The 71,554-nt window shown below is 45.4% G+C and overlaps 1 protein-coding gene across 3 annotated transcripts; it reads right to left on the reverse strand.

Moving 5' to 3' along the window:
• Positions 1-11,656: 11,656 nt before the first annotated feature.
• Positions 11,657-32,232, reverse strand: ECI2 (enoyl-CoA delta isomerase 2). Of its 3 annotated transcripts, none has more exons than XM_022586563.2 (10): positions 32,127-32,232; positions 28,917-29,079; positions 26,693-26,791; positions 26,297-26,485; positions 23,692-23,761; positions 20,267-20,369; positions 19,397-19,517; positions 14,842-14,931; positions 13,102-13,245; positions 11,657-12,462 (listed from the first exon to the last, which is right to left on the reverse strand). In XM_022586563.2, the coding sequence occupies exons 1-10, from the start codon at positions 32,180-32,182 to the stop codon at positions 12,307-12,309; spliced, it is 1,191 nt and encodes a 396-aa protein (XP_022442271.1). In that variant the 5' UTR covers positions 32,183-32,232; the 3' UTR covers positions 11,657-12,306. The 3 variants fall into 3 exon arrangements, with proteins under 3 accessions (XP_022442271.1, XP_022442272.1, XP_022442274.1); XM_022586564.3 differs by lacking the exon at positions 32,127-32,232 and adding an exon at positions 29,232-30,441; XM_022586566.1 differs by lacking the exon at positions 32,127-32,232 and adding an exon at positions 28,412-28,507 and having other exon boundaries at positions 28,917-29,017.
• Positions 32,233-71,554: the final 39,322 nt, after the last annotated feature.

Raw genomic sequence — 71,554 nt, forward strand, 5'->3', positions numbered from 1 at the left:
AAACTTGTGATTTAAAAAGTATGATAAAATGTGCAGTTCACAATGGCACAGTCACCAGAGTTCATATGTCTGAGTACCAGATCTGAAAGAGTATAAAAATCTTTCCGTCAACCGAACAAGATTCTCACATACTCAACACTGACCAGCCCACCTCTCATTCTAGACTCCAGATGCTGAGAAACACTTAGGAAATATTTTTTAAGGCAAAAAATGAATAAGGATAGGTACAATATCCATTGAGGATTTATGTTCCAGACACTGTGCTGAGTGGTATGCGGGAGAAGCGTGGGGTGTGCGCAGGAGAGGGATGTGATCATTTATCCTGGAAAGGGAAAGTGAAGAGGTGAGCAGTTAATTTTAAAAAGTGATCTTTGAGGGATGAACTCAGTTTTTTTTTTTAAATCTCAAATGAGAAAATCCTTTGCAAACCAAACTCCAAGCGGGTAGTACTAGGTATTATCTCTGCGCTAAGGAGAAACAGGGACAAATAAGCTTAAGTACAGGACGAGGATTTAATGGATCCACAGGGAAGTTATCTCTCGACAGGAAGGAGAGTTGAACATGGGAATGTGGGCTGCAGATTATCTTTCTCTGGAGGTTTTCATGAAAAATAAAATTCTCTGCTCTCTGAGATAACATGCATTGGATCTAGTCTCTGCATGAGAATCACCAGGGGAGCTCTTTAAAAATAATAGTTGAAGAAAATGGCACAGATTCTGATTCAGTAAGATGAGGCCAGATATTTGTATTTTTAAAGCCTCCTGACAGATTCTCAAGCTTCTCTCAGCTCTGTAATCCTGGTTCCCTAAGGTACAAAATAACCTGTGAGAGAAATAGCCTTACCTTAACATGATAAAGGGGAGGTGATGAAAACCATGCTGTTGAGGTCATAGAATAAAAGTAACCAAATTCGTCAGCCAGTAAGGAAGGCTGTCAGTAGTCCATGAAGTCAGCCAGACTGCAAACTGCCTACAGGGTGGGCATTGGTTCTACTATTCGATATCCACCTGCCTTACCAATATTTTTCACAAAACATGTGTGAGAAAATTTAAAAGGTGAGCACTGCCCGACGGTTCAAGGTGGCATGTTTCACCAAATCCAACTGCAATTAGAAATGCTTGGAGGACTTCCCTGGTGGCGCAGTGATTAAGAATCCACCTGCCAATGCAGGGGACACAGGTTCGAGCCCTGGGCCGGGAAGATCCCACATGCCGCGGAGCAACTAAGCCCATGTGCCACAACTACTGAACCCGTATGCCACAACTACTGAGCCCGTGTGCCACAACTACTGAAGCCTGAGCGCCTAGAGCCCGTGCTCCGCAACAAGAGAAGCCACCGCAATGAGAAGCCCGCGCACCGCAACGAAGAGCAGCCCCCGCTCGCCATAACTAGAGAAAGCCCGCACGCAGCAACGAAGACCCAACGCAGCCAAAAATAAATAAATCAATAATTTTTTTTTTTTAAAAAGAGAAATGTTTGGAGATTTACAAAGAAGCTGGTTAGCTTTTCCTTTGTTAAAAGACATAAAAATTTTCAGGGAACTCTCCTCAACACTCAGTAATAACATAAATGGGAAAAGAATTTGAAAAAGAATAGATGTTTATGTATAACTGAATCACTTTGCTGAAACTAACCTGAAACGAACACAACATTGTTAACCAACTATACTCCAATATAGGATAAAAATTTAAAATAAAAAAAAAAAAGAAAAATTTCCATTCGGTATCCCCCGACGCTGCTTCCTGGGCAGCTGCCGTACCTCTCAGGAGACGGACGCGCGCAGCCTGGGGCCGCTGTCCTCACCATTTCTTCCCCCCGTCCCGCTTCTCTGTTTCCTCACAATCTTGCACAGGTGTGGGACAGGCACGCTGAGGGTACCGATTTCAAAGAGCGCATGAACTTGGGCTCCGCATCCAAAGGAGCTCAGGAGAAAGCTTGGAACGCGGGAGAGAGGGCGTGGGGTGAGGCGGGGTAGCAACAGGAAATTAACTGGAAGCCAGAGGCGATCAGACAAAAACGGGGGCACAGAAAAAGCAAGGTGGAAGGTCTAAATGACAAAAGAGGAGGAAGTGAAGGTCTGAAGTGAGAAGGGAGATATTTTCAGACAGGACGATAAAACACAAATTAGAAAAAGTATGGTGAATTATCTGGAATTAAAACACAGGGTCATGAACTCTGCTTTTAATGATTTAAGCCAGGTGCTCCGTTTGAAAGCAGGATTAACCTTACACACGGGCACAGCCGACACTCCCATATGCCTCAGAGGTACCAAAAGGCCCGCTCCTGTTTAAGGCATAAGTCTCCGAGAACTACAGTGTCATAAAACAAGTGAAGCAATCTTTAAGGCGTTGTTTAAACGGATTAAGGCATTGCTTAGGGCATGGGTATCTGCAAAAAACCACAAACTGAAGCCACCTTAGTACTCAGTGTCTTTCCTAGTCGTTTACAACTGTTTGTCCCCTAGAGGAAGGGTGGGTCCTGAAGACGCAGAGAACGCAGCTCAGGGATGCTTGCTCTGCATCAGTAAGAACCGATCCACCTGCGCCGCGCCCGCGCGGAAGGACCGGGAGGGAGGCGCGCGCGGGCGCTGGACATCCGGCGCCGCGGGGTGTGCGGGGTGAGTGCGCGGCCCGGCCTCTGTGACGGGGACCCGGGGCGGGGCCGGGGGGGTGGGCGTCCGGCAGGTGCGGGCCGGGCCGCCTCTTACCGCTCGGCGCCGCTGGCCACCGGCTCGTCCCCGGCGGCGTCTCCGCGGGCGCTGCCGCCCCGAGGCCCCGGCCGCTCCGCGTGCACAGCCTCCGACTCGGTCCGCCTGCGGAGAGGACAGAGGGCGGCACGCGGCCGGAACGCGGCCGGCGGGGCCGCGACCCCGACCCCTGACCCCCGACCTCGACCCCACCCACGGCCCCGCCCCTAGCCCGTCCCCTGACCCCCCCCCCGGCCCCGCCCCCTCCCCCTCGCCGTACCCGGACCCTAGGCTCCGGCCCTGTCCCCGACCTTGAGCCCAACCTCGCCCCCGACCCCGGCCCTGACTACGCCGGGCCACGACCCTGATCCCGATTCCGCCCCCGCGCCACCAGGCGGGGCTGTGTATCCAGTGCTGTCCACGCTGCCAACATGCAGTGTCCCCATAACTGACGTGAGAGCAGGAAGGTGTCCCAGCTGAGTGCAAGCCCGCCTCTGGACGGGTCCTCATGAGTCCAGATTCGATTATACGACAAAGCACTGACATTTGAGCCAGAAATGGTGGTGGTACTAATGCATTCTGTGCGTGTAACACCCAGCTCTGGACTCAACCCCCTAAAGCCTCATTAAGCAGCTAAATGCACTGGTTCTTAATATCTGGGGGGGAGGGATCCTTGGAGAAAAATGCAGATGCACCAGATGCTCACCACCATATCGAGGGTTTCTCAGATCTCTGACTCCCGCCTCCACCCCCAGCCCCTAAGTGTGTCCCCCATTTCCATTTTCCTCTCAGAAAAGCCTTCCCTGACTCCACTTTAAAGAAGCCCTTAAGCAGTGCTCTTCAAATTTATAAATATTTGAAATAAAATTATGTGGATAAAACACACACAAAAATAAAGAAGCCCTTCCCATGCACTTTACTGCATTTCAGAACCCCCATCTTTCTTTCTTCCCTGGACTCCTCACCACCTTGTTTGCTTCTTTGTTGTCTGTCTCTTCCCAGCAGAATATGACTCCATGAGGGCAGGGGCCCTGCGCGTCTAGTTCACTGCTGTATCCCCGTCACTTTAAAACTGTGCTGGGCTTTTTTCCATCTTGCAAGATGGCGGGTGAAAAGGCTGAGAAGCCAGATACTAAGGAGAAAAAACCTGCAGCTAAGAAGGCTGATGCTGGTGGCAAGGTTAAAAAGATAAAGCAGGGGGCTTCCCTGGTGGCGCAGTGGTTGAGAGTCCGCCTGCCGATGCAGGGGACACGGGTTCGTGCCCCGGTCCGGCAAGATCCCACATGCCACGGAGCGGCTGGGCCCGTGAGCCATGGCCGCTGAGCCTGCGCGTCCGGAGCCTGTGCTCCGCAACGGGAGAGGCCACAATAGTGAAAGGCCCGTGTACCGCAAAAAAAAAAAAAGAAAGTTGACATTAAAATATCTGTAAAACACACTACAGAGTTTTAATAAGCTGCAGAATAAGGAACAATGATTCCATTTTTGCCAAAAGAAGACTATGTATTTGTAAATGCAAATATGTATATAAATGCATAGAAAAGAGTTCCAGAAGGAGACACAGCAAATTCAGGGTGGTGCCTACCTCTGAGGAAGGATAGAGATGGGAGGGAGGAAGATGTTCCCTTTGCTGTTGACTTGAACCAAAAGGACCGCCTGGTATTTCTCCAGCAAAGACGGGTTTATTCAGGATCAGAAGAGAACCGCAATTTGGGGTCTGCAACCTTGGTGAACCACCGGCAAGTCTCCACATGGCATGGGAAGGATAACATCTTATAGAGAGGAAAAGAAGTTAGGAGGGCAACAAAAATAGTAAACGAAGAGTCTGTGGTTGAGTCCTAGCAGGAAAGAAGGGAATCTTTCTTCTTTCTGGTTGGGCTCAGCTCCGAATGCAGGGGTGAGAGCTCCCCCTGCTGGTCTCTCGGCTCTATTTAACTGAGGATTCTGTTCATTAATTTTTTACACTATGTATACTTCTTTGTTTGATTTTATCTATTCCAGTGGAAATCTTTTCATGTGTCTTTAATTTTTGTAACTAAAATGCAATTTTAAAATCGAAAATACAGTGAGCATTTATGTGAGGTTGGAGAATTGGGTTTTGATTTCCCAGTGATATTCCAGTTAAATGTTGATTTAGAGTTTGTTCTCTTAGCCTCCCAGTGTAGACACGAATATTGATACATCTTTAGCAATGTGTTTAGGTAGTGTTCCTGCCGTGTAGACTGCTGTCCATTTCATTAGATGTGAAGTTCTGGCAACCAAAGCAAACCCTATGTTCTTCCTATTGTTCGGGCAAGCCTGTGGGAGCTGCTGGGCGGCCCAGCTGTGTGGCCACTGAGCCTTCACCCACTGGGCAGGAGCTCCATATTCCAGGCCTGCTCTTGACTCACTTGGAGTGGTTTTTCTGGCCTCTAAGGATCAATCTATTCATCAAGTCATTAAACCATTTAGTCCGAATGCCAACCTATGGTCCCTTGAGCCAATTCTTTGTCCCTTAGGTCTCTGTCAATTACCCTACCTAGGAGGGACCTTCAGGGATTCAGCCTGAGAAATAATGGGGGCCGGACAAGCACTGATCTAATTCCTAATCCAATGCAGGGTCCCCCTGAGTCTCTCTGAGGCTCAGCTTCTCTTCCTACGGTTAACAGCTTATTTTCTATGCACCCAAATGGATTGCAGAGATGCTCATAGCACAGCCTGCAAACTGGCTTCCGCTTCTCAAATTGTCACCAGTTGGCAAAGAGATAACAAGCTTACACTACAAGATAACTCAGCTATGTCACTAAACACCCTGCGTGGTTCAACTGACTCCCCTTCTCCTTCCCTCCCTCCCTCCCTCCTTCCCTTCCTATCTCCTTCTCTCTGTCTCCCTCTTTCTCCTTCCCTCCTTCCTTCCTTCTTTTTGGAGAAGATGGTTTTAATGAAGGAAGGAAGTAGAGTACTGGATTACATTCTGGCACAAGCTCTTTGGGTCACTACGGATGGGCGATTTGGTTAGGGGCCAACTGAGGTCAGTGTGAAGCAGTGGTAGAGTGTGGTTAATATCGCTGAAGATAAAAATAGTAGTCCAGTTACTTACCATTCGTTTGAGAATCATGCAGAGATTACACCAATGACCTTCAGTACCTGTGGTAGTACGAGCACACCTGCTTTGTTCGTTCATTCACTCATTTCTTGCTGTGCATCTATTAGATGTCTAGAACGAGGCTACGGTCTAAATGTTGCTCACTGATATTTTTGGAATGAAGAAACGGCAGAGACCTCAATAGCAATTAAGTGGCACAAACAGTCTTTCTCAAATTAATGGCATCTTACTCTTGCTGTGCAAAGATGGAAAGGAACATTGAATTGTATTAATGATTGTTCTACTACTAGGTGAGAATTCTGAATTCTCTGGCTTAGAAAGGATCTTAGAAAGACATCGATTTCCCAAACCAAGCAGTATGCCCCTGTGCAGAAGAAAAGTCAACAACAATGCAAATCAGGGGTGGAAGAAATGCCATTTGTGGAATAAAAACACAAAGGAGCCTCCAGTGTCAACCATAGTTGTCAGGTAGGTGCCTAATTTTTGTCCTATGCAGGCATATTTAGAGATGGATAGGGTGACCGCAAACCCTCTTTATGCCTTAAAAAGCTAAAAAATGACTTAATGTTGTCTTTGGCATATACGGTGAGTGTGAAAACAAGCATTGCTCTGTATAAAAGCACATGAGTCCCGTTTGCACACCTCCCCGTGTCTGCAGGAGCCCTCATTGGGAGAAAACTCATGGAGACTGGAGCAGGTGCGTGGGTTCCCCACGGGCCATCGCATTCCAGGTCAGTGAGCAGAGACCTAGCAGGGCTGGAGAGGGATTCTTAGGGACCCAACCACCGAGCTGTAGGGCTTTTATGCTGCATGAGTTGGGAAGCACCAGCCCACCCCAAGCATGACCAGGACCTAGGATGATATCATATGAGTGGCAGAACTTCGGCTTTACACCTAGTCTACAAGATTTCTTCTTTTAAACGTAAGCACGTACAGCTATAAAATTTCCGCTTAGCACTGATTTGACTTTATCCCACAAGTTTTGGTATGTTGTGTTTTTATTTCATTTGTTTCACGATATATTCTAATTTCCCCTTTGACTCATTGGTGGTTTAAAGGTGTGTTGTTTAATTGCCGTATATTTGTGGATTTTCCAGTTTTCCTTCTGCTGTTGATTTCTAGTTTAATTCCATTGTAATTAGAAAAAGATATATGATTTTACTCTTTTTAAATTTAGGGCTTCCCTGGTGGTGCAGTGGTTGAGAGTCCGCCTGCCGATGCGGGGGACACGGGTTCGTGCCCCAGTCCGGGAAGATCCCACGTGCCGCGGAGCGGCTGGGCCCGTGAGCCATGGCCGCTGAGCCTGCGCGTCCGGAGCCTGTGCTCCGCGGTGGGAGAGGCCACAGCAGTGAGAGGCCCGCGTACCGCAAAAAAAAAAAAAAAAATTATTAACACTTGTTCTGTGGCCAAACATATGATCTTTCCTGGTTAATGTTCCATGTGCACTTGAGAAAAATGTGTATTCTGTTGTAGTTGGGTGGAGTGTTCTGTACACATTGGTTAGGTCCAAGGGATCTATGGTGTTGTCCAAGTTCTCTATTTCCTTATTGATCTTCTGTCTGGTTTTCCATCCACTATTGAAAGTGGGGTATTGAAGTCTCCTGCTATTATTGTAGGCTGTTTCTCCCTTCAATTCTGTCAGTTTCCTTATATATATTGGAGTTCTAATATTAGTGTGTAAATGTTTATAATTGCTGTATCTTCTTGCTGTCTTGACCCTTTTATCATGATATTATGTCCGTATCTTATAACAGCTTTTGAGTCTATTTTGTCTAAAATAAGAGCCATCCTCCTCTCTTTTGGTTACTACTTGTATGGAATATCTTTTTTCATCCTTTCACTTTTAACTTACGCATGTCACTAGATCTAAAGTGAGACTCTTATAGGCAGCACATAGTTGAACCTTGATTTTTTAATCCTTTCTGTCAATGTGTTTTTTGATTGGAGAGTTTAATACATTTAATTATCAATAGGGAAGCACTTACTTTTGCCATCTTGTTTCCCGTATGTCTTATATCATTTTTTTGTCCCTCATTTCCTCCATTACTACTTTCCTTTGAGTTGATATTTTTGTGTTGACACATTTTGATTCCCTCCTCATTTCTTTTTGGGTATTTTCTATGGATATTTTCTTTGTGGTTACCATGGGGGTTACAGATAACATCCTAAAATCATGATGATCTGTCTTAAATTTTTACCAACTTAACTGCATACAAAAACTACTGATTTACAGCTCTGCATCCCCATTTGTTTTTTTTTATTTTTTATTTTTTGCGGTATGCGGGGCTCTCACTGTTGTGGCCTCTCCTGCTGCGGAGCACAGGCTCCGGATGCGCAGGCTCAGCGGCCATGGCTCACGGGCCCAGCCGCTCCGCGGCATGCGGGATCCTCCTGGACCGGGGCACGAACCCGTGTCCCCTGCATCGGCAGGCGGACTCTCAACCACTGCGCCACCAGGGAAGCCCTCTCCATTTGTTATTGATGTCACAGATTACATCTTTATATATTATATACCCATTAACATAGATTTATAATTATATCTTAAGCATTTGTCTTTTAAATCCTGTAGAAAATAAAAAGTGAGGTTACAAAGCAAAATTACAATAATAGTTTTTTATTTGTGTGCATGTATTTACCTTTGCTGGAGAACTTTATATTTTCATGTGGCTTTGACTTACTATCTAGCATCCTTTCATTTCAACTTGGACTCCCTTTAGCATTTCTTGCAGGGCACATCTAGTGGTAATGAACTCCCCCAGATTTTGCATAGGAATGTCTTAAATTCCTCCCTCATTTTTGAAGAACACTATTTGCCAGATGTAGAGTTAGCAGGTGACAATTGTTTTTGTTCTTTCAGCACTTTCAATATATCATTCCATTGCTTTCTGGCTGCTGAGAAATCTGCTCATCTCATTGGGGATCCCTTGTGTATGATGAGTTGCTTTTCTCTTTCTGCTTTCAAGATTCATGCTTTGTCTTTGACAGGTTTGATTATAATGTGTCTCAGTGTAGGTCTCCTTGTGTTTATCCTGCTTATAGTTCATTGAGCTTTTTGCATTGTATATCATGTCTTTCCTCAAACTGTGTTAAGTTTTTAGCCATTATTTCTTCAAATATATTGCTCTGTCCCACTGTCTCTCCTCCTCCTGGAATTCCCATTGTGTGCAAACTGGTCACTTGATGGTGTCCCACAAGTCCCTTAGTCTCTGCTCACTTTTGTTCTTTCTTCTTTTTGCTCCTCAAACTCAATAATTTCAAATGTCTTTAAGTTTGCTGATGCTTTCTTCTTCCTGTTTGAGTCTGCTGGTGAACCCCTCTAGTGAATTTTTCAATTCAGTTATTGTAATTTTCATCTTCAGAATTAATTAAAAAAATAATTTCCATCTTTGTTAATATTATGTCACACAGTGTTTTCCTGATTTCCTTTAGCTCTTTGCCCATGTTTTCCTTTAGCTCTTTTGAACATATTTGACAGTTGTTTTAAAGTCTTTTTCTAGTAAGTCTCATGCCTGTGTTTCTTCATGGACTATTTGTGGAGATTTTGTTCCTTTGAATGGGTCACATTTCCCTGTTTCTTTGCATGCCTTATGACCTTTTCTTGAAAACTGTGCATTTGAAAGAAGAGCCACCTCTCCCAGTGCTTGCACACCTCTGTGCAAGACCTTGAAATGGTGGGCCCACGAGTCTTGAGGCCAGCCCAGGCCTTTTCAGGTTTAACTGGGCATGATTCCTGTCTGAGCCTGTGTATAGGTTTAATTTTTGGTTTTGTTTTTTTTAATCCTGCCCCCCCACCCCTCAACTGCTTTTAAATGTCTTCCCAAAGAGTCTCATTCCAGCTTCTTCTCAGGGTCTTAAATGCTCTATTGTCTTCCTCTGCTTGTAATCTCTTTCTCTGCACCCACAGGTGTGCAATCAGTTTGTACTTTTCACGTGTTTCAGTGCCTTCTGTGGCTTCTAGCCTGGGACCCAAACTATGCCAATGTTTCCATCTGAACTTTGAGTCAGGCAAGACAGCAACCAATCCCTCAGGCAACCCAGACAGGCCAGCATGTTGCAAACAAGTTCCAGTCTGTTCCTTCCATCCCAAGAGGAGGAGGTGGGAAGTAGACTAATTCCTTCCAACCACATCATGCAGTGGAGTAGGTGGGGCAAGAGTGAGTAAAAATGTCACAAAATCTCCTATCATTTTTAATGTAACTTATTTCTTGATTGGACATTCACTTGTTTGCTGTAGATGTCTGACGGGTTTCTGTAGTTGATTATTTGATGTTTCTGTTGGGCGATGAGGACCTGAAACTTCCAACATCTTGCTGATGTCACTCTGATTATTTTTCCTAGTATTTTTTTCTCTCTGTACTTCACATTGCTTAGTTTCTGTTGATTTATCTTCTAGGTTCTTTGACTCCTTTGTCATCTACATTCCGCTAGAGTCCCTCCAGAGAATTTTTTTTTTTTTTTTTGCCACATCATGCAGCTTGTGGGATCGAACCCAGGCCACCACAGTGAAAGTGCTGAATCCTAACCACTGGAATACCATGGGATTCCCTAGAGAATTATTTTTAAATTTCAGATTTTCAGTTCTAAATATTTTATTTGGTTCTTTTTTTTTTTTGTAGCTTGTTTCTCTGATGAGAATTCATGTAGTTTTAATCATTTCAAGTGTGTTTTTCTTTACCTTGTGGAGCAGTTATGAGAACTGCTTTAAAGTCTTTGTGGGACAATTCCAACATCTAGGTCATCTCGGGATTGACATGCGTTGTCTTTTTTCACCTTAGTGCTCACATTTTCATGGTCTTTTGTATGCTGATAATTTTGGATTGTATCATGGACACTGTGAATATTATGTTGCCTGGACCCTGAGTTTTGTTGAATGATCTGGAGAATGTTGATCGTTTTGTTTTAGCAAGTAATCAACCGGCTTAGGTTGAGACTGCAAGCTGTCTTGATCTTGTGTTAGTGGTGCTTAAATTCCCAGTTTACGTCCCAAAGCCTTTACCATGTTGGTTTGAGCCTGTCCCACTTGTGAACCTAAGCTGTGTAGGTTTATACCTAGAATTAGGGGAGCATCTCACTCCTTCTCTGCTCTGGGATTCTCCTCTCCAGCCCCAGGGAATCCTTTTCCTGGTTAGAGAGATGTTCTTCTTGGCCTCAAATTTTCTTTTGCCAGTCACACCATGGCAACCACTGCACTGCTGCACAGTTGGGCCTGCCTTTGGGGCATATGTCCCGTGCTTAGGACAGAGATCCCAGCAATTGTTTCCTAATGTCCCACAATCTCAAAAACTCATGGGCAGATGCTTCTCCACATTTTGATGCCTTACCATAATCCATCTGCTTTTGTTTAATGTCAGCATCCTCAAGCCATTGTTTTTCACCTTTTTTCCAGAGATGTTAGTTGAAGTCAGTGGGAGGGATGGGTGGCTCATGGGGACACAGTGGGGCTGGGACTCTCTGACCCTTACTGGGACTCTGACTCTGGAAAAGCTACTTACATCTCCATGCCTTGGACTCCTTACTTGTAAATGGGTAGCAGCAAAAGTTTACCTCATTTTAAATTTTGGGCATTGTTTTTTGAGGACATGTGCTTATGGGCATTAAGCACTGGAAACAAATAGTAAGTGCTCAGTAAACATGAATGGGTTATTACTATTAATGTATTTCCTATAAGAGTGAACACTTTGGATTCGGATTACTGGAATAAAAAAATTAAGAATTAAGAGGTCTGGTGGGTTGGCTATCTGGATGCTGATGCTTGAAGGAGGTTAAAAAGGAAGGAGGACATTTAGAAGAGCAAAATCTTCCATGCCAATCCTACAGCCACTGGAATTAAACTCGTCAAGTGATTCATATGGCAGCCATCGAAACAGAGAGTCACAAGGACAGTTAAGGCAGCTTTCAGGTGTGCTTTTTATAAAGTACCACATTAAACGAGAATGAAGACTATACAATAAATGAGGAAATAATCACTGATACAGAACATCACTTTCCAATGAAACAATCCAATCCCTTCATCCCTTTTTATCAAATTATGGGGGGGGATGAAACTAAGATTCTAATTCATCCTCTAGTAATATTGCTCCCTCTGTTTGCTCCCCCTGCCAGAGGGCTGAAAAAGAACATGCGACCCACTGAAGATCTTGACTCGGTCATCCAGAGACTGTCGGTGTTTGGGCCGATCAAGTCAGTGAGCCTGTGTGGACGGCAAAGTGCAGTAGTGGTTTTCGAACACACGGTCTCAGCCTGCAGCACCGTGAATGCCTTTCAGAGCAGGACGCCGGGCACAATGTTTCAGTGTGCCTGGCAACAGCGATTCATAGCGAAAGACGTAAGACTCCCCACTACCAAAAACCTACGTAAATTCTCAAAGCTGGTTTCACATCGTTTGTTTTTCATCAGGGCTCTAGTGAAGTATAATTATCATAACTGGTATTTTAGCACTGAAAAAAGGCACAGAGAGGTTTACTTAGTTCAGGAATTGGAAAGCAGAAATAGTAGCACATCCCTTCCTTGGAAACGTTTAGCTTTGATGTGATGGCCATCACAGCTTTGCTTTTTTGGACAGGAAGCTCACGACGGCATTCATGCACTCATCTGACAGCCACCTCTCCCGCAGGATGTTGCTTTCTTCAGCATTAATTGCGTGCAACTTTTCTTTCTCCGTATTTCTGATGACCTGTTTTGAAATTCTCATGGCCTGAAAAAACAAAACCAACAGTGAGGTTAAGAGGCATTCTAAGAGGAGTGAGATTATTCTAGAATTCTGATGCTTGTTTCTCTGTCGTTCATTTGATCCTGTGACACCTTAAGAAATATGTGTAGATAAGACACTGTTCCTCAAACGTTCGTGTGTGCACACATCCTCCCAGCAGGTGTGGGGCAGGGCTTGTGATCACACATTTCTAAGAAGCTGTAGATAGAAACCAAAGCTTCTGGCTCCAGGACATTTTGAGCAGTGAGAACATGAGAAAATGAGTCACCAGCTATCACATATAAAAACGAAGGTGCTGTGTGGTCAGAATCTCCTCAAAGTTAACCTGTCTGGCTGCTCACCTGGATTCAAGGATGAAAGTGCTGGCAAAGGTTGCCTATCAACCTCCTCAAAGTGGTGCCCAGAGAGAACCGTCCCTCGGTCTCCACAGCAATGGAATGCCTATTTGATAAGTTTTGTAAAAATCAGTATTTCTAACATTATTATGCTTGCTTTTAATCTCAGATTTAGATGTGCTCAGAGCCAGCTGTCTTGTTTTTTAAACTGCTTATTCTCTTAAGGCAAACAGATGATTTCCATGGTTCTTACAAGCAAAACAAAACAAACAAGAAAACGAATACTAACATTTGGGGGGAGCTTTGAATATGCTTTCAGCCTGACCCAAACTTCTTTCTGAAAAGTGCTGTCGGGAAAAACTTCAGTAACAAGTCCTTGGGTACATGCTTCCCGGGCTGTTAACTTCTTCCCAAAAACGAGCATCTCTGTTGCCTGCAACAAAAAGCGGGATTGAGACGTTAACGCAGTGAAACAAGGCTCAGCTAACTTCAGAATGAACTGCTTTCAGTAGACACAGGGACATCTCCTTCTGGCCTCTGAGGCTGCCAGTATTTCTCATTAAGGGAGAAACTGATGGCGCCACAGGCAATGGTTTGCCAACTTTGTGCTGAGACCATTGGGCTTTCTGGACAGTTTGTAGAGGTTGCTGCTTCTGTGTTTGTCTACGATGTGGAGCAAAAAGAGCTGGGAGCCTGGGGCAGAAAGGCTGTGAGGCAGGTGTTGATTCTACGACACACAGCAGCAATGAGTTCCTGTTTTATACACTATAAACAATTATAAAACAAAAAGAAAAATCACCATCATAGGAAATGCCAACCAACATTTAGGCACACCAACTGTCAAAATTCCCTTCCCCGGGGAATTCCCTGGTGGTCCAGTGGGTAAGACTCCATGCTCCCAATGCAGGGGGTCTGGGTTTGATCCCTGGTTGGGGAACTAGATCCCGCGCGCCTCAATTAAGAGTCTGCATGCTGCAACTAAAATCCCACGTGCTGCAACTGAGACGCGGCGCAGCCAAAATAAATAAATAAATAAATATATATATATATATATATATATATATATATATATTTTTTTTTAAGTTCCTTTCCCTGGAAATTCACACAGTGGTCTGGCTCTGACAGTTTTCTTTACCTGCCCAGGTACTCCAATGAGCTCCACTTAACTGAAGGAAAGTGAGGGAGACTGATGTTCAGTTTCTAACAATACTGGGGGCACCAAGTGGATATCCTTTCCCACGTTTGCAATTTCTCTTCCAGAAAAGGAAAGACGGTTTCAGAGTCAAATGTTCTAAGCCTTAGGGTCGGGTCTGCCCAAATTTTCAAAGTTCAAAGCTGTATAAGAATTCAGGGCACGTGACTGAAGAAAGAGATTTAAAAAGGGAATTCCTTGGTGGCCTAATGGTTAGGATTTCAGGCTCTCACTGCCGTGGCCGGGGTCGTTCAATCCCCAGTCGGGGAACTGAGATCCTGCAAGCTGCATGGCATGTCCAGAAACAAAAGAAAAGAGATTTTAAAAATATACATTTTTTTCAATGAAAACCTAATAGCAACGAACAGAGGCTCAATTCCCACTCCCCCCCTTTCAGATCCCGAAGGATGTTTGCTAAGCCTCTCCCTACCCCCGGCTCTCGGTCTTGTCATGATCCCCTTGGGGTCCTGCCCATCAAGGGTGGGCACCTAGGTTTCCATAACTGCAGGGACAGACCTGAGCAGCCACTGGGCCCCCTGGAGCCTTGCTGCCCTGTGGGACAGTCTGGAGGAAAGGCTGTGGGGGCCGGGAACGGCGCTGGGAGCACGGGGCACCCAGCTGAGAGTCACCCCCAGTTTGGGGACAGAGCGTCTAAATTTCCCTGCGGACCAGACGCTTCCCACAGCCTGGTTCCTCTATGTTTAAAACTCTTGGAGTTGGGGAGCAAATAATTCGCTTCCGTCTGCTGCCTCTACTATAGAGGGAAAGAACAGAGTGTGGGGTTACTTTTGGAATGGAGATGACATTACCTTTCATTTTAAGGTTTCCAAAAATTACCTTGCTTGGGCCCATTATCTTCGGAAAAGTGTAAGAGGAGCATCCTTCTGGACTCTGGCCTAGGTGACTGAATGGAGTATGAAATGTTGCCTTTTTGAAAAGAGAGAAAAAAAAAAAGAAAATCATCTTTTCACATGTGATTTCAAAAAATTCACTATTTGTTTCTATCCTCCTTACAATACTTAACTGAAGAACTTTACAAAAAATTATGGTTATTGTATTATTATACAGGCAGACCTCCTTTTATCGTGCTTTGCTTTATTGTGCTTCGCAGATACCACATTTTTATTTTTTTTTTACAAATGGAAGGTTTGGGGCAACCCTAAGTCGAGCAAGTCTGCTGGTGCCATTTTCCCAACAGCGTTATTTTTAAATTAAAGCTGTTTTAAAATGTCTGATTGTTTTCTTAGACATAATGCTATTGCATGCTTAATAGGCTACAGTATAATGTAAACATAACATTTATATGTACTGGGAAACCAAAAAAGTCCCGTGACTCACTTTATTGTGATATCTGCTTTATTGCGGTGGTCTGGAACCAAACCCACAATCTCTCTGAGGTCTGCCTGTATACAAAATCCACTCTTAACGTATGCGGTTTGATGAGTTTTAAACAAATGTATACAGTTATGTAGCCACTACCATGACCAAGATATAGAATAGTTCTATCACCCCCCCCCACGCCAAAGTTTCCTCACGCCGCTTCTGCAGTCTGTCTCTCACCCTCAAGCAACCACTGATGTTTTGTTCCTACAGTTTTGCCTTTTCTAGAATGCATATAAACGGAATCATACGTTCTGTAGCCTCTTCTCCTTTTGTGGGCTTCTGTCCTTAGCAGCAGGCTCTTGAGTCACCACGTTGTTACTGCACATATTAAGGTCTGTTCCTTCTTATTTCTGGAAGTATTCCATTGTACGGATGTGCCATAATTCGCTTATCCATTCACCAGTTGGAGCCACTGTGGTATTTCCAGTATTCCGGATATTATGAATAAGGTTATGAGGAAGGTGTATTTTCAACTCTCTTGGTTAAGTGCCCAGGCATGCAATTGCTGGGCTGTGTGGTTCACGTGTGGTGTAACTTTCTGAGACGTTGCCAGACTATTTTCCGAGGTGCAGCAGGGAGTTCCAACCACTCCGCGTTCTCCCTAAACCTGTCGTTATCCTTAGTCTTTTCAATTTTACCCACTCTAGTAGGTGTGTTGTGGTGTCTCGGTGTGGTTTTTTTTTTTTTTTTTTTTTTGCGGTACGTGGGCCTCTCACTGTTGTGGCCTCTCCCGTTGCAGAGCACAGGCTCCGGACGCGCAGGCTCAGCGGCCATGGCTCACGGGCCCAGCCGCTCCGCGGCATGTGGGATCTTCCGGGACCGGGGCACGAACCCGTGTCCCCCGCATCGGCAGGCGGACTCTCAACCACTGTGCCACCAGGGAAGCCCTTGGTGTGGTTTTAATCTGCTGTTCCCTGATGACTAATGATGTTGAGCATCTTTTCGTGTGTTTATCAGCCATTTGCATACCTTCTTTGGTGAAGTAGCTTGCAATACTTTGCCCACTATTTTTAAGTTGGATTGGTTGTCTATTTTTAAAAAATTAATTAATTTATGGCTGCATTGGGTCTTCATTGCCGCACACGGGCTTTCTCTAGTTGCAGCGAGCAGAGGTTACTCTTCTTTGCAATGTGCGGGCTTCTCATTGCCGTGGCTTCCCTTGTTGTGGAGCATGGGCTCTAGGCACACGGGCTTCAGTAGTTGTGGCATGAGGGCTCAGTAGTTGTGGCTCGCGGGCTCTAGAGCGCAGGCTCAGTAGTTGTGGTACACAGGCTTAGTTGCTCCTCGGCATGTGGGATCTTCCTAGACCACGGCTCGAACCCGTGTCCCCTGCATCGGCAGGCAGATTCTTAACCCCTGCACCACCAGGGAAGTCCCTACAAGTCCTTTTCTTAATGGTGTCTTTCTCACGTGGTTTTTAAGAGCCATTTACACTTTCTTTTCTGTGAGCTATTTATTCCTCTCTGTCGTGTATTTTTATATTAATTTGTTGATCCATCACTTTATAGACACATTTTAAAAAATACATTAGAAAGGTTAGCCTCTATTGTGAGTTGAAAAATTACTTCTTCAATCTGCCATTTGTCTTGATTTTGCCCCAGAGGTTTTTTGATTGGTTTTAAATACCAGAAACTACTTTAATATTGGTTATTTAGACTACAGAGTCATTTGTAGTTTTTTTCTAGATGTCAGAAATAGTTTTGTGTGTTTCTTGATGAATGAAAAGTTCTTATGAAAGGAAATTAACTTATAATCAACAATTCCGTAAACAGCATATTTAGACTTCATTTCCCATAATCAGGTATGGCGGGGTTTTTTTAAATGAATATTGCTAGAAGATATAAACATATAATGTACAAAGCATACAAATCAAAATAATAAAAGTATAAAGTAAACAGTTATTAATGTCACCTGTGTTCTCCTTCCCCCCCTAAAAGAAAGTGTATTGGAGAAAATGTGCTGAGAAGTCACAGCCTAAAGAACATGACCAGAAAACTGAAAGAAGAAGCCGACCTTGGTAAGAGCCACAAACAGGTGCGTGGAAAGCTGATAATAAGCAGCATTTAATTCACTTATAAACATTATTATAAGCAATGGAGCAGTAGATGTAGTTAAGGGTTAGATGCTGGCGTCAGGCTGCCTGGTGACCCTGGAGCTTCTTAACTTCTCTGTGCCACAGTTTTCTCATCTGTAAAATGGGGTGAGAGCACCTGCCTCGCAGGGCAGTGAACATGGGCATTTACTGAACACATATAATTGCATCAGCAGAGTGCCTCCTAGATACTGAGCGCTCAAAGATCTATTACTGTTATGATTTCTGCCTTTTTATTAACTCAAAGAGGAAATGTACTGTTTGCTGACAGAGAAGCTAATAGGCAGAGGCACTACTTATTGCCCATAATAAAGAATAACTTGGTTATATGGGTTAAATGTTAACCCACATTTAATATGGTATCTATTCATGAAGCCAGGAATGAGAAACCCTGTAAAATGAATTCCTCTCCACAGCTTCTTTCTTCTGTGTCTTTGCCTGATTTTAAATTGAACCTTGGTTTAATTCAGTTGGGTGAACTCTTAGCAGTGGTCACTACTTGTCAAATATTTTACTTTGGGCCCAATCTTTTAGCATACATAATATATACGCATTTCCCTCTGATTTCAATTTTAATTCAAATTGTATCGTAAGATGGGAGTCCTAGAAATCTTTAAAAAGATGATGTACATGACAATCATTTGGAATCCAGTGGGAGAATCGTGACAAGATTCAAATATGATGATACTGGCCTCCAAGTACTGAAGAATGAGACCCCCAAGTTCAGGTCAGGAACTCCTGATCCCACCCTGCTCAAAGCAGGTCAATTAATTGGTCATTTATCACACAGAATGTGACCGAAGACTGTTAATTTCTGCCTTTGAGCAGAGACTTCCACCTACAAAGGTTAGGTAGCCTAGCGTCTAGACTTCCATTTGCTATTTTTATGGGAAAATTATTAGTAAAAATTAGATCCGACAATATGCCCAACCTCATTGAAAGGAATCCAGTAAAAGGTGAGCCACAGAGTTAAGGACCCTCATATACGGCCCCATCAGTGGAGAAAACACCTCCAAACAAAGCCAGGAATCTCTTCAGCGGTAAAAACCAAGTGTTCCCGGCAAGGCTGTAGGTACATTAGCAAATTGTACTGCCACAAAAGCAAAAGTCACTCCAAGAATCTGATAACCCTAAGAGGTGGTTATTAGTTCTACAGTAAACGTTCTAAGACAAACGTTCATCACATTTTTGTTTATAAGGATAAAAACTGGAAATATTCTAGGGTTCCAGTGTCAGGGACTGGTTAAATTAGATAAGTTAAATAACCCAAATGTTAGCACTGCTTATCTGAGTGGTGAGATAAGGAGTGACTTTTAAATTAACTCTTTTCTTTGTACTTCTCCATATTTTCCAAAATTTTATTTTCTACTATGACATATATTATGACTGTAGTAGGAAGAAAAATTAAAATCTATATAATTCAATGGTGAACACGACTTCTCTGAGCTTTGGTTTTCTTATCTGCAAAGGAGGGAGTGAAAGTAGAATAACGCCTGAAAGTTCTTCCTTATTCTGGATTTATAAATTCCACGATTCATTTACTTGGAAAAACTGATCAAATAACTCACTTGCATAACCTCCAAAGCAGCTATTTTTTGCCCCCTGCTAACAAGCTTTGAAGGTTCCTGACTGTTTTAGAGTAAAAATGAACAAGTGTTGTGTAACGGGATTAGAGCACAGAGCCAAAAGAGCTGGGGCAAAAATGTTCACAACAATATTCGTGTTTAGGAAAATTCAAGTTAATAGTAAAGAAAAAAAAAAGCGTCATATTAGACTAATTCTTTGGGAAAAATTTAAATTCGGTCCATTCTACCATAAACCATATGTAATCTGTTTACTACTAGCAACAATAAAGGAGAATTCAGAGGATCTCTTTTTAACTTGTATAACTTCATACATTTCTGGGAGCTGACTTACCCTGTCGGTCGCATACACGATATCAAATAGCCCGAGAATGGTGACGGAGATTCCTACAGCTGGTCCATTTACCACTGCAACCAGAGGCTTCGGAAAATCTATAAAACGGTCGACAAAATCCCTACAGACGTGGAAATATAAAAGCATGTTTAAATATGCCAAAGTAGCATCACTGAAGTATGCAGGCGAGACAGGGTGAGTCTGGAACGTGCTTTTCTGGCCAGGCTGGTGGATTTCCCATCGCCCAGCAGTGCCTCTCTGCCCTGCCACCTCCCCGGCCTCTCGCACCAGGTTCCTCCCATCTGAACGGCACTTGAGGGAAACTCGCAGAGTCCCACAGGTCAGCCTTGGTTCAAATCTTGTGTTCTAGGCATTCGGTCAGGGACGGAAGCCAGCTGTAGACTCAGAGGCGAGGGTGGCTGCCAGCACGTGCTGCAGTATCACAGCTCAGTGGGCACCAGAGACGCAGCGGGGACTAACGAGGCGGGAGGAGACGCCTTCACGCCCTCTGTGTCTTCCCAGACCATTTCAAGTCTCCTATGAGCAGCGATCATGGCAGTCACGCCTTCCTCTGGCCAGAGGAGAAGTTGCTAAACTCCTCTGCCTCAATATGGGAGAATTTAATTGGTAGCGGTAGTTGACTTGTATGCTTTCCAATCAAATGTGGTGTAGGGAGGCCAGGAGAACGGGTAACAGAAGTTACAGTGATGGAGCAAATGCCCCCTACTGATAGAAGCTTGGAGAAATATGCTTGCCTAAAGTCACAGCCGATTACACGGAACCTAAGAAGTATTTATTTTACTTTGGCGCAGCTGAAGACCCCACACCGATAAGGATAAGCCCCCCGGGATGAGACAAACGTGCTCTCACCTCAGTAAAACGGCCCCGCTTCTGGCTTTCTCCTCCACTCCACCAGGGGGAATATCCGTGAAGTTGGTCAGATCATTCCCACTACAATAATAGTCCCCATTGCCTGTAAACAAAATCCATGGATCCAGCACTCACTCACTCTGCAGTAGTCACTGGGCATCTTGTATGTGCCAGGCTCTGTACCAAGCTCTGGAAATACACTGGTGGACCAGCTGGGGTCCTGCCCTAATTGACAGGCCAGGGAGTCAGCTGGACCTTGATTTAAAGACACATGAATAACTGTAGGCAATGCAACTATGATGATGCAAACGGACACGAGGACAGGAGAGCAGGCAATGGGGCTCTGCTCTCGCCTGGGGGGTTCAGGGAGGGACTTTGCTAAGGCGGGAATGACTGGACTGAGATCTGAAGGACACGGGCAGGGGTAGATGGAAAGAGGGTGGGGGGAATACTCTCCAGCGGTGACAGCATGTGCAAAGGCTCTGGGGAGGGGGGGACCCAGCGTAGCATGGGCTGAGAGAAACAGATGCCTTTAATTTTCTTTTTTCAGTCCAGACAGATAAATTAGAAAACAGAATTTAGGAAATCTATATAACATGAATTAGAGAGGCAAGTCTAATTGATATAATTGTAACTCTATACCTTAAAAATCAAGAATGAACTTATAATTTTTAAACATTTTTTTTATTTAAAATATTTTTTCATTACTATTATTTTTTGGCTGCACCGTGTGGCATGTGGGATCTTAGTTCCCCGACCAGGGATCGAACCGGTGCCCCCTGCACTGGGGACACGGAATCTTAGCCACTGGACCACCAAGGAAGTCCCTGAACTTACTTTTTAAGTGTCCCTGGATGATATAAAATATTGGCCATTTTGTTGATTCTTAATCTTCAAGGCAGAGATTTCAATATATAGCTAATATACACGAAATTTTAATAGATTCTAAAAAAAGTAGAATTAGTAAAACCAATCATTTCTGATTATTATACAATAAACTAGGAATTGATAACAGAAATGGAAAACCAAAAAAAAAAAAAAAATCCTTTCTGGAAATTAAAGGACCTACTATTACAACGCTGAGATCAAACAGGAACTAGAAAACGAACGTGAAGGATATACAGAAAATCACCACAGGAAAAGTGCTATTTATCAAAACCTAACCTTTCGGTTTCCTCACCTGTAAGATACGAGTAATAATAGGGCCTAATCTCACGGGGTTATTGCAAGAAAGCTTAGAAAAGTGAAGAATCAAAACGCTATCAGATGAATTAAAATGCTTAGGCTAGTGTCAGCAAACAGGAAGTATGATAAAAACGTTAGCCGGTATTACCATTATTATGAAACCCAGCAACTTCACTTCTAAGAACATAGCCTTTGGATTTTGCGCATTCACTGCAAGACATGTGTCCAAGGATACCCTTGCAGCATGATTTTAATAGCAAAAGGCTAAGTACGGTCTACCCATTCAGCAATACAGGAATGATGAAATAAATTATGGAATCCCAAAACTTTCGTACTTTGTAGTCCTGCAGAGAAAAACTTAGATGTATACGTGCTGACAGAGAGCCATTTTCCGGGATATGCTGTTAGGAGAAGGTGGGTATAGCATGTATGTACTATATGCTTCCTTTTCTGTTTACAAGAGGTGGAGTACACACACATACACACGTAGGCAGTTTCTGGAAGGCTCAAGAAAAGCTGAGTTTTTCTAGGAAGCAAGACTGGGGTTCCAAGGAGAGTGAGATTTAGTTTTGCTATATGCCATTTCACAATCTCTGGATTTTCTAAAAAACCATGTGCCTGTATCATACTTTTAGTTAAAAAATTTTTTATGTATATGTATAGCTGATTGACTTCGTTATAGAACAGAAACTAACACACCATTGTAAAGCAATTATATTCCAATAAAGATGTTAAAAAAATTTTTTTTAATTAAAAAAACAGAAAACATTCTTCTCCTGTATCAAGCCAACGCCACCTCTAGACTGATTTTGTTGCCTCCGTTCTCCGAGGTGTATTTGTGAAATACAAGGGCCATGCTCAACTCTTCCCTTTCCTTCACCCCCCCTCATCAGCTGTTAGGTATCTCTCTTTCTCCTCATCTCCCTTTTTTACTGAAAGATCTCTGATATCTCTATATAATATTATATATTTTACAAATTTTAATGAAAATTAAAAGAAAATAAAATCACTCTGGGAATTCCCTGGTGGTCTAGTGGTTAGGACTCCGCACTTTCACTGCCAAGGGTGCAGGTTCAATCCCTAGTTGGGGAACTAAGATCCCGCAAGCTGCATGGCGTGGCCAAAAAAGAAAATAAATAAAATAAAATAAAATCAGTCCTGCTTCCACTGCGTCAACAAACGGTAACAGCTCCCGTCTCCCAAGTACCTGCTGTGAGCCCTGCCCTGCACTGTCTCGTGCCACCACCTCGACCATTCTGTGGGGTTAGGAAGACACTGTCTTCTCCATTCAGGAAGCAGAGGTCGCCCACAGGTAGTAAGGAATGAAGCCCGGATTTAAACACCAGTTGATCCGAGTCCTGACCCTCAGCTTGTACCACTACACGCAGTGCCCCTTCCAGGTTCAATGACTTCCATTCTCTGAGTTCTCATCAGCCCAGGCCCAGAAGCATCCATCATATTTTCCACTTATTATCACAGTGCTGATATAATTGCTAATGCTTTTTATTATATCTTAAACATTTGCTATACTGTCGGTTTTTAGAGTTGTAATTTTTAATACTTGTACAGTATGTAGTCTACTGGATGTTCTATAATGTGCTTTATTATTCTGTCACGCAGCATATTTACAGTGTTTTAACATTTTCACAATTATAAGTAATGCTGCAAAGATTATCTTTCTTGCATGAGACCTTTCCTTTTTCTTGGATAATTTCCCTAAAATAAATTCCCATAAGTGGGATCCCTGTATCAAAGTATATGAACATTTTACATACTGTCAAATGCCCTTTCCTTAGCTACGTACACTTTTTATAGCCATCACGCTGCTGTCAGCAAGGGAGTAGAGGCATTTATTCTACCATAACCTTGTCAAAATTGGGTATAACATGAAATTTTGCTAATTCAGGTAAGTATAAAGTGGTATCTCATCATTTTGATTTCTGTTTATTAATCTGGTTGCATTTTCCTTGTTTCTTTTATGCCTGTACTTTCTCATATAAATTATCTGTTCATTTTACTCACCCGATTATCTAATAGGTCTTAGTACTTTTCTTACCAATTGGTATCTGCTTTTTACGTGATAAAGATATCAATCCTGTGTCTATCGTATTTTTTATGTATTTAAGAATTAGAGTATCTTAGCACTAGGAAAGATATTAGAGCCTATTTACTCAATTTCCTACTTAGATGAAAATCCCCCCAAATAGAAATTTAACTAGAAATCTAAGAAAATGTCTCACCTGTTAAAACAGTTATGGCTGAATCATCCTTGCTTGCAGCCTCAAGTGCAAGCATGATGTCGTGATACATCTGTGTGAAAGGGGGAAGACGAGGAAAAGAAAAAAACTCTGAAAATGGTAACCATCACCCAGGGTCTTCACTAAACATCAGTCTGCAAAGCCCACCCTCTGCAAAGTGCCAAACACTTACGCTGGCTGTATTTATAGAGCCAGAACGAAAGACTGAAAGGACTTCCATTCCTTCTATGATTACGTGGTGCGTATTCTGTACCAAGTGCTATGTAGAAGATGCTGGGGAACATATCCACGTTTTTCCCCCAAAATGAACAAGTTAGACACAGTCCTTGAGCTTTTGGAATTAATAGACGGGGAGGGACAGCTCTAAAATGGGTGGAAAGTACAAAGCAGCAGAAAGCTCAGAGGAGCTGCCGGTCCTTTTCTAGGGTGGGTAGGACGGGGCGGGGAGCAGAGAAAGATTTCCAGGAAGCAGTTTTTTATTTGGGACGTCAAGACAGCATGAGTGTGGCAGGCAGCCTGGGAGTGTTATGGAGGGTGAGAGGCTGGACTCCGTCAAGAACAGTGGGCCCAATATTTCAAATCAGCAACGTCTCTGAAAATCTTGGACGTGTAGCTCTCATAGCTTTCAAGGCATTTAAAACAGGTGCAGTTTCTACCTTAGATGAGGGAGAGAATGGTGAAGAGCGCTGACGTTTACAGATACACATCCTTTACTGAAAAAACAGACGCATGGACTTTACATAACGTATGAATGGAGGTGAAATCATTTCTACTGAGGGAGGGAATGAGGAAGTAGTTCCACCATGACTACCGGGATGATGATGAAGCATGACAGGGTATCTGGGAAGAGCCAGGCTTAAGGGATGGAGAGATCGTGGCTTCAACTTAGATCTTCCTGGTTATTAGTCATGTGAGTTGGAGCAAATAAGTACTTAACCTAATTATTTTATTGTTAGGTAGCATTAGTGGTCGGCTCCTTGTGGGAATTAAACCTCTGTGTGGAAAGTATCGACACACACGCGCCACTCTGTAAAGAGTAGTTATTACTATTACTATCATGGATATATAAAAATGAGTCAGTGGGCTTCCGTGGTGGCGCAGTGGTTGAGAGTCCGCCTGCCGATGCAGGGGACGCGGGTTCGTGCCCCGGTCCGGGAAGATCCCACATGCCGCGGAGCGGCTGGGCCCGTGAGCCATGGCCGCTGAGCCTGCGCGTCCGGAGCCTGTGCTCCGCAACGGGAGAGGCCACAACAGTGAGAGGCCCGCGTACCGCAAAAAAAAAAAAAAAAGAGTCAGGAGAAAAGGAAAATGTTTTGAGACTCGAGTGCTTTGTTAACTGCATAGTGCATATCCAACTTCATGGGATCCTTATTTAAGACTATTTTAAGGTAGTGTGCTTTTTCTACTACAATAGAGGTGATACGTCCAATGAAAAGGGGTTACAGCCCTTTTGAATTTTACTCCCAGTTCAGCACCAAGTATCCAATTAATTCTCTACTTTTTTTGTCAAGGGGAAAGGGCTGAAGTGGCTATTTTTTCCTTAAACTTCGGTTTATTTTTTTTTTTAAATGATACATATGTTTGTTTCAGGTGTATAACATAATGATTTAATATTTGTATACATTGTAAAATGACTGCAATAAGCCAATGTCCATCACCACAAATTGTTACAATGTTTTTTCTTTGTGATAAGAAATTTTAAGATTTATTGTCTTAGCAACTTTTAGACACGGAAAACAGTATCATAGTCACTGTGCTGTGCAGTATATCCCTGTGACATTTTCATCTTATAACTGGAAGTTTGTACATTTTGACCCCCTTCACCCCACACCTCTGACAACCACCAATCTGCTGTTCTCTGTATTTGTAAGTGAGATCATACGGTATTTGCCTTTCTCTAAGCTATTTCGCTTAGCATAATGCCCTCAAGGCCATCCACGTTGTCACAAATGGCAAGATTTCACAATTTTTTATGGCTGAACAGTATTCCGCTGTGTATATGTACCATGTTTTCTTTGTCCATCATCCATTGATGGATGCTTAGGTTGTGGAAGGGGTTATTTCTATTATTGTTCTAGTTCAATGACCGATTCAAAGACTAACAGTGCCCTTGTGAAGCAGCTCATTTCAAGCAGAGCTGGGTTATGATCTATTTAAGTTCTTCTCTCCTTTTTCCCTCTACTTGTACAAAATAAAGCTCCATGCAAGTAGATTAGTACCCACTCTCAAGTCTAAGTGACATGAAGATATGTCCAGGGAGCGTCTACGCCAACCTTAGAGAAGCCCTCCGCATCCTCTCTTACTGTGACATGTGTTTCATTTATATTCACATCATTTATCTGTGTTTCCGTCATCAGAAAAGTTGCAGTGCCTTCTGGGCATGCAGAACCTACCCGAAGCTCACGAATTCTAAATAACGAATGTCCCACTCTGCTGTATGAAGTAGCCGCAATCATTAATCTTCTGTACAAATCAAACATGAGCTCTCACAGAAACAGGAAGGATGCTGACACACTATAGTTTTTGAGTGAAACAGACAGAGGAAGAAAAGAAAAGCAAGACGGACTCTTAGGGCAGGTCGTGTTACCTGAGTGGTGAGTGCATTTTTTTTGTCGGGCCGGTTCAATGTGATGGTTGTGATGCCATCTTGGGAGGTCACCACCAGGGCGTCACTTCCTGGTTGCTTCCTGTCTGCTGCAGGTGTCACCTGGATGGAGGACTCAGATGAAGCACTCAAACTGGACACCAAGTCCACGTAGTTATGCCTGGCGGTTTCCTGAAGAGAGATGACAATTTCAGCCCACGGTCAGTGAACAAGCATTCTGAGAAACTTCCTGGCAATGAAGAAAGAACAGAGATTCTGGTTCGGTAGAGGGGTCTCAAGATCTAGAAGGCTCATCTGTAAAGGCTTAATAATCAGAAGCAACCCCTTCCTTTAGGAGCACAGCAAATGGAATAAAAGCAGAATGATAAGTAAATGTACCTTGGGCAGACTGCCAAGAGCATTCCAAGCATCCCACTTGGCCTTATTGATAAAGTCAAGCACACCTGGTTTGGGCACATTACAAGGTCCTTCAGTGGCCTGTGAAAAGGAGAGGGGCAATTATTGGTCAAACGCCCATGCAAACTGGAGCCTTAAATAGTTAAGACCCATAAGATGCACGCTAGCGTGAACGCACCTTTCCCTCCCAAGGTACATAAATTTATTTGAATTTTCTTCTCCCTTTGATGCTGTTGCTAAAAATGCACAAGCAAGAGAAAAAAGACTGGAGGGACAAAATATGCCATTGGCTATCCGTCCCTAAAATAAGTTATAACTGCCTGTGCATGAAAATAACACAAGATTAGGGTTTGGGGAAAGTATTGAATACTTTTTAAAAAATCATCATCGTTCATTAGTTTTAGCGATGGTCACATTCTTCATACATGATCAAAATCTTCAAGCAAACAATCTTCAAAGGTAACTCGCCCACAAACATTTTGAACACACAGTGTATTCTGAAAGCCCATTCAAAAGAAACACCCTCCCCAACCCAGTTCCATGGCAGATATCTGATAACTGAGCAACACAGCTGCAGCTGCGTACGAGGGGGCAGGGGTGGGGTCATCAGAGCCGCTGGCCCTTAGGACACTTAACTGAAGGACACGCAAGCAGAAACCAAAAAGCAACTAAAGTTTACTTGTTTGAGGGGAGGCGCACTGAGTGTTTTGAGATGAAAAAAATACGCACTCAGTTATTTTCAGAGATGGCGATTTAAAACTCCATTTAATAACCATGCTTTTCAACTTTGTAATATAACTAGCTGAAAGAGGAAAGAAGAAAGAGGCTTTGAAAAACAAGGGCAGCAAAGGAGGCTAAGACTCTCCAAAGAAAGAGAGATAAGACTCACCTCGCAAGAGTTAGCCATCTGAGAAATTAGAGGCAACGCAGGCCGTAAGACTGCCCCCCTCCACTTCTGACACCAAGTGCGAGATTGGGGGGCTCCCGAAACCACCCTCGGGTTCAATAATCTGCTAGAATGACTCACAGAATGTACTGAAAGCTGCTGTACTCTTGGTTACTGGTTATTAGGGGGAAAGGATACGGATTAAGGTCAGCAAGGGAGGATGCAGAGGGTGGAATCTGGGGAAGGTGTGTGTGTGACACCCCAGGCCGCCGCCAACCGGCCACTGCGGAGTCAGGACAGCGTACTCTTCCAGTCCCAGACTAATGAGTGACAACACACAGAGTACTGCCCACGAGCGAAGCTCATTCAAGCCTCAGTGTTCAGAGTTTTCACTGGGGCTCCACCACCTCGGCATGATTAAAGTGTAATCGCAGCCCCTACTCTAAATAGCACTGTTAGGCTCTACAGGCAAACAAAGACACTTCTATCGCGCTTGGCATTTCAAGGGCTTAGAAATTACCTCCCAGAAGCCAAGGGCGAAGGTCAGACCTCTTTGGGGGCAAAGTTAAGTTCTTTACTATACACACCAGTATGAAAGTAAGAGAGGCTCATATGCGTCACAGGAAGAGAAAAATAGAAAACACACAGGAACCCAGAGGGGCTGGCTTCCCAGGACATTTTTCAGACATTGTAACTTAAAAACTTGAGTCTTAAAATTTTGTAATAAAAAATTTCAAACATATACAAAAGTAGAATACTGTCATGAACTCCCAATCTTCGTCACCCAAACTCAGTAATGCTCATTTTTGCCATACTTGCTTCATCCACCCTTTTCTTTCCTTTTTCGCTTCATTATTTGAGAGAATGCCAAACACCATACTATTTTACCCCTAGGTACTCAGTATGCATTCCTAAAAAAAAACAAAAACAAAAACAAAACATTTTCTTATACAACCATGATGCCATTAAGAATAATTCCTAGGTAACACCTAATACTCAGTTTCTAATCAAATTTCCCCAATTGTCTCAAGAGCACTTCTTCAGCTGATTTATTTTAATTAGTGGCCAAATAAGATCTACACCTTTGGTTGTTATATCTTTTAAGTCTCTTTTACTCTGGAGTGGTCCTGAGGAGTTACTTTTTGCCTTAATAATATTTTGAAGTCTAATATAATAAACTCTCACGTATACACTCTTGGTAGGAAAGGCAGCAACACAATCCCTAAAAGCATTAAGGCTGCATTTTAGTACAACACACAGCACGTCTGTCTGAGGACCTATCCGCTCAAAATGCCTTTATATCGCACCTTAGGCATTTACCTGCTTGTACAGTGCATACAGTTTTAGCTTCACTTCATTTCCTGGATCCTTCTTCAAGAGTTTCACCTGATTCGTGGCATTTTCAAAGTCCTCCTGGCTGGCTCTCATTGCTGGGCCACACAAGTGCAGCTGAAGTGCCGGGAAACGAGTGACCTGCAGAGGACTGCAAACAGGCAGGCTGACTGCTAATCGTTCCCAGCCCTTACACGCCAAAATGCTACGTTTCTCCAGAAATAGTTTCCCTATACTTCCCCAGCCACCTGGCTGTGAATGGTTAGTGGTTTCCAAAACTGTCCCGAGATAAGAAATCAGTACCGAAGCTAACGGCAGTCATGTAGCCTTCAAATCAGAGAGAAAGCAGCCAGAAGCCGGGGAGCCGTGGAATTGTGCCACGGGCAGGAAGTCAGTAGAGGCCTGTGGGATGGAGGAGACCCGGAGTGCTGCGCGGGGTGTGAAGATTGCAGAGCCACTTGCGTACAACTGAAGTGAAAGCAAAAACCCAAAAAGTTGTTTTTAGAAGTGAAGGGGTTTTGATATAAGAATGATGTGAGCTGTGTCAGGTTGACATCTCATCTTCCTGGCTGGTAGCCGCTCGGAGCTCAGCGTCTGAGGGGTCCTGCAGGGGATGTACTGATAAAAGCAGATGAAGTGACTATATGCAGAGGGGTCACTGAGACTATAAATCCCCAGAGTTTGTGAGGACCGTCCGAGAGTGTCAGTCTGGGCAAGGCTCCCCTCTGCTGATCCAAACAGCTCTCCAAGACCTTGGGGCACTAGCTCCTGCCATGGTAAAGGGGACTCTTCGATCAGCAGTGGTGAAAGCCATGTAGCGGCCACCGAAGAATCAGCCTGCCTGGCCACACCAGCAACCTGCTCCAGCATCAAGGGACTTTTACTTGTGGGCTGGCAGCTGGACATCAGCTCTTGGATGGCAAAGTCAAAACTCTTTACTGCCTTATGAAGAGGCATTATCCTGTATGCTACTGGCTTGTGAAATTATTACTATTCCCACAGTGAACCTGGGTTAAATAAAACAGTGGCAAAGACAATCTCAGTCTCTGAGTTTAATATGCCTGCCCCACCCCCAGACAAAATAAAGATACTGAGACCAAGGGGGTAAAGTACAAAGAATTCAGTCATTTGGGCCCCAAGGTCCAGAAACAGCCTCTGCAGTTGAAACTGAGCCCCCCTAAAACCGAGTTTCCTTACCGAGTTTGTGAGTCATCCCTCTGTCCAAAACTTTATTCCCTTTCTTGTCTCCTCTGACCTCAATCCTGGGCTAACTGAGCACTAATCAACCAGAGTCAGATGAATAAAATTGCTGCTGTCAATAACATTGTTTTTGTACTAAAACTGCTATTATAGACATCATTGTTAACGTGCAGACTCAGGTTGTTTCTGCAGAGCCGGACGAACTCACAGACCCCTGTGCCATGGACCACCTGGCCAGAGAGTTATAAACCAGAGACACGCAATGATTAATAAATGTCACAAGAGGATAATTAATTTCAGCTTCTTTGTTCTTCCCCTCAAAAAAAAAAAAAAAAGCCTGTAACACAAAGATCAATTTGGAGTGGACCTGAGGCTTGTCCTCCCACTGCCTTGCTTAGTGCCCTGCAATAAATCCTTACTTTGCTGCAAACTCCTGCTGTCAGAATTTGGTTTTCTGCCCCTCAGGCACATAAGCCCTTTGCTCAGTCACATAGTCACTGATCAACAAAGTATAAACTTTTATCAGGTCAATTCCTTACTCTGCTCAGCAAACATGTGTGTCCCAGCACACACACAGGTGAAAGGAGGGGAAAATGAAGATGTAAGAAATGTTCAGAGGAGGGCTTCCCTGGTGGCGCAGTGGTTGAGAGTCCCCCTGCTGATGCAGGGGACACGGGTTCATGCCCCGGTCCGGGAAGATCCCACATGCCGCGGAGCGGCTGGGCCCGTGAGCCATGGCCGCTGAGCCTGTGCATCCGGAGCCTGTGCTCCGCAACGGGAGAGGCCACAGCAGTGAGGGGCCCGCGTACCGCAAAAAAAAAAAAAAAAAAAAAAAAAAAGAAATGTTCAGAGCAGAGATGAGCAGTTGCTGGCATTCCAGATAGAGAGCACTTCTTTCTTAGGGAGGTGAAAGACCTACCTGGGGGAAATCTACCTGCCTTGGATGCTAGGCTGTGAAGCCTGCTGAGCAGACATACTCACCCCTAACCCAGAGATGTCTAATGAGCCAGGTGCAGAGCAGAGACAGCAAGTGCTACCAGGTAACTAGCTTTTTAAGCACACACAGTAAGCAGAGGGGAGGGGAAAGCATCAATGCACAGCAGTGAGGTCACAAACAAACAACACTGTTGTTTCACAACAAATGACCCTGAGTAATAAAGTTAAAAGCATCAAAGATGATTAAAATAATAGTTACAAATAAAGCCCAAACCTAACAAATGTATCACCTCCTCTGCAATAATGTAACTTTCAAAGAGTAGGTTCAAACCTTGAATTAGCCTCATTCAGTAAAATTAGCCTTCTATGAGTTTTACATTAAATAATTGAATCCGTTTTTTTTTTTTTCAAATAGGGAAAAAACTGCATCTTACATGAATTTGGCACCTGGCAAGTTACAAGCAGAAAATGAAAGGAAAACTTAAAATGTATATAAAGGGCGAAATGTGCAAGTTCTCACAAAATATGGTGCAAACTTATTTATTTTAAAATAGAGTTTTTAAAAAATTACAAAACACGACCGCTTAATATATAAAATCGGAAAAATCATAACTCCACCCCCGAAGGCAACCGGCACGTTCCAAGGTTTTCCCCTTGCCGGTGTACAGCCCGGTTCTGGTTTCCACGTGGCCCGGCTGTGCATCCCGCCACCATCACTAGGCAGGACGTTCTCCACGAAGCAGACGGGTCACCCCCACCTGATCTGGGGGCACGCTCCCACGGCGGGCACGAGCCCGCACGGCCGCTCACGCGACCCCCCCAACTCAGCAAAGCATCTCGGAGCCCGGCGGCGGGGGCGGGCGGGGACGCGCGCGACGAGACCCAGCTCGGCCGTCCTGACCCTGCGGCCCAGAGGAGGGCGAGCAGGAGAGGGACACCTGACGTCACGCTCTGCTGGAAGCCCGCAAACCCTGCTGCTACCGAGATGCGATAACAGACAGCGCGCCCCCCGCAAGCACGGCGGCGTCCGAGGGCGACCTTGGGCCCGGGCTCGGCACTTACCTGCTGAGAGCGCCCGAGCACCACAGCCGCGCCAGCCTTCCGGCCACTCCAGCCATGGCTGCTCCAGGGCGTGGGCGGGACTGAGGGCGGGGTGTGGGGGTGGGGACTGACTCCCGGACGGGGCCGGGACACCATAGGTCTGAGCGGGGCCGGGGCGGGGCGGGGCCTGAACGCGATAGGTTGGAGCGGGGCCAGGGGCGGGGCCGGAGCCCGGGGAGGGCGGGCTGGGGCGGGGCCTGAAGGCGACAGGTAGCGGCGGGGCCGGGGGCGGGGCCCGAGCGGGGGGAGGGGCCGGGAGTGATAGGTTGGGTCGGGTCAGCGGCCGGGGCGGGGCCGGGGCGGGGCCGGGGGCGGGAGGCGTGTGGCTCTGCCCTAGGGCCCTGCGGGGTTGGCGGGAGCACCGGCTGACCCGGCTTTAGAGGCCGGAGGCGGGGAGGCAGCCGAGGGCGTGTGAAAGGCACGTGTTCGCTCCGCAAGGTGAACTACTCGAAGACCCGGTAGAGTGGGGGCGTCAGACGTTCTCTGTCGAACAGTTTAAATCCAGCATTTCACGTCAGTCACCGTCTCAGGGTGTTTTTGAGTTCTGCCAAAGCATTTAACAAACTTTTTATGGGGAAGAAACCCTGAGAGTTGGAGGGGCCTTTGTCGCCTCGTCCAGGTCCCGTAGGAAAAAATTCCAATTTTTAGATGAAGGGAGTTGACACCTGCGGACCAGCTAGAGTGAGCCAGGCTCGTTGTTATCCTCTGAGCAGCCCTGCAGGGAATATGCTGTCGCCCTCTTTTGCTAATGTGTAACATGAGGGCCGCGAAGATTAATTAGGTGACTTCCCCGAGGACCTGAGACTTGCAAGTGGTCAAAGTCCCAAGCAATTTTATTATTTGTGCTTCATCATAGGTGGGGGGCAAGACTGAAGGCCGTGTAGAACAGTTTGGACTTATTCTGAACCCTTTCTCCAGATGTTACAAGGTGATGGTTGGTAGGCTGAGCTGAGCCTCTCAAAGACCTGAGACCCTCTCTCAGGCTGACTTAAGTAACCCTCGGAGGTAATGGAAATGCCTGAGAAGAGATTGAGATACTGGAAGACTCACTGGGCTCCGGAAGGTGAAACACCGCTCACAGAAATATTAATTAAAAAAAAATTCCTTACTGGTAAGCATATTTGGATGGTGAGACTTTTCGTAAGACAAGTGAAGTCTTCTCAGGCTTATGCCTACTATATTTTACACAGAAAAGTGGGGTATGGGAAATTTGCTGTTTTTGTCAAAGTATCATTTTAAAAATATAGGAGCATGTGTCAAAGATTTACCTAACCCATTAATTAGGGAACCAGCAGGATGATAAAAAAGAATTTGAAACACTGGTTTATAGAGTCAGTGTAAAAACGTGAGCCATGGCCGCAGAGCCTGTGCATCCGGAGCCTGTGCTCTGCAATGGGAGAGGCCACAACAGTGAGAGGCCCGCGTACCGCAAAAAAAAAAGATAAAAAGAAAAAAAAAGAGAAACGCGGAAGCCCAGCCAAGACCTCACCTAAAGCTGTAACCATCCTGTAATATGAGCAGGTTCCCCCAGTGCTTATGAAGGCTTTGGGAGGGGGACGTCCCATCTGGTTAGATCTTAGAGTATTGATTGCAGGGGAGGCGTCTGCCTAGGAGGGGAGTTGATCCTGTTGTGCATGCAGAGAATCCCGGATACCCCCTCGTGGCCGCAGGTTCCCCGGGAGGAGCTGTCCGCGGCTGTAATGAGTCTTAGGGGCACAGTGTTTTGCTCAGTGTTGGAGCTAAATGTTTACTTTTTAACATTACAGAGTAGAACCTACCATGTTTGACACTCCTGCAGTCGTAGTATTATTTTAATTTCCGATCTTTAAACCATCAGGTGCTGTTATAATGATGTGTGAAAAGCCTGTCGTGCTCAGTCACGAGGGACATTCTGACATCGTTGTTTAGTTAACCATGCAGACCGGGAGCCGGAAGCACCCGGGCTCCCTCTGTCTCACTGACACATCACTTCTGTTGATTGCTATGTCCTGGTGATCCTGACTCCTAAGTATTTTTTCACTTCCCGCCCTTTTCCCCTACCACTGTCTTACCTCAGGCACTTATCATGTTTGGGTTACTGTTGCTTAGATTACTGGCTTCCTATAACAGCCACTGACCGGTTTTGCTGATCTCAGCCCTGCATCTGCAATCCACTCTCTTCCTGCTTCCTGACTGATCTCCCTACCTTGTAAACCTGACACGATACTCATAATTCTCCCCTAATCATCCCCCGCTTGGCTGAAAATCTCACAGTGGGACCCCTTCGCCTCCGAACAAATCCAAACTTCTTAGCCTGATGTATACGGTCCTCAAGACTTGGCCCTAGCCTACGGCCCCGTTTATCTCTCACCAGCCCCACACTTGAACCTTTTCGTTTCCGGTGAACTTGGGATGCTCAGTTTCTCTCTCTGTATTTGCATGTTCTCTCATTCCAGGCACTATCTTACCTAGGAAGTCTCCCCTGACCCTCCACTGGGTGTGGAGGGTCCCCTCCTTCTGTGATTTCACAGGAGATCTCCGGTGATCTTCTCAGGCTTCTCTTTCTCAAAGTAGTTGTCACTATGTTATGTGTGTGGTGAGTCATTTGTCTTATTACTCACCCAAGGGACACCCGGGGAAGTCTCCTACCCTTACGGTAAACCCCACTGCCCTTCTCCTGACACACTCCATGACACAAAATACCCTGTGAATGTGTGTTAAAAGTTCTTATCTCCGCCATATTTTTCCATGTTTGATAATATGTTGTGAGTAAATTGCTACCTTTTTATTAAGTTGTCAGAAGGAATTAACATCAGTGTTTTTGTGCTTTGAAATATTTCTTTTTCAGTGAGTGGTAGCTCACGGAGAAAGAATTTGACTATTGCTAGGTTCCTGCAGTAAAACAAACTAGAAAAAGTGGTACCAAGGAAACTATGGTATTATTAACTCTATAAATTTCTGGGGGGAAAATATGTTATGTCTTCCGTTAGTCGTTAAAGATCGTTAGTCACGTTCTGTGTTCTGTATCGCTACTGTTTCCTGCAATGACATTGCTTGAGATCAGTTAAACCTATGCTGCTATGATGCTTTCTTTTCCAAATTAATGCTCTTTTTTTTTTCTCCTAGTTAGGCTTTGTGTCATCTTCCTACACAGCCTTGTATGTTCATGTCAGAGATATTAATGGTAGTCTTCTGGAATCTTATATGCATTTGAGTGTTCTTTCCTAGTCCCAATAGTTGTGATTTAGAGAAGAAAGACATTTCAGAAGTCAACATTTGACCCACTGTTCTACCCCTGCTGTAGTTCTCATCACCTGTGGGATGTGTTCATTCACCCAAGGCTGGTTTTATCCACTTTTGGGGGGTGTTTGTGCAAACATTAAACCAGCCTTGGGCTCTAGGATTACTTTTCAACTGGCAAAGAAATCTCCCTCAGGCATCCCCGTCTGAGAATGATTGGAACTGATAGATATTATTGTGTAAGAAATGGCAGGTTTTTTTCCAGGGTCCCCCCAGTTCTTCATGTTTACACCAAAGCTTAACTTATAACCTGTCCAAATGCATAGAAAAGAACAAGAACAATGGCCACAATAAAAAGTCAGCTGAAAAGAGCCACAAAAAAACCATAAGCTCTGTATTCAGCACAGTGTTATATAGTATACGTTGGTTCCAGGGTTTTGAAAGAGAGCATCCCTGTTTGGTGGAACAGAGGGCATCCTTGCTGACCAGCAAAGGTGACCCAGACTCTCCTTTCTGTATAAGAAAGTTTAAAGTTCTATTCATAAATCACCACTTTAAGACTTTAAAAAAAGATTGAAAAGACACAGTCCATCCTCACTATTCTCAGATTCTGTATTTGAGAATTCACCTAACTTGTGAAAATTTATTCGTAACCTCAAAATCAGTACCCCCTGGGCTTCCTCTGTTATTTGCAGACACGTACAGACTTGAGTCTCCCTGCACGCGTGTTCCCAGCTGAGACTGATCAAGGAGACCTCTGCCTTCTTGTTCTATCCCACACTGTAAATACATGTCCTTTTTGCGGTCTATTTAGTATAATGTTTTCCACATTTTTGTTTTTTGTTGTTGGTAGTGGTGGTGCTGGGGGTGATTCTGCTGTTTAAATGGTCCCCAAGTCTAGTGCGAAGTGCTGTCCAGTGTCCCTAAGAGCAAGAAGGCTGTGACATGCCTTACGGGGAAAATACATCATTCAGGCATGAGCTACAGTGCTGCTGGCATGAGTTTGATCCTAATGAATCAACAATATATATTAAATAAGATGTCTTTAAACAAAAATACATATCAAACAAGGTTCTGTGTTGACCAGTTGATGAAAATGTTTTGACCAGAGGCTCACAGGAACCTGGCCCGGTGTTTTTCCTAGGAGCCATGGGTCGGTATCTGCTAATTCAGTATTCACTAACTACATTGACTTTGGAGAATCTAACTTCCATGAATAACAAGAATTAACTGTCTATGCAGTAGTCAGAGCTTGGGTTCTCCTAGAAGCAGACCCCAAGAAAGGAGTTTGTTTGGGAAATGATCCCAGGAAACATTGGTGTGAGGTAGGAAAGTAAGACAGGAGAGCAGAGGCAGCCAGTAAAGGGTGAATTATCAAGCAAATTACTTCCATAGGCAACTGATGGTCAACGCAGGCAGCTCTGGGAGCCAGTGAAGAACATGTGCCTTGGAGTTTAATTCCCTTATGGTCCAAGAACAGAGTTTGTATGAATTCAGTTCCTTTAGATTTGCTCAAGTTTGTTTAGCAAACCATACGTTGAGAGCATATGGTCTATCTTGGTGACGTTTCCACGTACCTTAGAAAAGAATGGGTATTCTATCACGGTCCGATGGGTATTCTCTAAATGTCACCTACTGATTTTCTGTCCGCTTGTTTTGAAGATTTCTGAGAGAGGGATGTTGATGTTTCCAAGTACAATTGTGAATTTACCTATTTCTCCATTCAGTTCTATCAGTTTCGGCTTCATGATCTGTTGTTAGGTGCATACAAATTGATGATTGTATGTCTTCTTGATGAATTGACTGTTCTATCATTATGTATTGTCCCTTTTAATCTCTGATAAATAATTTTCCTTGATATGAAGCATAATTTATTTGATATTAATATAGACAATACAGCTTTCTTTTCTTTGGGATTTATGTGGTTTATCTGTTTCCAAACTTTTAATGTATGTATTGGATTGGCCAAAAAGTTTGTTCGGGTTTTTCTGTAACAGCTTATGGGAAAACCCGAAAGAACTTTTTGGTCAACCCAATATATCATCATATTTAAAGTCGGTTTCTTGTAGACAGTATATAGGTTTCTTTGGTTTAAATCCAATCTCACCACCTTTGTTTTTGAAATGGTGTGATGTAATGTGTTTATCCATGTAGTTGAATTAGTCCCACCATTTTGTGATTTTCTGTTTGTTTCCTCCACTTTTCCTTCTTCTGTTCCCCCTTTCTGCCTTCCTTTGAGTATTTTTTTAGTATTCTATTTTAATATATCAGTTAGTTTTTTGGCTGTATCCCTTTGTGTTTTTTTAGTGGTTGCTCTAGGGATTATAATACACAGGTCTAAGTTTTTACAGTCTAGCTAGAGTTAATTTTTTTTTTTTTACAGCTTCAGGAAAAACCTAGAAGGCTTGCAACCACATAGGTCTCTTTACCCTCCCCCTTTATCTTACGGTGTCACATGTATCGTATTTACATACACTGACAGCTTCCCAGACAATGTTAAATTGTTGCTTTCAGCCTTCATACATATTTTAGAGAACTTAAAAAGAGAAAAATATCACTTAACCAGACATTTATCATTTTTATTGTGCTTCCTTCATTCCTGAAGTTCCAAGTTTCCCTCTGGGAACATCTTCCTCCAGCGGAAACTTCCTTTAGCAATTTCTCTTAGAGCAAACATACCCGCAGTGAATTCTTTTGTTTTCCTTCACCTGAGAATACCCTTATTTTACCTTCACCCCTGAAGGATGTTTTCACTGCATATAGAATTCTGCGTTGGTATTTCTTTCAGCCCTTTAAAGATTTCACTCCACCGCTTTTATGAATTCTGACAAGGAATCCTTTGTATTCTCTAGCATCTGTGGTATTTGATTATTATCCCCCTACACATAATGTATCATTTTGCTATGGCTGCTTTCAAGACCTTATCTTTGGTTTTTAGCAGTTTAATTTTGATGTGTATATGCATGGGTTTATTTATTTTTTTGAGTTTACCTTGTTTGGGGCTCACTGAACTTCTTGAATCTCAAAATTTATGTCTTTCACTAAATTTGAGGAGTTTTTAGTCATTATTTCTTCAAATATTTTGACTGTCACATCTTTCTCCTCTTCTTAGGGACTCCAGTGATATGGGTGTTGTCCCACAGGTCCCTGTGACTGTTTATGTTTCAGCCCTTTTTCTGTCTGTTCTTCAGATTGGATCATTCCTATGGATCCATCTTCAAGTTCAGGGAACTTTTTCTGTCATCTCCATTCTGCTCTTGCGCCTCCCAAGTGCCTTGTTTCTTTCAGACATTCTGTTTTTCAGTTCTAAAATTTCCATTTGGCCCTTTCTTATAGTTTCCCTTTTTCTGCTGACAGTTTATCTTTATTTTCGTTTTAGAAGTGCTCACACTTGCCTCGTGGAGGAAGGTTGTAATGGCTGCTTCCTGTTGGTTTTATTTTACATTGCGTCATTCTGTTTGGTCTCTTGCATTTGGCCCCTTGGATTTTCTGTTTCTGATGCGCCTGCTTTGGGCTGCCCGTCCCTCACTGCCCAGTACTGCATTGGGCAGTGCTGCCCTTGGTGATGCCATATCTTGGGTTCTCAGCTAGGCTATTAGATCTCTGCTGATTAGAGTAGGACCATTGATTCTCCTTCTTCAACAGTGTCTTTGATCCCGCTGAACAATTTGAAGTAAGCGGATTCATTGTAGAAAATTCACAAGGCCAACCCAGCCACTGTAATACTTTATTACAATATGATTATTATCTTGAATAACTCTTTTCGTTCTAAGCATCTGTGGGATTTCATGGGAAAGAAATATGGTGCACATTCCCTACCACCCAGCATTTTCAGCCCAATTAAAACTGCAGGCAGCCTTCATGAATATCATTGTGTGCTTTACAGAGACTCCACAGGTACCCAGCCCAGATGGAATTAACCCATTAGTGTTGCTGTCAATCACAGGAAGTTGAGACAAAGTGTTTATTAACATTATTGACCTAAAAGGAAGGATCTGCCGTTCATCTGCCATGGTCACCTGCTTCATTAACTTATTGGTAGCATTTAGCAAGGCTGGAAAATTGACTGGTTGATTCATTCATTCATTCCCTCCTTCAGCAGACATTTTTGTTTTTTTTCTTTTTGCCATGCTGTGCAGCATGCAGGATCTTAGTTCCCTGACCAGGGATGGGACCTGCGCCCCATGAAGTGGAAGCGCGTAGTCTTAACCACTAGACTGCTGGGGAAGTCCCAGCAGACATCTTTTTTTTTTTTTGCGGTAGGCGGGCCTCTCACTGTTGTGGCCTTTCCCGTTGCGGAGCACAGGCTCCGGATGCGCAGGCTCAGCGGCCATGGCTCACGGGCCCAGCCGCTCCGCGGCATGTGGGATCTTCCCGGACCGGGGCACGAACCCGCGTCCCCCGCATCGGCAGGCGGACTCTCAACCACTGCGCCACCGGGGAAGCCCCTAGCAGACATCTTTTGATCGTTCATTATGTGTCAGGCGGCAGCAGCAGAGGATTCTGCTGGAGTGCAGCTGAGCCCTGGGTGCCCACGGAGTGATGAGTTTGTTGAGGAGAAGCTGTGGAACGGCAGGTCTCCACTCTTTCTGCTGAGGCAGAGAAGGGAGAGTGAGGCTCCAGTAGAACTGGTCCAGGAAGCCACAGGGGAGGGAGGGTCTTAGGACCCATATTTGCTATAACAACATCAGTAGGAGTTCAGTAACTCTTAAATTCAATCTTAAGTTGAGCGATATGGGAAAGCCGCAACGTGCCACACGTATCATCCAGCGTTACCAGAGAGGTCGGTACAGCTATGTTTGTTATTTTACAGATCAAGAAATTGAAGCACAGAGAGCCTAAAGAGCTTGCCCAGCGTCTCCCAGTTACTAAGTGGATGATCTGCTCTGGAAGCTCAGACGCTGAACCACAGTGTTTTCTCTGTGTGATCAGAGAACCAAGGACATGGATTATGGTGAAAACATACATACAGAGTTTCTGGTAAGCAATACTTTTTTTAAAGTCAGAAAATACAAATATTGTGTCAAAAAAATCAAACACCTTATTATTTTAATCCAAGTGAGTCTACTCTGTGTTAAATTGAATTCAGATAAATGTATTTGATATAAATGGAAAAGGATTACAGATTAGAGAGGTTTGATGGAAAACTCCCAGGAAAATATGTTTATGGGTTGAAGACCATCTGACATTAATATGTGGAGATTTTTATTAAAGGAAAAGGATGAAATTAATGAATTGTAATTATTGCTGATTGTTTTTTTAAATTGTGCCAAAATACACATAACATAAAATTTACCTTCTTAAAGCCTTTTAAGTATACAATCCAGCTGCTTCAAGTACAGTGACAACACTGTGCATCCAGTTGCCAAAAGTTTTCATGTAGCCAAAATGAAACTCCGTACCCATTAAACAACAACTCCCTATCTTTCCTCTCCCAATCACTTCTCTACTTTCTGTCTGCGAATTTGACTCCTCTAGGGACCTCATATGAGTAAAAGCATACAATATTTGTCTTTTGCAATGGGAATATTTCACTTACCATGATGTCTTCAAGGTTCATCCACATTGTAGCCTGAGGTGTCAGAATTTCCTTCCTTTTAAAGGCTGAACAATATTCCACTGTATCTGTAGATGACATTTTGTTTATCCATCCACCTGTTGATGGACGCTGCTTCCACCTTTTGGCTGTTGTGAATAATGTTGTGTGAACTTAGGTGTACGCTCCTTTTAGTTCTTCTGGATATATGCCCAGTTGTTGATTATTTTTAACCAAGGTTCTCCAAATAGTTCTGAGTCTCTTTCCCAACAGATAAGCTATCTGTTATGATAAATAGGGAGAATAGGTAATTTCTGCAAATTTTCTGGGGGGGGGGAATCCTCTCTTGGTTTACAAATTGTATGACTTAGCTTTCCATTTTCCTTTATTTTTTTCACTTTTTTTCTTATTGAAGTATAGTTGGTATACGATATGAGCTTTCCGTTTTCTACTAGAAAAGTAAGACTAGAAAATAATTGTCCTTCATTGAACCAATTGAGTTAAGAGAATTGTGATTAACTATTAACTCAGGCCCATAATTTCTGCCCCAGAGCAAGTTGAAAGGCTCTGAGAACCTCCTCGCTTTGGAGGATGTCCCACCAGAGTGAAGACATTCAGATGGAAAAGACTGCTGCCTTGGTCGTCACCTGTCAATTAAATACAGAGCGCCATCCAGACCCCCTTCAGGCAGAGGGCTGGAAGCAGTGCGGGCATTAGCTGCCTTGGTGTGGGAATGAAGGGATCATGAAAACCCTTTGGGCCAGTCTCTGACCTCTGATATCCTTCAGTTTCCATTCCTCTTCAGTGAAAAGAATCAGATTGGTCTGAGAGGAGAGACCACCTTCTTGTTTTGCAGGTCTTAGGAGAGTTGAGGAATCTTTTTTTTTTTCCCAGCCTTAATCCACATGGCACATGTGTATTTGGATGAGAAAGGGTGCCTCAGCCGGGCATATGCAGCCCCATGAGAACCTGGCTTGGCGAACTCAGCTGGCTTGACTTCAGCCCTGCCTTTTGTCCCTTCTTCCAGGTGCCCTGAGATAACACGCACCCGTGCACACCTGTGCTTGTTTCACGGCCCTCTGGTGGCCCTGATGTCAGGTACGTTATGAGACAGTAAATGTTTTGTTCATTATGCAGAGTGCCTGGTTGTTTGGCCCAGTGAAGAGTACGGAACTCTTCCGACAGGCAGACTCGGGAGAGCTGGAGATGGGAGCTGCCACTGTGGTCCGGGGTGGGCAGGGGAGGCCTTGGGGCTGTGGAGAGATGTGGGTATGTGGCAAGTGGGGAAAGATGCTCTATCTTCAGAAGATATTTTATCCGATTCCTGTTGTGAGCCAAAGCCCATACTACCCAGTACAGAGCAGGCCTTTAGATCAGCAGTAGGCACTGTTGTAGGGTAGACACTATAGTATGCTTTTTTGATCTTCTTTGGGAATGCCATAGAAGGTAGAGAGCTCTAAAATTATGTGTCTTTCAGAGGATTCTACTCTTTAATATATTCAAGGGAATAAGGACTCAGTGGAAGTGTATATTTTCAAAGAGAAATAGTAGATAAAACTTGAGATGACCCATGGGCTGTTTCACCTTTTCTGTCACTAATGCTGGGTATTTAAAGGCAATAAATTCCTTCCTAACTCAAATAAAGTAATGGCAGATACACCAAAGGCCATAAATCTTTTTAATGTAGCTGGGGTTAATTCGCTTAATTGTATATTCCTAAGCAACGATTTCTTAAAACTTTGTACTCAATTGATTTTCAGAAGCTAGGATCAACTCTGTCGCTGCTCTACCTTTTTGAATTCATATTGAGTACTAATTGCAGATCTCAAGCTCATCAAGAAATGATTACATTGAATCTGGATAACTATATTCCTTTCCATTGAAATTTTCCACAGGAAAATGTTTACTTTTTCTGATAAATTACAGATATTGAAAATTGCAGTTCATTCCTCAGCATCTTCGGGAGGTGCTTATGAGTGGTTGCCGTGAGCCAGGTGTGTCCTAAACACGAGGAAGATGGTGGTGAACCAGAGCCTTGCTTCCAGGGAGCTCACATTCTGCTGCAAGGAGGTGAAAAATAGTAGACAAATAAAATAATTTCAATATTAAATATCGTGTAGAAAATACACCAGGGTCCTGATTTTAAAAGGTGCTGGCTGGGGCTTTGTCAAGAAAGACTTCTCAGAGGAGGTCGGGTTTGAGTTGAAAGCCAGATGATGGCAAGAAGCTACACATACGAATGTCTGAGGGGAGAAGGTGCCCAGCAGAGGGAACCAGTGCCAAAGCCCTGCACCAGGAAGAAGCTTGGGAGTTCAAGGAACAGAGGAGAGACTGCTGAGGCTTTAATCTAGCAAGAGATGGGGAGGAAGGACAAAGCCAAGGAGGAAGAGTAGGAAATGACCATATCATTTAGGACCTTGTAGGTTATGTTCAAAGGTTGGATTTTATCCTGAGATTAAAGAGAAATTATTGGAAAAGTTTAAGTAGGAAGATGTCTTGAAAAGGCCAGTCTGGAGGCAGAGTTGGAAATGGATGAAGGAGGGAAACAGCAGTCAGCGGTCAATTTAATTCAGATAAGAGATGAATTTGAACCAAGGTGGAGCAGTGAAGATGGAGAGAAGGAAGTCGACTTGGCATGTGTTTTGGACAGAGAGCCTTCAGGACCTTAGGACGAATGGATGGCTGTGGGGTATGAAAGAAGGATATGCGTTAAGGATAACTTCTAGACATTGGCTTGAAGGTATGTGGTGGTGCTATTTAGACAAAATTGAAGACTAGGAGAAGGACAGTGGAATGAAGTGGGAGTGAAGGATTCATCTTGACGTGCTACCATAAGATGCATCCCAGAGCAATGTTAGGGGATAATTAGAATAGATCATGATGCAGCTGTTATAAGAAATGCACTTCTGACTTCCAAGTGGAGGAGTTAAGTTGCAGTTAAGATACTTAAGTTCAGCCATAGTTCTTGTGCTTGATACTGAGAGGGATCAAAGTGAAGCAGACAGCATCTCTGCCCTCAGCAGCTTTTCGTGTACTGTGGGATTCAGATAACTAGGTAAGTTAACAGGAAACTTTAACGTGTAGGAATTTTAACTGCTAGAAGCAGCCCTGGGAGCCCCATGGCCTGTAGAAATGTGCCGGAGAGGTATGCGCCTCCTGAGGGCGGCTGGGAAGATGGCTGGCTGGCCTCAGGCTGAGCCGCACGGCTGGGCTGCAGCAGAGTCACTCACACTGGCCTCGCCAGGCTGCCTCGGATCTTATCTGCATCTCAGCAGTGTCTCTGGTTTTAAGGTTTCCAGTGAGCTCAGAGCCATGAGGAGGTGAGGTCTGAGCAGGGCCCAGGGGGATGGGAAAGTCCTATTAGGATCTGCACTGCTACATCTGCATCCTACAGATTTTGATATGTTGTATTTTCATTTCCATTGTGTTAAAAATACTTTCTAACTTTCCTTCTGATTTATCTTTTATTATTTTTTAATTGAAGTATAGTTGATTTACAGTTTTGTATTAATTTCTGCTGGACAGCAAAGTGACTCAGTTATACATTATATATATATATATATATATACATTCTTTTTAATATTCTTTTCCATTATGATATATCCCAGGACATTGAATCTAGTTCCCTGTGCTGTACAGTAGGACCTTGTTGTCCAACCATTCTATATGTAATAGTATGCACCTTTTGATTTATTTTTGACCCATGGATTATTTAGAAGTATACTATTTAGTTTCCAAATATTTGAGGATTTTTTTTTCAGAGATCTTTCTACTATTGATTATTAACTGTGGTCACAGAATGTACTTTATATGACTTGCATCCTTTAAAATATGTTGAGGCTTGTTTTACGGCCCAGAATATGGTCTGTCTGGTAAATGTTCTGTGTGCGCTTAAAAACGTGTATTTTACGATTGCTGCATGCAGTATTCTATAAACGAATTCAATTCGGTTGATTTGGCTGACGGTATTGTTCAGGTCTTTTGTAGCCTGTTGGTTTTCTGTTTATTTTTTCTACCGCTTGTTGGGAGAGGGCTATTGAAGTCTCTCACTATTAGTGTGACTTCTTCTGTTAATCTTTGTAGTTCTATCAGCCTTTTCTTCTATATTTTAAAGCTTCCTTATTACATGTGTAAACATTTAGGATTGTTATATTCTCTTAATCATTATCTTGACACCTTTATCATTATAAAATAATCCTTTTTATCTCTGATAATATTTGTTGCTCTGACACCTACTTTGTCTGATGTTAACATAGGCGCTTCGGCCTTCTTTTGATTACAGTGAGCATGACGTATCTTTATCCATCCTTTTACTTTTAACTTATTTATGTCTCTTTACTTACAGTGAGTTTCTTGAAGGCAGCGTGTAGTTGAGCAGTTTTTATCTTTTAATTCAGTACAGCAGTCTCTGCCTTTTAATTGGGGTGTTAGACCACATACACTTATTGTGATTATTGATATGGTTGGGTATAAATCCACCATCTTGCTGTTTGTTTCCTATTTTTTCCATCTGTTTTTGTTTGTTTGTTCCTTTGTTCCTCTCTTTTCTGCCTTTTTTGGCAGAAAAGATTGATTTTATTTTATCTCATTTTTATTATATATTATCCCTTTTGTTGGCTCATTAGCTATTACTAGCTGTAAGCTTTTGTTATCTCAGTGGTTGCTTTAGGGTTGACAGTATGCATCTCGAACTTTTATCACGGTGTATCTTCACATGATACTGCACCGCTTCACATATAGTATCAGAACCTGAAACTGTACACTTCCATGTATTTTCCCCCTTTGACTTTTGTGCTATTGTCACATCTTTCACGTCTGTGTATGTTATAAATGCCACAATACACGTTTATTGTTAATTATCTTTTAAAGAGATATAAATAATAGGAAAAGAGTCTTTGTATTTACCATGTAGTCGCCGTTTCTGGTTCTTGGGTTTTTGATGTAGATGCAGATTTCCATCTGGCGGCATTTTCCTTCTGCCTGAAGGATTGCTTTGAATACTTCTTGAAGTGCAGATCTGCTGGCAATGCATCCTTTCAGCCTTTGTATGTCTGAAAAAAAAAAACAGCCTTGGGCTTCCCTGGTGGCGCAGTGGTTGAGAGTCCGCCTGCCGATGCAGGGGACATGGGTTCGTGCCCCGGTCCGGGAAGATCCCACATGCCGCGGAGCGGCTAGGCCTGTGAGCCATGGCCAATGAGCCTGCGCGTCCGGAGCCTGTGGTCCGCGATGGGAGAAGCCACAACAGTGAGAGGCCCGCGTACCGCAAAGAAAAAAAAAAAAACAAAAAAAAACAGCCTTTATTTTGGTTTAATTTTTTAAAATTTTAGAATAATTTTAGATTTATAGAAAAGTTATAAAAATAATAGAGAGAGCACCCATATGCCCGTCACATGGCTTCCCCTGATGTTGATAACTTACGTTGCCACTGTACGGTATATGTGTCAAGAAACCAATATTGATACATGACTATTAACTAAACTCTAGACTTTATCCAGATGTCACTTGTTTTCCCACTAATATCCCTTTCCTTTTCCAGGATCCCATCCAGGGCACCACGTGGCATTTGGTCATCACATGTCCTGAGTCTCCTCTGGTTGGCGAGTTTCTCAGCCTTCCTTTGTTTTTCATGACCTTTCCAGCATTGAGGAGTACCAGTCAGGTATTTCACAGAATGTTCCTCAATTTGGAGTTGTCTGATGTTTTGTTTATGACTGGACTGGAGCCATAGGTCTCTGGGGAGGATCTCACAGAGGTGAAGTGGCCTTCTTCTCGCATCGTGTCGGGGTGCTTTCTGCCAACACAGCTTCTCACTGTGATAGTAACCCCAATCACTTGGTGAAGGCAGCGTTTGCAAAGTTTCTGCGGTACAATTACTACTTCCCCCTTTTCATACTCTGTTCTTTGGAGGCAAGAACTGAGTCCAGCCCGTGCTTGAGGATGTAGGAGGTGAAGCTTCATGTTGTGGACAGGGAGTATTTGCTTAAGTGATTTGGAATATTCTGCAAGGAATATTGGCCTCTTCCCTCCCATTTTAAAATTTGAGCCATCATTTATTTATATCACCAGGGTAGGCGGAATATTAGCCCCTCCAAAGATGGCCACAGCCTAATCCCTGGAGCCTGTAAGTTTGTTACCTTACACAGCAAAAGGGATTTTACAGGTGGGACTGAGTTAGGGATCTTGAAATAGGAAGTTATCCTGGTTTATCTGGTGGGCCCAGTGGAATCATAGGTATCCTTTTAAGAGGCAGGTAGGAATTTCTGCACCTGTCTCGTTGTTCGGCTCTGCTCTCTGATGCTCAGTCCTGTGAACTTTAGTTGCCTTGGCCTCCTTGGACTCCCAGTTCTAATGTCTCCTCAGCTCAGCGAGACCCTGGGCTCTGACTGGGTCTCCCTTTCTGTACCAGGGTCTGGAAGATTTCTCAAGGCAGGAAGCTGGAGGTCATTATAGACATCATTTTATTTGTTTCCCTTCTCTCTGGGGTGACTGTCCTGTGCTACCTGTTATCCAGTGTCTGAAAACCTCTGTTTCATGTATTTTGGCCATTTTTCCAGTCATCTCTGGTGAGAGGGTAAATCTGGTCTCCCTTGGCCCATCTTGCCTGGAAGTAGAAGTCTTCTTATTCTTCCCACAAATAATTTTTAATGAATGGCTGAACTATAGTTTATTTAAGTGTCTGTTGTTTATGACTGCTGAATGATTTTCATTGTATTGATGTGGAATCAGTTATTTAACGGGCAACCTATGGTTTGACATTTGGGTCAAGTTTTAGTTTTCCTTTTTATAAACACATCTACGAGACTATCTTGCAGCCACACTGTGACCTGCATGCTTATTTCCTTATGATATATTTCTAGATACGGAAGACTGGCTCGTGGGGTGTGCAGCACCTAAAACCAGCCTTGTGTTGTCAAGTCGTGCTCCAGAGAGATGGAGCCAACTTACATGTTGCCCACGTGTAACTTCCTCAAAGTCACCTTTTCTCTTGGCTTTTTCATGTCATCTTCTTTGGTACAAACCTCCTCATATTGGTGGGACCCTCTGTCATAATAATTCTGAGTTCCAGACTTATAACATCTGACACTTTGAAAAGATGAATATTTAGACCATCCCATTAGTCTTGATTAACCCTATAGTAATTACATTTCATATTTCTGTGAAAATGTGTAATCTGAGCCATGAAGGAATTAAAAAAAAACAAACATGTCAATAGCTCCTAACCTCTCGGTTGGGCTATAGCTGAATGTGACGGTGTTAGGAGGTGGGGCCTGTGGGAGATGATTAGGTCATGAGGGTGGGGCCTTCATGAATGGAATTTGTGCCCTTAGAAGGGGATTCCAAGGAGCTCTCTCTCCGCCTTCTGCTCTGTGGGGACACAGCGAGAAGATGGTCATCTGTGAACCAGGAAGCAGGCCCTCAGCAGACATTGAATCTGCCAGACCTTGACTGGACTTCCCAGCCACCAGAACTGGGAGAAAAAGGCTAGCTATGTGACAACATAGCCCCCAGTCGATGGTATTTTGGCTACAGCAGACTGAGCAGACTAAGACAGTAGGCCCTCAAATTAGAAACATGTAGAAACGTGGGCCAATAGAACAACAGCAAAGAGTGGATGCATTCCACCTGTCTGATCAAACTGCAGCCGGAGGTGAGAGACAAAGCCAGGCTCTCTGGTTGGTGCGGGGAGATCGGGGATGGGAGAATGTGGGGAAAACCAACAGCCCAGGACCACACTGCAGTGCTGGCAGGCAAACTGTACCCTGTCCCTTTTCACTGTGTGTGTTTCTTAAGAAGGGTTTATATGTATTTTTTTAATTCCTATTTTTTTTATTGAAGTGAAATTCACAAAACACAACATAAACCGTTTTGAAGTGTATAGTTCTGTGGCATTTAGTGCACTCACAATGTCAGGCCACCATCACCACCAGCTGGTTCCAGGACGTTTTCATCACCCTGAAAGAAAACCCCATTAAGCAACCACCGGTCTGCATGTGGTCTGTATGGATTTACTTATTCTGGAAATTTCATACAAGTGGAAGCATACAGTATGCTTCTTATGACTGGCTTCTTTCACCAAGAATAATGTTTTCAAGGTTCATCCATGTTGTGACACGCATCAGAACTTCATTCCTTTTTATGGCTGAATAATATTCCATTATATGGATAGACCACAATTTGCTTGTCCATTCACCTGCTGATGGACATCTGAGTTATTTCCACCTTTTGGCCATCGTGAATAGTGCCTCTATGTACATTAACATACAAGTATTTGTTTGCGTATTGGTCCCTATTTTTAACCCAAGTGGGGACATTATATTTGCCTCGATATTTCCCACATTGCAGCTTTGGCTCAACTGTCTTGCTCAGGGGTTCTCAGTACTGTATGCACATCACCCAGGGAACTTTTAACAAATGTATGCTGGGACCCCACCCCCAAACAATGAAATAAAATCTTTGAAAGCTCCCCAGGTGACTGTACCTTGTGGCCAGAGTGGAACAGCATGGGCCCCTGGCCCAGCGTTCTGAGTTTACCATGCAGCAGACTCACTGGGAGGCCTTGTGAAAACACAGATTTTTGAGATTCTGTCTCGGTAAGTCAGGGGTGGCACACACGTTTGTATTTCCAGTAAGTTACCAGGTGATGCCGATGCAGGGGCCACGCTTTGGAAATCACTGGCCTCTTGCCCATCAGAACGAGGTGGGGGCATCAGGGTCATTGGGAAGGTCTGGCAAGTCCTTCCCGTCTTTCATGCTTTGCTCTGGTTGGCAAAGGCAGCATCTGTATTTTAGAAACTTCCCAGCTCACTTTGCTCACCCCCTGTCCTCCCACTTGCAGTTGAGAACCATCCTTCGAGCTCCCATGTATTTCTGGATACGGCTTCTCCATCCATCCTGTTTCCTGCCCCTACCAGCCATGTAAACCCTCACCCTTGTATTCACGTTGTTCTTCCGTCTAAAACGCCTTCCTCCTTCTGTTGTTATGCTTTAGTGGGTGTCTTTCACCCACTAAAGCATCACCCTGATATCTTCTCTGACGTGCTCCCCAGTCCCTGAATTCTCATTGTATCTACGAGGCTGCGAGGTGCTAGGGTGTAGAACACAGTGTACTGTTTTCAGTTATTCACAGATTGTTTCATCTGGGCCGTGAGTTGCTTTGTGTTTCTTTCATATTCTCCTTGGTGCCTTTTCTTGTGCTATGTACTTATTAGGACCTCAGTATAAAGGAGGAAAAGATGTTAGAGTATTTCTCTAGGAGAGCATTTGCCCAGTCGTCCTATTATACAAAGATTGCTGAGTGAGTGACCTTGAATTCTACCCAAGGGGCCTGGTTACCAAAATGCCTTGTCGCAAGGCAACTTGCCTACAAAAGGCTCCACAGCACAGACACCAAAGGCAGGGTTTTTGCAGTGGCCAGCTGTGATACTAGGTCTACTTTTTCTACGTACAAACAGTGCACATTACTAATTAAATAATAAACAATTTAGAATTGTTATTTTCCTTGGAAACCACGCAGTATCTCCCACAGGGCAATTAGGAGAAAAATCCCTGTTTTTCTCAGAAGCAAATTGGATAAAACATAAAATGAGGTGTCAGGTGTGGTGATACCTAAAGCCTTGAACTTGTTCTGACTTTTGTCTGTGTCCACTCACTGGGCCTGTAGTCCTCACCTAGAATTTTACGTGCTGCCCAACTAATGACGTTGAGAAGGGCACTGTGGATGAAGCTCTGTCAGGGGTCGGCAGACTGCGGGGCCTGGGTCACATCTGGCTCCCACCCCTTTTTTATTTTATTTTATTTTATTTATATTTTTGGCTGCATGGGGTCTCAGTTGTGGCACGCGGGCTTCTCTCTAGTTGTGTTGCATGGGCTCCAGAGCACGTGGGCTCTGTACTTTGCGGCGCACGGCTCTCTCGTTGAGATGCACGGGCTCAGTAGTTGAGGCGCGCGGGTTTAGTTGCCCCAAGGCATGTGAGATCTTAGTTCCCCGGCCAGGGATTGAACCCGCATCCCCTGCATCATTGGAAGGCGGATTCTTTACCACTGGACGGCCGGGGAAGTCCCTCCCACCCCCTTTTGTAGATCAAGTTTCACTGGAGCGGCCCCATCCATTTGTTTACCCAGTGTCTGTGGTGGTTTTCTCTGTACAAAGGTAGAGTGGAGTGGTTGCAACAGAGGCCGTGCATCAGTCTGCTGGGGCTGCCGCAACAGACGACGTAGACTGGGGGGCTTAGCAATAGAGTTGTCTTCTTACGGGTCTGCAGCCTGAAGTCTGCAGTCCAGGTGGCAGCAGGGCTGGTTTCTTCTGAGGCCTCTCTCCTCGGCTTGTAGACGGCCGTCTTCTTCGGGTCCTCACACGATTGCCCCTTAGTCTGTGTGTGTCTCTCTTCTTGTGAGGGCATCAGCTGTATTGGATTAGGCCCCTGCCTGATGGCCTCATCTTACCTTAATTACTTCTATAAAGACTCCCATCTCCAAATAGTCACACTCTAAGGTATAGGGTTGAGGCTTCCACACATGAATTTGGTTGGGGGCACGATTCAGCCCATTATAGACCAAATGGCCACAAAGCCTAAAATACCTGCCATCTGGTCCTTCACAGGAGAAGCTATTGACCTCTGTGATACACTTTGATTTCTCCTATAGAATACAGTGAAATACAACTGCAGACGAAGCCACTGGAGTTCTTCTTCTCCTCCCTTTTCTCTTCTCTCCATGAGCAGCATTGGTCACTGTGACAGTGTCCTGGGCCACGCTGCCACATCTCTGAGAAGACCTTTAGTGGATCCATTCCCATCAGAGACCCCAGAGCCACAGCCATGCTGTAATGAGCTAAAACCTCCACCTTCTGGAAGAACCGTTATTTCCTTACACCTACTGAGGCAGGAGATAGATGGGCTCCAGGCCAACTGGCCTCCTGTTCACACCTCCTGGGGGGAGGAAGAAGGTGGGCTCCAGGTCAGACATTCGTTACCAGCCCCCCGTTTACATTTCCTGAGGCAAGAGACAAACGGGCTCCAGGGTTTATGACTGGACTCCTGTCTATATTTCGAAATCTGCACTTTGATATGAAAAACAGCAACAGGAATTGGGTAGATAACCAGACATTGGGCACTTTTACAGCAGGGACAGAGAGGCTAAACCCTGTTGAAAGATCAAGAGGTTGTACATTTTCCATCCTTGGGGCGAGGGAGACATTGCACATGTGCAGAAAGGTTCCTTGGGTGTCAAAAAGGAGGGGATGCCAGACCATAGTAAGTCTGCTGTCTCCCCCCCCAGAGGCCTTTGCAATGAAATCCATCTTGATTGAGGGGTGCGTGCACACCCAGGGGAGGGTCCAGAGACAAATTAGCCTTGGGGTCAAAACAATATGACTGGCCAAGGAGAAGACAAAGACCTGGAAGACTGCCCCCTTAAAAAGGATTTAAACCCCCCAGAGGCACGACTCTCGCGATGCTCTCACTGAGCTTGTCCATGCGTCTCTCTGCAAGTATTTGCTTTTCTAATAAACACTTTACTTTCTTCTATACCTTCCGTCACCTTGTCAGATTCTTCCTTTCAAGATAGGCAAAGGACTGGGGACTTAGATTCTGACTGCTGGCCCCGTGCTCTAGCGGTTGAGATCCTGGTTTCCATCCAGGTGACCTGGGTTCGATTCCTGGTCAGGGAGCTAAGATTTTGCTTCCAGCTACTTCTCGCTGCTGCTTGCTGCAAGCTGCCGCGTACTGCCACCTGCGTCTGAAATCACTATATCCCTTTTTTTCAACTTCCACCACCAGCATCAGCATTAGACGTTTGGGGGAGCTGTTTCCATCGGAGAAGTGAACTTTTTATCCCTCATGATGGTTGGCTGAGTGTGCCAATGAGAGAGAGAAGAGCAAAGTGGTTCCTCTGTAGCTTCTGCTACCCAGATGGGGCCCCAGAAAAAATCACCTGTTGTTCACAGGACGTAGAGAACTGTTGGAGAGAACTCAACACTGTGTTGTGAACTAAGAAACTGACAAGCTTCCTCCATTATTATCATTCGAGAAGTAATTCACCTGGGCCCTGGTCAGTGTAGGTCCATGAGAGACTCAGCCGTGGCATTCTAAGGCGAAGTTTAAGAATCTAGGTGAACACTCCTATTATTTTCTGTTTCCTTTGGAGACTGAGATACGTTAGGTCTCCAGCTGGGATGGGGCTGCTCTCAGGGCCCGTGTCCCTGGCATTATGACCAGTCTTCAGGACCAGTAGAGACTCTATGCGTCCAAACCTCCTCTTTCTGCTGAAGAGGAAACCAAAGCCAACAAGTGAAGGAAGAACTGAGGGACGGTCACGTCAGATTGGACCTGACCCTGGGCTGGCGCCTCCCCTCTGCGCTGTCTGGTGTCCCTGGAACGTGCCCTCTGGCCTGCTGCCCTCTGAGGCCACAAAGCGTCCCCTGGGCAAAGTCACTCGTTGCAGGAACTTGGAAGCTGGCAGAGTGACAGTGTCGTGGTGGAGTTAGGTCAGAGATGGAGAGGACTGTGTGTCTGTTGTGACATGAAGGGCCTTCTGAACGCGGGTGGCAGCCCGGGGCACTGCAGTCAAAATGCAATGGAACAGGTCCAAGGGAGCTGGTTTTTGCAGGTCAGAAGCGTGAATTTGCTGGAAGGACATTTGCAGAAAGAACAGGTGCTGTGGTGCTCCAGCGCTCCCAAGCTCTCCTGTAAGGGCCGAGAAGAGCCGCAGACAGTGGGGCCAGCTCAGGGCACCAAGAACCAGGCAGCAGGACACTCTGGCCTGCACAGCACACAGCTTCACCGTGGAAGAGAGATGGGGCCGAGATGGACATTCACACGGCCATTCATTCAGCTGCTGAGCTCCTATTGTATGCAAAGTCCTGGAGTTGTCCTGCTGAGCGCAGCCCTTTGTAGCTTTCGGTAAAGGGAAGAAGGCAGACATTGATGAAATCAGCTCAGGAGTAAATGGAAAATCAGGTGGTGACCGAGGCCCTGGAGGAAGGGTGGGTGCAGGGTGGAGACTAGATAAAGGGACCCCCCCCTCCCCCGAGACAGGATACCGAGAGAGTGGTACAAACTGTAGCTGCCGCCTGGACTGAGCCTCCCCTAAGGGGTCTGTTCCCAAGGAGTGCTGACTGTGAGGCGTGTGGAAAATGGTTTGTTGTCATTGCCGAGCGTTTGTATGAGAAATGGGATCCCAGACCCAGAAGGGGCTTCAGTGTCTTCTGATCCAATATCCATCCAGCTCCAAGCGACAGTCATCTCTACAGCATCCCTAATGGGGGTTACCCCGTCACCTCCGGGCACGGGGAACAGAACACTGTGTCATTGTTCTCTTAGGCTTCTTGGGACACAGGTCAGGAAGTTGGGGACAAATACTTGGCTGGGACAAAAGCAGTCCGAGAAGAGAGAAGTGAATGCTCTGAGCTGGAATCCAGGCCTAGGGGTACCTGGGACAGTGGAGCCATGAAAATGCACATTCAGAAAACAAACCGCTCTAAAACTGGCATATCACTGCCTTTTGGGAATGCCAAGGAAACGCCATGCAAGTGGACCAGAGTACATTTGGGACCTAACAAATTCCCCTCTCCTCCCGCCACTGAGATTCCTATCCTAGTGTTTAATTGAGAATGATGTATTCAAATCAGTTCCACTCTGTGTTGTGCTTATTTTTTTATTATTATTACATATTCCTGTTTTTATTCCTATCGTAAATATTTCTAGAAGTGGGTTAGAAGTTATGCACACTTCAATTTTAATAAATTATACAAGCGGTGTACTTATTTTTATTTTTTATTTTTTTGCTGTACGCGGGCCTCTCACCGCTGTGGCCTCTCCCGTTGCGGAGCACAGGCTCCGGATGCGCAGGCTCAGCGGCCATGGCTCACGGGCCCAGCCGCTTCGTGGCATGTGGGATCTTCCCGGACCGGGGCATGAACCCGTGGCCCCGGCATCGGCAGGCGGACCCTCAACCACCGCGCCACCAGGGAAGCCCTGTACTTATTTTTGATATCAGTAGATGCCATGGTGGTTTGACATATTTGATGCCAAGAGCAAACGCAGCACAGTCACCTAGACCAAAGAAAGGTCAGTGATTTGCTTCCAAAGCCGGGGGTGGGGCAGAAGTCACAGTAGTCCCTCTGCTGCCACATACTGGCGACAGCACTGCAAAGTGCTACAGGGTCTTTTGGGAACAAAAAGTTTTAAAGCACATTTATCTTTCCAAAAGGAAGCTTGTAATTCCTTCCTAATGCTCTATCTTGACTAAAATTAAAGATCATTTTTAAACTCCCAAAATTCTTGTGCATGTTTAAAAAAGATCTGCGCTGTAAGGGATTCATCATCACTTTCAAGAACCTAAACGTTTTGATCAGCATTTCAGAGCGTAGACAGAAAATGACTTTAACCAAACAGTCCCTAAACAAGCTGCTGCATTTATCTAAAGAGCATGTCTCTGGCTCTTCAGCACGTAAATTCCTTTATACCCCTGGGTATAGTCACCTGAAGGCTAGGGGCTGTCAAATTCGGTCCCCAGTTGGTGGTCTATAGCTTTTCCTTCTATAGCTTTCTCTTTAAGTGGTGTCTGAAAGGATTTTAAAAATAGTTGTGATTCTGATGTCTGGGTGATGTTTCCAAGTTATGAGAAAAAAGAAAAGAAAAGGGACATGAACTTCTGGCTCCCTAGGGGAGGTGGCTGTGCCTTATTAATCTCTGTCCATTGTTCCAACACCAGCTGGGTTGCAGTAGGTGCTCAGTAAGTGCTGATGAATGTGGAAGGGGAAAGAGGCCGACACATGCATGGGTCCCTCCTAGGTGGTCCAGGCTGGGTTGGAACTTTTTAGTACGGTCTCTCCCTGCCATGCTCTCGGGCGAAATGCAGCATGGTTGGAAGCCCCTGCCTCTCAGAGGTGGGCGGAGGTGGGCACTGAAGGGAGAGAAGGGGCACAGAGAGGCTGGGGGGTGGTGCGGCTACGGCTGCCCGGCTCCTTCCCCCTCTCCCTTCTGCTCCAGAAAGGGACAGTGCTGGAGACGAGACAAGCGTGTCAGGGTTCTCTGGAGAATCAGAACCGACAGGACGTGCGCATATACAGAGAGAGAGAGTTTAAGGAATTGGCTCACCTGACCGTAGAGGCTTGGTAAGCCCGATATCTGCAGGGTGGCCAGAAGCTGGAGGGCCTCGGGAAGTGTGTCAGTCTGATCCAGAGGTGTCTGCGGGCAGAACTCCTTCTTGTTCTGGGGAGGTTAGTCTAGGCTCTATACAGGCCTTCGAGTGATCAGAAGAGGCCCACCCACATTACGGAGGGCAATCTGCGTTACTCAAAGGCTACTGCTTTAAATGTTCATCTCATCCAAAACACTCCTACACAGAAGCATCCAGAATAATGTCTGACCACCTGTCTGGGCGCTGTGGCCCAGCCACCTGGACACATAGGATTAACCATCCCAGCTGGCACCAGGAATCACTCAGAAGATGCGTTCAGTGGTCACTGGTTGGACACGGTGGGCCTGCCAATAGAGAGCCCGCTGGCTGTCGACCCGGAGCACAAAGCCCTCTGGGTCAGGGTGGCTAGGAAGGCTCTGCCTTCACCTGTGCCTTTACTCTCCACAGCACCGTACGGTGTAAGAGACATTGTCACAGTACATTTCCCAGGGCGAGCTTCTGCCATCGTTTCTTGAAAGCGGGACTGCAGGGATGCGTGTGTCTATGAATATGGAGACACGAGAAGTTATCCTCCGGGTCCGGGACTGGAGAAGAGCAAGGGGAAGGAGGTGGGGACCCGCAGGAGTTTCCAGACTTCCTGCCAGGATGTGCTTCCAGGCTGCTCTGGGTCAGGGCACACGGCAGTCTTGAGATGACTGGGCTTCAGGGAACAGCCTGGCTCTCTATCAGGTTATGTTTTCACCAACTTGCTGTGTATGCAGCTATTTTGCAAACCCTCTTCAGTTCCTGGGTGTTTAGCAATGTGACGTATACACGTGTGTGGATATAAATACACTTATTAAAACAAACTAAAATGAATTATGGAGGAAGAATTTGGGGTAATTTCATGTCTTTACAGTGTGAACGCCGAAGGCCTTCAGAGTGTTGAAAATATGCAGTTCTGGGGCCCCCGGAAAAATGACTTCAGGAGTCCATTTAAAATTGTCTCTGTGCTCTGTGATGGCCTATATGGGAAAAGAATCTGAAAAAGGGTGGTTATATGCATACGTATAGCTGATTCACTTTGTTATAAAGCAGAAACTAACACACCATTGTAAAGCAATTATACTCCAATAAAGATGTAAAGGGCTTCCCTGGTGGTGCAGTGGTTGAGAGTCCGCCTGCCGATGCAGGGGACGCGGGTTCGTGCCCCGGTCCGGGAAGATCCCACATGCCACGGAGCGGCTGGGCCCGTGAGCCATGGCCGCTGAGCCTGCGCATCCGGAGCCTGTGCTCCGCAACGGGAGAGGCCACAGCAGTGAGAGGCCCGCGTACAGCAAAATAAATAAATAAATAAATAAATAAATAAATAAATAAATAAATAAATAAACAGAGAAAGTAATCTGGAAAGTACAGTTTCACACAAATCAAGGAAATAGATGCTTACTTTTTCACCATTTTTAAATTTGATAACAGCTTTAATAACTTCCCACAATAATATAATTTTATACACATTTACACATTAATTTGGGTTATATGTCTTTTTTGAGCTTAAGATATCATGACGTGTGTGTGTATGTGTTTTGTTGGAGGATGAATCTTCAAATCTCTCTCACATTATTTTTATTATTATTTTTGTTTTAATAGTAGGGGGCTTTATTTTTTTATTTTTAAAAATTTATTTATTTGGCTGCGTCAGTTCTTAGTAGCGGCCCGCGGGATCTTTCGTTGTGGGTGCGTGGGCTCAGTAGTTGTGGCTCGTGGGCTCTAGAGCGCAGGCTCAGTAGTTGTGGCTCACGGCCTTAGTTGCCCCGCGGCATGTGGGATCTTCCCCGGCCAGGGATCGAACCCATGTCCCCTGCACTGGCAGGCGGATTCTTAACCACTGACCACCAGGGAAGTCCCTCTCTCACACTATTTATTTACTTGTTAACATTTTTGTTGGGGTATAGTTGATTTACAGTGTTGTGCCAGTTTCACCATTTTTAATGAAAATCTTAAAAAAATAGATAAATCCTCTGTTTTAAACAACATAAACTGAACAGACTTCAGCCTTTCCTTGATGACTTGGTGCCTCCCCTCGGCTGCTCTGAGCTGGCATGCGATGCCGCCTTCGCACCTCCTGAAGTGTCTGTAGCCTCTCTCCTGTCGCCACTGGATTAGCCCTTGTTTGTCAGTGTTTTTGTTGATACGTTATTCAACACATTTTTTTATGGAAAGCATATCACGTGCCAGGCCCTGGGTTAGGTATTAGAAGTGCAAAGATGTGGCCACAGTTGTATTCGCAGGAGATCGCAGTCTGGGGAGGGGTCAGGCAATTGACCAGAAACACAAACTAGAGATAAAGGTGTGTGCTGGTGCCGGGAGCACACGGGCAGGCACTTAATCCAGACAGGGAGGTGGTCAGAGCAAGTTTCCTTGAGGTGAGCCTCGAGGGAAGATGGGAGTTATCCAGGGGAAGAGCTTTGTGGACGAGGGCTGGGAATCTGTGTTGGGGACGCCAACCCCTTCCCTTCCTCTGGGAACTCTGGTTCTCCAGGGCGCTGCCATGTTCCTGGGGCGCTCTCCCCTGTACCCCACACAGGCACATGGTACTGTGGGTGGACTAAGGGGAGCCCCCATCCCCTTGACCACAAGTCAAGGTGGGCACGCCGAGAGTCCTCCCCCATCTGGAATATTTGAATTGTCCCTGGGACAGAGAGGCTCCTTCTGAAGGGGGTACTCAGGAGTCATCCCATGTGGGGAAAGCTCCGTAGCCGAGAGGGAGCATGGGGGCTACTGCAGGGAGACACAGACAGAGGTGGAGGGTCCTGGCACATCCAGACGCTGGCTTGTCATCCCCGTTTTTCTTACGGCTTGCTGGTCGACCCTTCCCTGGATCGCATGAGGCATTCTAGTACCTTCCAATAAATTCTTAATTATCTAATAAGTAATTTATAATAAATAAGTTCCTAAGAAATAGCTTAAGCTAGTCTCAGTTGGGTTTCTGTCATCCACAATCGAAAGAGTCCTGACAAACGCAGTGTCCTCACCCCTGGGACCGTCACTCGTGAGTCCGTGGGAGCGGGCGGACAAGGGCTGTAGCTGAGGAAACCAGCCTGCCTTACGGAGGAATGGTTTCACGGGCATGGTGGGGTTGTCATGCCAACAGTGCAGACGGGTTTATGAATCGGATTCATTGGAGCCGTGTTGGAGGCCGTAGGGGCATGCGGGCTACATTACTTAAAGACCATCAAGGGGGGCGGCCACGCGCTCAGTTCTGAGACCTGGCCACCCAGTACGAACCCCGTCTCCCGCCCTGTGCCCTCGATCTCAGACCACCCTTGGCGTCAGAGGATCGCAGCCCTCATCCAGGTTAGAGCTGTCTGCGCCTAACTCCGTCCTGGACCCCAAGCTGCTTCTCTATGGCACAGCCTTGGATGACGTGCCTGGTCATTCACTAGTATGACCGCACTCTGAGTTATCTTTTCAGCTTTGACTTCTTATGTCCACACTGAAAACTTAAAGGGACCCATGAGCCACGAGGGGGCCCTACCTGTGTGGGAGCTGCTCAGGGGCCCTCCAGACACTCAGTGGCTGAAAGACGTGAAATCATTTACGGTAACCCTTCCTGGACCTTCAGAACAGCTGCAGCCCAGCAGGCCACAGGGGATGATGATGGAGCCTCTGAAGAGTGAAAAGCAAAGATAGTTTTTAGCAAAAGTAGCTAAAAGGAGAAACATCTGGGCTTCATGAGGAGAGGGTAGGAAGATAACTGGGGGGTCTGGGTAGCTACTGGGGCCAAAACCCTAGTGAGCTGTCATCTAAGTCCTTGATTGCCCCAAAGCTGGTATGGTCTGGGGGAAATGAGTCTTATATCCATCCTTGTTTTGAGATTTTCCAGGCAGCCCTGGATGACCATCTGCACCCACAGTTGGGGCTCAGCCCTGGGTCCCAGGTGCTGACGAAGAAGTTCAGCAAAAGCCTTGACTCCAGTCCTCATGGTGGGAACAAAGTTCAGTCTAGTTTCAATGCCAATGTCAACTCTGTCCTTGCACTTTGCTCTCCCCCCACAAGCCTCTTAGTGGCACAAAATAGGTCAGGAAAAGAGCACGTCTTTTGAGACACTTTCATCTCAAAGTGCAGAGCTGAACAGGCTTTCAAGGGTCAAATTTGCCACGCGGATTCTCTTGTCCCTTCCTAAGCTCTACTTGTCCAAAAACACAAAGGAGTTTTCTCCCCTCCTGGAGAAGTTTTCTGGAAAGGACTTTAATGGGCAAAGTGAGGAATAACAGACCTTGACCCCTGCAGCCTTCCCTCTGCCTCCTTCACGGCGCTGGACGCTTACCTGACGCTGGGCCATTGCCACCTTCTTCCTCCTCCTGCCAAAAGAAATTTGGAGGAGAGATTAGACAAGATATTTTGGTGAAACAGCTTTTAAATATAGAGTCAGCTCTCTCTTCTCTGAGGTGTAAGGAGCTGGGGGGCTGATCTTGGGTGGCCTCGGCCTGCAGCGGGTTGAAGCAGGATGTCGGTTCCCTGGCCAGAGATTGAAGCCGGGCTGCGGCAGTGAGAGCGCTGGATCCTAGCCACTAGACCACCAGGGACAGTGGCCAGCGACAAGGCCCTGGCCCGTCGGCTTTGTGGAAACGAATTTCCACAAAGAGACAGAAAGTAGTGAAACAAGTAAAGTGTTTATTAGGAGGGAAAAGAGTGCTTGTGAATAGACACACACAGGCGGGCTCAGAGAGAGTCACGCCCTCATGACAGTTTGAATCACTTATATGGGGCATTTCTTCTGGGTTTCCCCTGGCCATTCATCTTGCTTTGCCTGGTTCTGAGTCCATATTTGGTTTTATCTCGGGGTCCTCACCTGTGTGCGTGCGCATCTCTTAGCCAAGATGGATTCCAGCGAAGAAGCCTATGGTTAGGTTGACGTCACCTGCTATGGGGTGGTGCCTCCTCCCTTTTGACCCTCAGGAGCCTTTCTGTGCATGTGTAGTCGGGAAAGTCTCCTTGAGCTCAAGTCTCCTTGAGCTCGAGAATGAGGAATGTGTGGTCTCTTATCTGGGCAGGGCTCCTCTCCTCCTTCCTGTTATCTTCATCTTGGAGCACCATCCACAGGGGACAGACCCCAGCTGCTCAGCCTGGGGCCCATCTATCTCCTGCCTCAGGGCCAGGGAAAGCTGTGAGGTCCTGTTTGGGGTAGCAGCCTCCAGGGCACTGAGTGGGGATGTGGCTGAGAGGCAGTAGCCGGAGGGGTCAGGAGGGAAGTGAAACAGCCCAGGCAATTCTCAGGCGGAATCCACCCTCGAATTAACAAAACACGGTGCTGGGTTAAATTGGAAAAAGTCGGGAGAAATGCTGAATGCTGAATGACTCACCTTGAAAGAAGTCGGTAAGGCAGGTTCTAAAGTCTCAGCAGAAGCCTGGGGGGACCGGGTACAGGCGGTACAAGGAGTGGGAGCTGGTGCTCAGCCAGGGACTGACACCTGGATCTGAGTCAGGTGAACCGGCCTCGGTGCAGCTCAGATGGCAGGAGGTCCCCAGCTCTATCCCTGTCAAGCCTGGAAGTCATGGCTCCAAGGGACAAGCCCCTCCTAGTTCCCAGGGAAAGGCGCAGTGTTCCAAGCAGACCGTGAGAAAATCTATGGATTATATTCCAGTGCAAGTAAAGGCATCTTTCAGAATTATTATTTAAATTATATACAGGCTGTTCTCCTGCCTGTGTATTTATTGAGACTCTGTAATGGAGTAGAAGCTAGAGGGTGGCAGCCACGTAGGGGTGAGACCTCCAGTGAAGGGGACCACAACAGGCTGGAGGCAGCTAGGCAGCTCCCTGGTTTCGGCTGATAAGTCTTTCATCCGGCTCCACACCAGCTTCACCTCCGCCCGGTGTGTCTGCCAAGAACAGGGGGCTGAGAGGGTTACTGCAGGGTCTCCTCAGGCTAGAACGTAGACGGGGAGCCTGGAAAACGGGCTGTGTGCCCACTCACCCCCGATGACTCCCTGGCCCTGACTGCTGGGCCCCTGACCATAATTCGTGAGTCTCAAGCAACAACTCTGCAAACTGGCTTTTGATGAATCAGCCCTCTAGTGACTTTGGTCATTTCGTGAATTACTTTCTGGAGAATTGATCTTTGGGGGAATGCGGGGGACCCCTCCAGGGCCTGTCTCGGGTCTAGTGGACGCGTTGAGATGGGAAAGTTTACCCAGACAGAGCTCGGCCTCTGGGTTGAGCTGGAGCTTAAAGGTGATGGGTTGCGAGTGGGCAGAATTTTCCCTAGGGCTCTGTGCCCTGCAGTCGCCCGAGGCTGGGAGCTGCACTGCTGCAGAGCAGAGGGTGGGTATGCAGGTGCAGGCGAGGTGAAGAGCCTGCGAGAATGGACTCAAAGTGAGGGTGCTGGGTCAGGGAGGAAGGGAAGGAGCTGCTGGGGGAGGGCGGGGGAGGGAGGGGTCCCACGGAGCACCGTGTGTCTCTGCTGCTGGGCTGGGCGTGTGGGCGAGCCTCCCTCCCTCACAACCCTGCCTTTGGTTCTCTGCTTGCGGAGGCCGTGATTATCTGAGCCCGCCTACGCCTCCCTGGAGGGAAAATGCTCCTTGGTCAGAGGGCCTGGCGGCTCTCCCGGGCTCTCAGGCTGCTGTCACTCAGGATCACAGCCAGCCCGGCCCTTCCCACAGCAGTTTCTTCTTCTTGCCCTGGGGTGTTTGTCATTTTCTCTGCAAAGGTGTGCTTTCTGCTCCCCAGATGCCTGCCTCGCCCCCCGCGCCCCTCCTCTTATGAAATGAAGTTGAGGGACTTCCAGTTAAGAATTCTTACGTTTGTGCAGCAGATGGGCTGGGCGCAGGCCGGGGACTCGCCGCCACACCTCCCCCGCCCCACCCACCCCCGGGGAGGAAGGTGGGGTTCCCCGTTCCTCTTCTTTCTTTTCTGTACAATGATGGGAGTGGAGCTAAATATCTTTACATTCTCTTTATTGTTTTAAAACATCTTTATTGAAGTATAATTGATTGTTAACCATATGGCCTTGAGTGAGGTCTAGGGAGACCACATGCAGATCAAGAGAAAGAAATCAGGTAGAGTTTTACTGTTTTGTTATACTCACAGCTCTCTGGAGACAGTGCACACAGGCAGGGCCACATGGGGAAGCGCCAGGTCCATCAGGAGGCCAGGGAGGGGTGAGCTGTGGGAAGAGCCTCTATTGTGGTTTCAGTGGGAAGGAACAGGCAAGGCGGGGTGAGCAGGCATAGAATTAGCCAGTTTGAGTAATTTCAGAGGACTCTAGGGCACAGGGGGTGTCCTGGTTGTCTCGTCCCTGGTCCTGGGGTGATTAAAGCAGGTGGATGGTGGCCCAGAGTGTGACAGTCTGATGAGGGAGGTGGTAGGGGTGTGGACTTAATTAGCTGCTATTTAAGAAGGGGAGCTGACCAGATTCTAGCCAGGGCCTCAAAACTGGGTCAAGACGGTGTTAAAAAAACTACATTATTGGGCTTCCCTGGTGGCGCAGTGGTTGAGAGTCCGCCTGCCGATGCAGGGGACGCGGGTTCGTGCCCTGGTCCGGGAAGATCCCACATGCCGCGGAGCGGCTGGGCCCGTGAGCCATGGCCACTGAGCCTGCGCGTCCGGAGCCTGTGCTCCGCAACGGGAAAACTATATTACTTTGACATAAAATAAAGTATACAGTTAGATGATTTTTGATATATGTAAACACCTGTGACACCGTCACCACAATCAAGATAGTGAACATATTCATCACCCCAAAGGTTTCCTTGTGTCCTGGGGACCCCACCTCCCCAAGCAGCCAATGATCTGCTTTCTGTCGTGGTAGACGAGTCTGCATTTTCTGAATTGTACATAAATGGAGTCACACAGTATGAATTCTTTGTCTGATTTCTTTCACTCAGCATTATGACTTTGAGATTCGGCCATGTTTTTGCATGTGTCAGTAGTTTATCTCTTTTTATTGGTGAGTAGTATTCATTGTACAAATGTACCATTTACCCATTGGGTTAATGCACATTTGGGTTATTTTCAGTTTTGTCTGTTACTACAAATAAGGCTGCTATGATATTCATGCACATTTGTGCACATACATTTGTATGCATATATACTTTTGTTTCTCTTGGGTAAATACCTAGGAGTTGAATGGTTGGCTTGAATGACCCATGTATATTTAACCTTTCAAGAAAAAACTTTTCCAGAGTGGCTGTACCACTGTAGATCCTCACCGACACTGTGCAGGATAAGGGCTCCAGCTGCACCACATGGGGTGCCAGCACCTGGTGTGGTCAGTCTTCTAAATGTTACTCATTCTAATGGGAGTGTAGGAGTATCTTATGATAATGCTGCTATGCATTTGCCTAATGACTTTGGATGGTGAGCATCTGGTCACTTGCTTATTTGCTGTCAGTAGACCATCTTTGGTGAAGTGTGTGTTCAGATCTCTGGGGTACAATTTTTCTTATTCGTTTAAATGAATTTTTATTGTTGAGTTTTAAGAATTCTTCATATAATCCACATACAGGTTTTTTGTTGCATATATGTTTTGTATATTTTCTCATAATCTACGTCTTACTTTTAAAATTTCCCATTCCTTCCCTTTTGAAGGGCAAACATTTTCGTTTTGATGAAGTCAAATTTATTGTTTCTTTTGTACTTTGTGTTTTTGTTTCGTATTTAAGAAATCTTTGCCAAAACTAAGGTCAGTAAGATTTTCTTTTCTGTGTTCTTCTAGAAATTTTATAGTTTTAACTCTTACATTTAGGTATATGATCCATTTCCTTTCATTTTTATTATTTTTATTTTAAAAAATTTTTTTGCGGTACGCGGGCCTCTCACTGCTGTGGCCTCTCCCGTTGTGGAGCACAGGCTCCGGACCATGCGGCCATGGTCAGCGGCCATGGCTCACGGGCCCAGCCGCTCCGCGGCATGTGGGATCCTCCCAGACCGGGGCACGAACCTGTGTCCCCTGCATCGGCAGGCGGACTCTCAACCACTGTGCCACCAGGGAAGCCCCTTCCTTTAATTTTTGTAGTGGTGTCAGGTAAGGGTCCAGGTTGATTCTTTTGCATGTGGACATCTAATTGTTCTAGATTATTCTTTCCCCCTTGAATTGCCTTGGTACTGTTATCAGAAATCAATTGACTGTATCTACATGGGTCTATTTCTGGGCTCTTCTCTTCTAGTCATCGATTCCTCTTTTACACTAAAAATACAGCATCATATATTGTAGATTTATAATAAGTTTTTTCTTTTAATTAATTTATTTATTTTTGGCTGCATTAGGTCTTCATTGCTGCGCACGGGCTTTCTCTAGTTGTGGCGAGCAGGGGCTACTCTTCATTGCAGTGCACGGGCTTCTCCTTTCAGTGGCTTCCGTTGTTGCGGAACACGGGCTTTAGGTGCGCGGGCTCAGTAGTTGTGGCTCACGGGCTCTAGAGTGCAGGTTCAGTAGTTGTGGCGCAGGGGCTTAGTTGCTCCATGGCATGTGGGATCTTCCCGGGCCAGGGCTCGAACCCATGTCCTCTGCATTGGCAGGCGGATTCTTAACTACTGTGCCACCAGGGAAGCCCCGTAATAAGTTTTGAAATCAGGTAGAGCTGTTCTTCTGACTTGGTTCTTCCCTTTCAGAGTTGTTTTGGCTATTCCTACAGCCTATTCTTTTGGCCTGTGCCAATGCCACCCTGTTGTAACTCCTGCGGAGCTGTCCTGTGCCTGGATGTTTGTCAGGACTGGTTCCTTCCCCGTGTGCTCCTAACCACTCAGAGGCAGAGGCTGAGCCCCCCCACCTGCAGCCCCCAGCTCATGCATTGCCTGGATTCTCCTGTCCCCGGGAGGGCCTGGGGGCCCTGAGGACAGAGCTGAGCATGTGCACAGAGGAGGACGGGAGAGGTCTGCCCTTTCTGCACAGGGCGTGCCTGACCGAAGGGTGTGCTGAGTGGTAGAGGAGCCAGCGTCCAAATGGAAAGATGTGGTCAGATTCTGCCCAGAGGTCTCGAGATCTGAACACTTGAGGCATAAAGACACGTTTGTTTGGGGACCGGTGGTGAATAGCAGGGGAGGGGGGAGAGGTTCCCATGGCTTTTCTTTGAAATTCTTTCACAGCAGCATGACAGGATTTGTGTAAAGAGGGAGTTTATTGGCAGATTCTGAAGGAGAGAGAGAGACAAGCTTGTTATTTTCAGGCTGCCGGTGATCTTCCGTGTGTATGGTGTTTCTTCTTCACGGATTACAAGATGCTTTACAAAGGTTAAATTGCCAGACAGCCATCAGTCCTTCGAGCATCCCCGTGAAATGAAGAATGCAGTCGAGTGGTTTGAGATGAATGCAAATTGCCTTCCATCTATGCCTGCCCACCCCCGCCCCAAATGGAACAGTGAGCGATCGAGTTCCTCCGTCACTCTGTGCTGGTGGGCTGCTGATGGGGGCCCCGAGCTCCCGCCCGAGGAGCTCCAACCATTCACATTATGCCCGATGCCCATTATCTAGGAGGGTCTTGCCAATAGCCAGACGGACATCCCTCTGACAAACTTATGCATCTTTTGGGAAAGAAGTCCTGCAACCTCTCTAGGTAATCCTGTTCAGATAGAAATATGTGATCTTTTTTCTATAAAATCTCCTTTTATTTTATGGACACATATGCACATTTATGCAAATTTACACATTTACAAATTGTTCTTCAGGAGACAGAAGGAAGAATCATTGACCACAGGGGGTGTGAGGACTGGCTCGGAGAAGCCCTGAGCTGCTAGGGGAACAAAAATGGGGTCATGTAGGGAGAGGAGGGAGGTGCAAGGCAGGAACGGGCAGTCTGAGCACTCCTGTTGTCGGGAGGGCCCGTGTTCCGAATCTGACTACAGCGCCGAGGCCCAGAGGGAACCGCAGGAGCTGCACGGCTTGACGGCTCACTTTACCGCAGGGTGCCACCCGCTGATAAAGACGCCAGTTAACGCTGTTCTCTCCTGAAACTGAGATACACCCCTTTGATCTCTTCATCTCTTTTTTGAGAATTCTTTTATCTCCCCTCCGATACACATCCTCAGAATCAAAAACATAAAGTGATGAAAACTTGAGGTCTCCGGGTGGACCTGTGAACTTCTTTCCTACGGTCCTTTCCTACGGAGCAGTTGCCCACAAGGAAGAGGCTTCAGACTAAGACAGACTTGGGTCTAAATCCGCCTCTGCTCCCTGGTACTTGTGAGACCCTGACCAAGCTCTGTAACTCCCCAGCATCAGTTTACTTATCTATAAAATGGGGACAAGAGTAATTATAATAATTATATATAAATGTATAGTTCTATACATGAAATTATAAAATATAAAACATAACTGAAATATTATTATATTACAAATATAATTTATAGATATAGAATTATATATATGTATAAAAATAGAAATAAAATAATTGCCTAGAGGAGTTATATTAGCTATGATCATTTGGTTATTTATTAATGAAATAACATAATACATCACAAGGTTGGCTTATCCGGAGCTTTGCAAATTAACCTGATGGAAACCGGTCACTTTGGGAGAAGAAGAGCGACATGGTCAGGTTTGGGACACGTGTATCAGGGGCTCTCTCAGTGATGCAGGCACTCTCGAGAGTAAGGACTACCTGCTCGTGGGGAAACCCCCGGGGTGAGACCCCCAGGCTGACAGCTCAGACACGCCACAGCTGCCGCTTCTGACTTAGTGACATGTTAACATCTTAAATTGTGAACTATTTCAAACATCCCCCAAAATACAGAAATATAACAGGTACTTATATGCCCACCACTGATGGTAAATGTATGTTAAGATTTGGCCGTGTTTGCTTAGATCTAAGAAGCCTTAAGACATTCCTCAACAGCTGTCTTCCTCCTTGGAACCCTCCCTCTCCACCCAGTTCCAGGCGCCACCAGCATTCCTTCACACATGGCTCTTGTATCCATAAATAACCACACCATTTGGGGTTTGCTGAGAAACTGTAAATAGATGGTGTAAGTGGTACATTCTAAGTATTCTTTGCAAATGACCTCTTTCCCCCACTGGACAGTGTGCCCTTGAGATTTCATCTTGTTCATTTGCATAATCTACCTCATTTTAACTGCCGACCAGCACTTCACATACAACCAAACGTGTTTTATTTATCTGTCCCTCCCCCTCAGGAACATGGAGACTTTTCCTCCCTCCCCACTCTCTCTCTTTCTTCTCTCCCCTTTTCTTTTTCTATTACCACCAGCCATGGGCATCCTTCTGGCTGTCTCCCGGGTCACATGTGCGTTTTGAGGGCACCTCCTTAGAGGCGGGGCTGCTCCTGACTCTTCCTCTTTATCTCATGGCTGCAAAATTGCTTTCCCTCGCCTGCCGGCGACGTACTGAGTTCCCACTTCTCCACATCCTTGCTGATCACTTGGTGTTATCAGACATAGGTATCCGCCCATCTGATGGGATGACGTATTGTCTTATTGTTTGAATTTGCATTTCCCTGAGTTTGAACATCTTTTTCGCATGATTATTGGACCCTGGTTTCCTTCTCTGTGAATCCTGTTTATATCTTTTGCTCATTTATCAACTGGGCTTTTTTCTTGTTGATTAAAAGGATAACATATATCCTACATATTAATCCTTTATCATATTTGTTGGCTGCCAATAATTTCTTTACATCTGTCGGCTGGTTTTTCATACTGTTCGTGGTTCCTTTATGATACAGGTGTTTTCATTTTAAGAAAACCAACTTAATATATAAGTATACATATACGTGTTTCCTTGATAATTTATGAATTTCACATCTTAAGAAATCCTTCCATATCCGGATGTCATAAAAATATTTGCCCATGATTTTTTACGTATTTTTTTCCTTTTTCCTTTTTTTACATCTAGGTTTTTAATCCATCTGGACTCTGTTTTTGTGACTAGTGTGAGCTAGGGAACTAATTTTAACTTTTGCCATACGGCTAGTCACTTTCCCAGCGTCACTTATGGAATAGTCCGTTTTCCCCCCACTCATGCGTAGGGTTACCTCTTTCATGTACAAATATAACATATAAATGCTGTGCCTTTAGTGCTCTCCTGATGACTTCCAACTTCCTGTTTTATCTCTGTGCCTGAGGACTTTACAGAACCACGAGCCTGGAAGTGCTGGGCGTGAACCTCCCGTGGGAGCAGTTCCCAGCCCAAGTCTGAGAGGCCTGGCTTGTGAATGTCCCAGTACCTCCTCACTCCCCAGGTGGGATAACTCTGGGACAGAGTTTACATCCCTTCCCAGAGTTTCCGCACGGGAAGCGGCACCCCAGCCCACTATTCACCCTTTGCAGACTGTGCCTCTCTGCCCACCTCATTCCCCGCACCTCCCACTTCAGCCGTCTCAGAGCTTCTGGAAGAGCTAAACCCACGTGTGTGGATGTGCTTCCAGCTCTCTAATCGACCCCACTCCTTTATTTGTCTGTCGTGGCCCCGATCAGCTTCTTGAAGCCAGTGAACTCAGCCCCGTGTCACACAGCAGGTTGACATGAGAACCAGCCTCCAAACCCTCACGTCATCTTCACGTTGTCCTCTGCCACGAAACTCTTCTCTGTTGGCCTTTGCATCTGGCTTTCATGTTGATTCTCCTGGCCTTTGCCCTCGTGATTCACCTCACCTGGCCCCTTACCCTGTTCCTTAGCAGCGTCATTTCTCTCAGTTGAAACGGAGCAGGACCCTAGGGTCCTTGCCCCCCATGTCCTCCGCCTGCCTTTTGTCTGTAGAAAAACTTTAGCCAAAGAATAAGTTTAATCAGAGAAGTGAGAAAATGCAGAAACAAAGGAAAACAGTCCAACAAGACTAAATAATAATAATGTCGTCATTAAGCATAGTCAGGGACCTTTAGTTCCTTCTCAAGGGCTGTAGATAACGTTCTGAGCCATATCCTGTCTTGTAAATACTGAAACCTCCACCAGGTGGAAGAAGTTAACTGCATGATAACCAGACTGTAGCCATGACACAAGCTGCCACAATTCGGAGAATTTGCCTCGAGGAAATGGGAACCAAACGACCCTGGAACTGAAGACTAACTGCACCTAAAACAGTCAAGATGAGGCTGGTCAGAGCACCAGTGACCAAGTTCAAGACGGCCGTCAGAGCCGACTCTGCTGTTTCTGCGTGTAGCCCCTTCCCTCTGTCTATAAAAGCTCTTGCCCACTGGCTGTCAGTTGGGGGGAGTCGGCCTTTGGACAGGAGTCCCCCCCCTTCCCCTGGTTGCCGGCATCTGAAATAAAGCAAACTTTCCTTTCCACCAGCCTTGCCTGTTTATTGGCTTTTGAACGGCGAGCAGCTGGACCCCGCTTTCGGTAACACAGTGCCTTAAGATAATTTGGATTTTCCTTCAGGCTATGGCTCCGGTAGATGACACACAGTCTATCATGAAACAGTAGAACCAAACTGGAGCAGCAGAAGAGTGCAGATAATTGGTGGTTGTCAACATGGTGCCCCTTGGGGTCCTTCTTGGGTCTTCACTGTGTATCTCAAAGAAAAAGCTGCAGCTTTTTCTCTGAGATACAAGTAGAAGCCTATGTTGATTTCACAATGTACTGTGTTAGTCTTGTTAGGCTTGGAGAGATTACCTGTACCCTTTGCCTTTCCCCGCTGTACCTCACTGAGGAGTGATATGGGACCCGCAGGGGAAGGCTCAGTCTATCTCTAGTTCCTTTGGAGGAACTAGAAATTGACCTCAGAACACACTGTACCTCCTTTATTACCGTATGTCATGATTGGAACATAATTCTTATTATGCAGTGTGAGTATAGTCATTCTCAATTAATGCTTTTGTAGTCTTCTTAAAGTCTGGAGGTTTTTTTTAAACAATACCGCTATAGTTATATGTAAACATCTGGACCCTAACCCCCGCAATCATGGTTAATGATCTACAGTCCAGAACCAGCAAAACCGGGTAGAGAGCCCTCGCGTAGAATTCTTAACACTTCCTATTTCTGTTGGAGAGAACTGCAGGTGTCTACAATATAGGTGACACATCCGAGACCAGGAAGTGACCATACAATTGTAGGAAGTGTACCAATGTCAGGGAAAGGGCGTGGTGCAGCCAGGGTAGGAGAATTAAAGGTCAGGAAGAGCCGCCTCATTCATTCCTCGGTCAAGTTTGAGAGCGCTGGGATGTGTTATCCTTTAGGAGCTCCAACTCTGCCCAGTTTCCTTGTTCAGTTCTTCTTCCTGGGCTCTGGCCCATGATCCCTCTCAGCCCTGAGCAGAGCTGAGTTAAACTACACAGAGAACCAGAAGTATAAGCTGTGATTCCAAATCGTGTGGTAAATCTAACAGGACTATTCTGAAGCTTTTCTGATAACTGGTTTTGTCGGTGGCTATGTTGTTTTTTTATCTATAATAAACATTATTCTTGTGACACAAACACAGGAATTTTACTTACCTTACATATATGTTTCCAAAGCTAGCTTCAGACACTTTTTTCTTTTCTTTTGTTTTTTTTAAATTAATTTATTTATTTTTGGCTGCAATGGGTCTTCGTTGCTGCGCGCGGGCTTTCTCTAGTTGCGGCGAGCGGGG

This window comes from Delphinapterus leucas, chromosome 10, assembly GCF_059928025.1.
Source record: "Delphinapterus leucas isolate spDelLeu-1000000601 "Yukka" chromosome 10, BTC_Dleu_Yukka2, whole genome shotgun sequence".
NCBI classification, from domain to species: domain Eukaryota; kingdom Metazoa; phylum Chordata; class Mammalia; order Artiodactyla; family Monodontidae; genus Delphinapterus; species Delphinapterus leucas.

Excerpts from the sequence above, each read along its gene's own strand:
- ECI2 (XM_022586563.2), bottom strand. The coding sequence starts at position 32,182 with ATGGCTGGAGTGGCCGGAAGGCTGGCGCGGCTGTGGTGCTCGGGCGCT. Across the intron at positions 26,792-28,916 it reads TGTATGCACTGTACAAGCAG|GCCACTGAAGGACCTTGTAA; the intron begins GTAAATGCCTAA and ends TCCTTTTCACAG. Across the intron at positions 19,518-20,266 it reads AGCGGGGCCGTTTTACTGAG|GGATTTTGTCGACCGTTTTA; the intron begins GTGAGAGCACGT and ends CCACGTCTGTAG.